Source organism: Bubalus bubalis, chromosome 5, assembly GCF_019923935.1.
Source record: "Bubalus bubalis isolate 160015118507 breed Murrah chromosome 5, NDDB_SH_1, whole genome shotgun sequence".
In the NCBI taxonomy this organism is placed as follows: Eukaryota; Metazoa; Chordata; class Mammalia; order Artiodactyla; family Bovidae; genus Bubalus; species Bubalus bubalis.
The window spans coordinates 7,854,193-7,925,354 of NC_059161.1; the positions used below are offsets into that span (position 1 = coordinate 7,854,193).

General features: G+C 45.6%; 2 protein-coding genes across 7 annotated transcripts; one reads left to right on the forward strand and one right to left on the reverse strand.

Moving 5' to 3' along the window:
* Positions 1 to 17,442: 17,442 nt before the first annotated feature.
* LOC102400743 (atherin) lies at positions 17,443 to 20,129 on the reverse strand. 5 transcript variants are annotated; one of them, XM_025285403.2, is made up of 4 exons: positions 19,726 to 20,117; positions 18,706 to 18,787; positions 18,116 to 18,272; positions 17,443 to 17,757 (listed from the first exon to the last, which is right to left on the reverse strand). In XM_025285403.2, exons 1-4 carry the CDS (start codon positions 20,094 to 20,096, stop codon positions 17,741 to 17,743), a joined length of 627 nt encoding a protein of 208 aa, XP_025141188.1. In that variant the 5' UTR covers positions 20,097 to 20,117; the 3' UTR covers positions 17,443 to 17,740. The 5 variants fall into 5 exon arrangements, 4 of the variants coding, with proteins under 4 accessions (XP_025141188.1, XP_025141191.1, XP_025141189.1 ...); XR_003109340.2 differs by having other exon boundaries at positions 18,116 to 18,240; positions 19,726 to 20,119; XM_025285406.2 differs by lacking the exon at positions 18,116 to 18,272 and having other exon boundaries at positions 19,726 to 20,124.
* Positions 18,695 to 30,308, forward strand: SERTAD4 (SERTA domain containing 4). 2 transcript variants are annotated; one of them, XM_044942664.1, is made up of 4 exons: positions 18,695 to 19,063; positions 20,203 to 24,357; positions 25,546 to 25,661; positions 27,794 to 30,308. In XM_044942664.1, the coding sequence occupies exons 2-4, from the start codon at positions 24,183 to 24,185 to the stop codon at positions 28,559 to 28,561; spliced, it is 1,059 nt and encodes a 352-aa protein (XP_044798599.1). In that variant the 5' UTR covers positions 18,695 to 19,063; positions 20,203 to 24,182; the 3' UTR covers positions 28,562 to 30,308. The 2 variants fall into 2 exon arrangements, with proteins under 2 accessions (XP_044798599.1, XP_025141187.1); XM_025285402.2 differs by having other exon boundaries at positions 24,166 to 24,357.
* The last annotated feature ends 40,854 nt before the right edge of the window (positions 30,309 to 71,162 follow it).

Genomic DNA, 71,162 nt, shown 5'->3' on the forward strand with positions numbered 1-71,162 from the left:
AGTAGAAAAATGTAACAGTAGTCAAAATCCTAAGGAAAATTACTTTTGACCATTATTGAAAGTTATTTTCTACCTACCTTGGTTAGATAGAATTCTCTAACTAAACCAAGGATTCAAATAAGAGAATAAAGACATTTTCAGATGTGCAAAGTTGGTATTCTGACTGAGACAAGGAAAATTTATTATGAAGAATTATTTTTTGTAGATGATTAACTATTAAATGTGATTTAAAAAAAAAAAGAATCCTGGGGAGGAAGGATAAATTAGGAGTTTGGGATTAATATATATACATTCCTATTTAGCACAGGGAACTCTACTCAATCTCAATATTTTGTAATAACCAATAAAGGAGAAGAATCTGAAAAAGATTCACGTAACTGAATCACTATACTTGAAACTAACACAACATTGTGAACCAACTATACTTCAATTTAAAAAAAATTAAAACAGATCCCTTAAAAAAAAAAAAAAAAAAAAACCTAAAGCACACAGGAATACCAAGTTATTTCTTCTAGGGCTGAGGCAGAGTAGCCCAAACCAAGGAAGTAATAAACAGAAGAGCCTCATCTCCCTAAGGCTGAGATTCAGACCTCATCACAGAAGGCGCTGCTGAGGCCCATTTGCTGGTGGCGATGTTCACCAGGGTACCGCAGGGCAAAGCTGGTCCATAGGAAGCTGCCCACTGGGATGTGGTGAATGACAGCCAGCATGCAGGTGGCCACCCACTGGAACAAACTGGAGCTGGCTCACTAGACGTCACCTGTTGGAAAACTGAAGGAACTCACTGGAAGTGAGTGGACAAAATTGTTAGAGGGCTAACTATGAACTATTGAAGGGAAGTTTCTGCTCTGGCAGTGAGTTTGGAGGTGAATTAGCGATAGATGCATAAAAAACTAAGCAAAAGAAAGAAAGGAAGGAAAGAAGAAACTGAACCTTGACAATTACTAATATAAGAGGAAAAAAACTTTTTCAAAAAAGGTTCACCACATGGCTACTTGTGGAAAGTTTTTGCATAATCATAAAGATCTAAATAAATATTCAACTAACCAAAAATCATGACATTACTATATTAGGAAGATGAAGAGAGAAAAACAAGAAGACATATGCGAGCTCTGAAGCCTCACCTTACACAGAAATCAATAATAAATTATATTCAAAGTGAAAAATATGAAGAGGAAACATTATAAACTGTTATTTAGAAAGAAGAGAAATACCAAAAGAAAGACATAGAAGTGTTAAAAAGTGGTTGTTTCTGGGTAGTAATAATTGAGGGTAGGGAATGGGTGGGATTGGGACTATTGATTTTAATCAATTGGGACTTATAGAATATTGACATTTTGAACCATGTATATGAGTATCCTCAGTAGAAATCAGGGGAAAAACGAGCAGTTAAAGTAAGTTCTTCTTTAAGTTTGTTCAGAGCTTAAGTCTGGGTTAAACATATTCCTTCAAATTATTTTAATCAAAGACTGATCCCAGGGTCTGTCTCCCTGCTTTAGACACATTCTCAGAAGAATAAGGTCTTTAGGCAGTAAGGACACCCTCCTCCAATTGTGTGATAGTCAAAACCAATATATTCTAGAGGGAATGAGAAACTGCAAGATAAGCAGATCCATCTTTACAGTAGAGAGTCAAGATTACCCAAGTGTAACCCATGGAAAGCTTTGCATGTGTTAGAAAACATACCTATGTTATGGAGGATGGCAGAACATTCATATACGTTTTCAGATAAAACCCCATGAAATGTGTTCATTCTTTGGTGTTACAGATACTGCAGAATAAATATAAAGAACAGCTGCTAGAAGTTACTCTAAGGAAGGATAGCGATTTGTAACACTTCAGCTGCTAAGATATATACATGGTTACACTGTCTTCAGAACTTCTGGGGAGTCTCTCCTTCCATATACATGACCCTCTAGCTCTGCAGATGGTGATTGCAGCCATGAAATTAAAAGATGCTTACTCCTTGGAAGGAAAGTTATGACCAACCCAGACAGCATATGAAAAAGCAGAGACATTACTTTGTCCACAAAGGTCCATCTAATCAAGCCTATGGTTTTCCCAGTGGTCATGTATGGATGTGAGAATTGGACTATAAAGAAAGCTGAGCACCAAAGAATTGATGCTTTTGAACTGTGGTGTTGGAGAAGACTCTTGAGAGTCCCTTGGACTGCAAGGAGATCCAACCAGTCCATCCTAAAGGAGATCAGTCCTGGGTGTTCATTGGAAGGACTGATGTTGAAGCTGAAACTCCAATACTTTGGCCACCTGATGTGGAGAGCTGACTCATTTGAAAAGACCCTGATGTGGGAAAGATTGAGGGCAGGAGGAAAAGGGGACAACAGAGGATGAGATGGTTGGATGGCATGACCGACTCAATGGACATGGGTTTGGGTAGACTCTGGGAGTTGGTGATGGACAGGGAGGCCTGGAGTGCTGTGGTTCATGGGGTTGCAAAGAGTTGGACACGACTGAGCGACTGAACTGAACTAGCTCTTCAGAAGTCCATTACTTTTCAATTCAGTGTGTCAGATGTATACTGAACACTTGATTGTGTGTTACGGGTTGAACTGTGTCCCCTCCGCCACCAACATTCATAGGTTGAAGTCTTAACACCCAGTATCTCAGAATGCAGCCTTATTTGAAAATAAAGTCACTGCTAATGACTAATAAGGTCATTAGTTACCATGAGGTCATTAGAGTGGGCCCTAATCCATATAACTGGTGTCCTTATTAAAAATGGAAATTTGAACATAGAGACACACACAGGGAGAATGCCTTGTGAAGATGAAGGCTGAGATCTTGGTGATGCTTCTACAAGCCAAGGAATGCCAACTATTGCCAGCCAACCATCAGAAGCTAAGGGCCTGGCATGGAACAGATTCTTCCTCACAGACCTCAGAAGGAATCAACCCTGCCAACACCTTGATTTAGACATCTAGCCTCCAGAACTGTAAGAAAATAAATTTCTGTTGTTTAAGTCACCCAATTGGTGGCAGTTCATTATGGCAGCCCTCGTGAACCAACACAGTATGTAATATGCTTTCTCTATTAAGTGAAGGTCTAATTCCCAGATGATCTTTTTGTTGCAAATCTTTTCCAGAGAGTTAATATAGGTACGGTGTATCTTCTCAACATAAATGCATCATCAATTGAGTTAAATTCCTTTTTAGAGTTACATTTGTATAGTTGTGCATGAAAAGTTGGAAGGGAGGGAGGTTGGGAGAAAGCAGAGAAAGAACATGTAATTACAGATTTCTTTAGACTGAATGAATACATTTATTTTTACACCAGGGAAGGAAGGGATCAGATTCATTAAAACTTTCCGATTGCATTCTTTATTTGATTGTCTACCTAATCCAAGTCCTTTCAGTTTACATTTTGTTTGTAAGTTTTCTTCAAAGATGACTGCACATAGTTCTGTGTAGAATGCTTAATATCTATACATTGCAAGGCAAGAGTAAGCCTACATTTCCATTTAAAATACTCTCTGATACCAAAATACTGAGCATCCAACTAGACAACACTGTCCTGAGACATGTGTGTTACACAGAAGTTCAAGTGGCTTAGGGATCTGTGAAAACAGATGAAGCTGTTGCCTAACATAGAAGAATTTTCTAATTAATGATAGTACATGTTTCAGGGCAGAGTCAACCACGGATGTCTTTAGAACACATGGTCTATCTCAGTGCACACATCCAGAGTATCTCTGGAATAAAAGGTCTGAAAACACTCATTCCTCTTAGTATGGAAAACTTCACTGCTGGCACTTCAGTCTATACATTCAAAGTGGAGTTGAGAATTGTGATACAGCTATGCTGATAATTCAAGTCAAAATCACATTTTCTTTGATTGTCTGGGTGTTACAGGCAAACATAGGAAACTATTAACATGAATTATTGTCCAGAGAATTGATTCAGTTTTTCATTTCACTTTATTCATGTAAGCATGGTCTAAATCATTGAGTGAGAAATATTCCTAGCAATGAACTGCATTGCAAACCTTGGTAAAAAGTCATTTTTTTTATCAAATGGTCAAACATAACAATAATAACAGTGATTCCTTACACATACATGGTTTTGCAATTTACAAGCATCTCCCTGCTGCTGCTGCTGCTAAGTCGCTTCAGTCATGTCCGACTCTGTGCGACCCCATAGACAGCAGCCCACCAGGCTTCCCTGTCCCTGGGATTCTCCAGGCAAGAGTACTGGAGTGGGGTGCCATTGCCTTCTCCGAAGCATCTCCCTATGTGTTACCAAATTTGATCTGCTCAATTTTTCCCCAAGGTGGGAACTGGTCAGAAAAATGAGGAAACTAGGGGTCAAAGGATTGGATAGAAACTGGTGACTCAGATGGTAAAGAACCTGCCTGCAATGCAGGAGACCCAGGTTGGATCCCTGGGTCAGGAAGATCCCCTGGAGAAGGTCATGGCTACCCACTCCAGTATTCTTGCCTGGAGAGCCCCATGGACAGAGGAGCCTGGAAGGCTACAGTCTATGGGGTCACAAAGAGTCAGATACAACTGAGCAACTGACACTTTCACTTTTCACACAATTTAGGACTTATGAGTGTTTATTCCACTACATAAAGTGTTCTAAAACTTTTTTATACCACGAGCCTCTTAGGAAATTTGCAGAAGTCTTTAGACCCCCTTCTCAGAAAAATGTTTTTGATTGTATATTAGAAGCACCATATGATTACAAAGGAAATCAATTAGATTAAAATAGAATCACCAAAATATTTTTAAATGTTTGATTCAGTGATATATGTGCTTCTTTATTAATGTATTAAGTATCAATATACAGTAGCCAACCTCATAATTATCGAAATTTCAAACATATTGGAATTGATATATCTCCAACAACTGCCCTGTGATATGCAAGTACCTGTAACTCCTACTGGTGACCACATAACTGGCACTGCTACATATGAGACCCTGGGAGTCCCAAATAAATAGTAAACCAAACAGGATGTGATATTAGGGTTTTGAATGGAAATAATTATTTGATCAGTTTCTGGAGTGGTTCAGGAACTCTAGCTGGGTTGCGAAGAACATAGTAGCTCTCAGTAGCTTCATGTTAGACCAAGGTGCAGGGTACCATCCCTGGAAATTCTGGAACCCAAACTGAGTTATACGCATCCTAGAGCCAGAAAGTCTCCTTCAGTGTATGTGGTGGCGGCATTTTTTCTTTCAACAAGGATTATTTACTGGGAACCAGGAACTAAGTAGACCCTTCCTCAGTGTCTCAATCCTATCTTCAGTTATTCAAAAGCCAGTTAAAAATCCAGAGATTAACAGGAAACATTTATCTTGATAATCGGGTTAGACTTTCAAGAGAGGGACATATATTCTACTCAAACCATTGCTTCTTCCAATAATCTTGATCAATTCACCTGAGAGAGGAACATATATTCTACTCATACCATTGTGTCTTCCAATAATCTTGATCAATTCACTTGTGTGCCTGTGTGTGAAAATATTTTTATAGATTTTTTTGTTAGAAGTCATAGACTTACCAAAGAAAATTGAGAAGATAGTACGAAGGGTTCCCATATACCCCGTTCTTGGTTTCCTCTATCATTGACATCGTATACTTGTCTGGTTGTTCTTGTTGTTCAGTCGCTAAGTTGTACCTGACTCTTTGCAACCCCATGGACTGCAGCATGCCTCTGTTTTCCACTATCTCCTGGACTCTGCTCAAATGCATGTCCATTAAGTCAGTGAAGCTATGTAACCATCTCATCTTCTGCTCCCCCCACCTTTTGCCTTCAATCTTTCCCAGCATCAGGGTCCTTTCCAATAAGTTGGCTCTTCACATCAGGTGCCCAGAGTATTGGAGCTTCAGCATCAAGCCAAGACACTACAACTACAGGATGTCTGGCTCTAGGTGAGTGACCACACCATCCTGGTTATCCAGGTCATTAAGACCTTTTTTGTATAGTTCTGTGTATTCTTGCCACCTCTTCTTAACCTCCTCCTTACCATTTCTGTCCTTCATTGTGCCTATTCTTGCATGAACTGTTCCCTTGATAGCTCCAGTTTTCTTGAAGAGATCTCTAGTCTTTCCCATTCTATTATTTTCCTGTATTTCTTTGTATTGTTTATTTAAGAAGGCCTTCTAATCTCTCTTTGCTATTCTCTGGAACTCCAAATTCATTTGGGTATATCTTTCCCTTTCTCCCTTGCCTTTCCCTTTTCTTCTTTCCTCAGCTATTTGTAAAGCCTCCTCAGACAACCACTACGCCTTTTTGCATTTCTATTTTGGAGGGATGGGTTTGGTCATGTTATAAATCTCTGTCCATAATTCTTTAGGCACTCTGTACCAGATCTAATCCCTTAAATCTATTTGTCACTTCCACTGTATAATCAAAAGGGATTCAATTTAGGTTATACCTGAATGTCCTAGTGGTTTTCCCTACTTTGTTCAATTTAAGCCTGAATTTTGCAACAAGGAGCTCATGATCTGAGCCACAGTCAGCTCCAGGTCTTATTTTTACTGACTATATAGAGTTTCTCCATCCTTGGCTACAAAAAACATAATCTGATTTTGTTATTGACCATCTGGTGATGTTCATAGGTAGAGTCGTCTCTTGGGTTGTTGGAAAAGGCTGCTTGCTATGACCAACGTGCTCTCTTGACAAAACTCTGTTAGCTTTTGCTCTGCTTCATTTTGTACTCCAAGGCCACCCCTGCCTGTTATTCAGGGTATCTCTTTGCTTCCTACTTTTGCATTCTGACCCCCTATGATGAAAAGGACATCTTTTATTATTATTATTATTATTATTATTTTAGTTCTAGGAGGTATTGTAGGTGTTCATAGAACTGGTCAACTTCAGCTTTTTCCACGTCCGTGGTTGGGTCATAGACTTGGATTACTATGATGCTGAATGGCTTTCCTTGGAAACAAATGGAGATCATTCATTACCATTATCATCATCATTAGTTTGGTACATTTTACAATGAATGAACTTACATTGATACATTAAAATTAATTGAAGTCCATCATTTAATCAGATTTCCTTAGTTTCCACTTAATGTCTTTTGGGGTTCCAGGATACCACACTTCATTTAGTCATTCTATCTCTTTAGGCTCCTCTTGACTGTGATAGTTTCTCAGACTGTCCTTGTTTTTGATGACCTTGACAGTTGAAAGGGATACTGGTGAGGCATTTTTAGTCCCTCTCTTGGGGTTTGTCTGATTTTTTTCATGATTAGATTGTAGCTATGAGTTTGGGGGCGGAAGACTGCAGAGATAAGGTACCGTCTTCATCACATCATATCAAGAATATATACTAGCAGCGTGATTTATCACTGTTGACGTTGACCTTGATCTCCTGGCTGAAGTAGTTGTTGTCAGGTTACACTATGGTCATGTTACTTTTTCTTCCTCTTGACAATTCAATTTTTACATTTCTGTAATTAATTAGGAAAGAAAAAATGACTCCAGTACAGCATGTTAATCTAGTCCTTTATAGAAGCATAGACGTAGATGAGATTTGGGGAGATTAGTTAGTTCAGTCTTTGGGCCCAAGCCATCCTGCACAGATGGGTTTCTGGCTGGCCTACTTTTAAAGATAAAAAAGGAAGGGAACTCCACAGCGAAAGAATTCTGAACTCTTGACAGTTGACATTCTACAGCTCAATCAACAAATAAGTAGAAAGTCCGCACTATGTGCGAGCTGCCTGGATAGGTGAGTAGCTCCAAGGCCTTTATACTATCTTAGATCTTTTCTGGAACAAGTTGGTGTATATGTAAATAAATATATGAGTAGAGAGAGAAATGACTGAGTAAAATACAATGCAGTATATAACACAGTGGGAGTCAGGACGAAAAAATTGTACTGAGCAGTTTTAGACTCACAAAATCTAAATTTATGTTCTGGGCCTACCAGATTGAGGTATACAACTGTAGACAAGTCATTTAGCCTTTTTAAACCTCAGTGTCCTTAACTGTAAGATGGAGATAATAACACCTGCTGTTAAAAATCTGTACAAGCCAGATAACGTACAGAAAGCATCAGGTATGAAGGAGGCACTCAGTGCACCATGGCCTTTGTTGCTGCACAAGGAATAAGTTGGAGATCCCACTTTAGAGTCATTCTAAATTAAGTGGGATCTGTTTCAGGGGCATTTTCCTCTACTGAAACATGAGTTTAGGAGATGCACAGTGTACATTCTTCTTAGTTCTCATCCTGATTTCCACCTTTCTCTGCTCCTTTCTTTCTCCCCTCCCCCCTTTTTTTCCCTCTCCCCTCCCTTTTTTGCTGTATTTTATTATCTCCTTGCTGTTCCCTTCGAGTTGCTGATGCCATCACTGACTCAGTGGACATGAGTTTGAGTAAGCTCTGGGATTTGGTGATGGGCAGGGAAGCCAGGCGCGCTGCAGTCCATGGGGTCACAAAGAGTCAGACATGACTGAGCGACTAAACTGAACTGCTGCTCCTTTAGACCGCTACAGTCTTCACGTCATCTCCCACTGCCAAGCCCCCACCACAGGGGAATCTCTGAAGCAGCAGAGTTTCTTAGTGCCTGGTAGAGAGAGGCAGAGAGCTAGAGGTGGGGGGCGGGGGAGGAGGGGAACGTTTCTGTGCCTTGGATTCCTGTGTGTGTTTGTTTTGTTTTAAGTGGTTGCTTTGCTGATCCTATTACTGTAAAGGGTAATGATATTTGGGAATAAAAGTCTATGAATAAGTAATGATAATAGAAGTAAGAACCAGAACTGTGGGATACAAAGCGTGTGTTAAAAATAGCCTGTCATTTTCAACTCTGCCTACTAAGCCTTTTCCTAGATGGAAAGACAGAGCTTTTGGGAGAAGAACAGGCTGCCTGGGAGCCGGACCACAACCAAAGGCAACCGCCACTCCACAGCAAACCAACTTCTCTATTGTGGTCAGACTCTATCTCCACCAACACACTGGGGTTCTCTGATGCAGGCAAGGCAAGTTTTTGTTTGTTTGTTTGTTGTTTTTTCAAAGCTAAGTAACCAGAACAACAAATGTAAAATGTGTTGATTTAAGAATAGCATTGAAACATGTATATTACCATGTGTGAAACAGATCGCCAGTCCAGGTTTGATGCATGAGACAGGGCGCTCAGGGCCGGTGCATTGGGATGACCCTGAGGGATGGGATGGGGAGGGAGGTGCAAGGGGGGGTTCAGGATGGGGGACACATGTACACCCATGGCTGATTCATGACAATGTATGGCAAAAACACTACAATATTGTAAAGTAATTAGCCTCCAATTAAAATAAATAAATCTATTTTTTAAAAAGAAGAATGGAAACTGCAACATGAGAACATTTTAAGGTCCACTTTGAGAACCCCATGTTTCTTGGGCACAGTTATTCTTCTTGCAGAGCATCCGTGGTTGTGTACATTGCTGTAACAGGAAGGCCACCCAGGGATCCAATTAAAGTGCAGACATGAGCCAGGCTGAACCATAAGGAAATATGAGGAGAAGAGACTGTGGCTCAGGGTAAGAATTCAAACCCTAGCATCTGAGACATCATGCATTTCATTATCCAGAAGACTGGTCAAACCAGAGTCCTGAAACTCAGCACAAAGGGCAGCCAAGTCCCGGTTCCAGTGAACTAAAAAGAAAGAGCCAACTGTACAAGAAGCAAGGACTGTGTGCTCAGAACACCCAGCCCATGGTCCACGAAGACCAGATCCTCAGGCAGCAAGCCAAGACACTACAACCGATGTGAGCAATTGCCCTGGTGCCAGTGGTGACCTCAGATTTATTGCTTTAGAGGCTAAGGTCACAGGCTAAGGCATTCTCCAGATTGAGCACAGACATGCCACCCCTCCTGCCTTCCCCCTATCAAACACCGGGAGTCTGTTAGGGCAGAACTGCACAAATGGGAAACACCCATCAGATGCGGCAGGAATATTAACTTCACTGGGAAGCCTTTATATGCCATTACTTTAGAAAGGATTCCTTGTTAGTCCTACCATTAAACAATTAAATTGTCAGAGATGAATTCTGTGCATGTGTGTGCAGAGCGGGCGTGTGTGTGCGGGGTGTGTAATTTCCCACTCAGGTGATGTCTGAGGCAGGTCTGTCTCTCTCTCTCTCCACCTCAATTGTATGCTTTCCCCTTTACATTGTTGAAAATAAATACATCTTCCTGGTGGCATAAGCAGTTTTTGTTATGAACTTTGATATGCCTACGCATTTTATACCACTCAGAAACTAGGAGTACAAAATGAAATGCTCAAAGAGGAATCTGTCTTCAACTAGCCCCCTGCTGAAACATGATTCCTTATTCCCCTTTCCTGACACTAGTTATTGATACAGCCGGTTTACTCCACTGGCATTGTGTACACGGATGTTGTATGAGATGATGTAAATCAAGCTGATGCCCACAGATGGGCAGAGGGATGACCACGTGCCATAATTCCCTCACACTCTCATCCTCATTAGAGCTGTATGTCCTCACAATACCGATTCCCTTCTCCTTGTCTCTGTTATAAAATGTTTGATCTGTGGAAATCAAACAGGCTTGTGAAAAGCACACACATTCTGCTTAAATCCATTGTTGATTTGTTCAGTAAAGAGACAGCATATCACTTACAACAAATTGGGTAACATTTAATAAATAGAATTAAGGTCACAGTTAAATCTCTATAGTTTTATATAGCTTAAAAGTTTACTTAATTAGATTATATCCTTGCCTTTATTGGCTAACAAAATGCTTCTTTAAGGCTTTAATATTTTAAAAATGGCAAAAAAAAAATAGAATACACAAAGATGAAAAGACCCCTGGAAATTACACATATATAAGGCAAAAAGGCGGGCCAAGAAAATAAAGCAATTTCTATAAATCCTCAAGCTTCTGAAATAGCCATGTTGGATAATTCTCTATATGCCAATGGAATTATTAGTCACTTAATAAATGCTTCTTGGTATTGATGGCATAGCCAATATCAAAATATATCCTGTTGTTCTAATATTCAGCATCATAAAATGTTTAGCTTATCTGTTTTATAACAATGTGAAAGTCAAAGTGTTAGTTGTTCAGTCATGTTGGACTCTTTGCGTCCCCATGGAGCCTGCCAGGTTCCTCTGTCCATGGGATTCTCCAGGAATGAATACTCCAGAAGGGAATACAGCCATTCCCTTCTCCAGGGGATCTTCTCAACCCAGGGATTGAACCTGGGTCTCCTGCATTGGAGGTCAATTCTTTACCATCTGAGCCACCAGGGAAACCCTTATAACAATGTACTTATCTGGAAATAAGTAAAGGGATTTTGAAACCAAAATATAAATAGCTACACTTTCTCCACAGACTACTCCTCTTTGGGGTCTCATTCCTCCCTGGCTTATGTGGTTTTTTTTTTTTAAAGGATGACAAAATTATGAATTTTGGATCCTATCCTTGTTTATATGGCGAGATTTCTATTTAGGCTTTAGATGAACTGGAGTCCACTCTGCTGGCCAGCTCTGGATCCCCTCACATGACCCTGCCAGCCTCTCTCTGACCTCACCAAAATCTGTCTTCAAGTTATAGATGGAACATTGCACCTCTTCATTCAGAAATTCAGACTTCTGAACTAGAGCTCTGGCACAGATGGACCTGTGTGTTTAAGTTTTTGGTCAAGAAAAAACATTTTGGTCAAGAAAAAAATCAATATGCCATTGATCCCAAAGGAACGAAAGGAATGAAAGTGAAAGAGATGATAGCTGCTCAGTTGTGTCTGACTCTTTGAGACCCCACGGACTGTAGCCCACCAGGCTCCTCTGTCCATGGACTTCTCCAGGCGAGAATACTGGAGTGGCTTGCCATTCCCTTCTCCAGGGGATCTTCCCAACCCAGGGATCGAAGCTCAGTCTCTTGCACCTCCTGTGTTACAGGCAGATTCTTTTCCATCTGAGCCACCAGGGAAGGAATACAACCTTCCAAAGAAAGAAATCTCTTTGGAAGAAGAAAAAAGAAAACAGAACAGAAAAAAGTGAATACCCAGAAAGTATTCATGTCACCATTTTTCATTTATTTACTATCTCAGTTCAAATGTAAAACATTAAAATCACCCCGCCCCCGACATACACGTACTTTCATTTCCTGCTCACGTAATTCTGCCTTCTGACGATAGCACCACCATCTTTCCACATATGAAGATTTAAACCTTAGAGCTAGTTTCAATCAATCCAGTCCCTTATCCCTTGACCACACCATCTAAGCACTTGCTGTTAAACCGGGGGTGGGGAGGGTCCTCCCTCCCTGTCTCTGGTCTCTGGTTATCCAAGTTCCACCCAACTTTCATGCCTCACATGACCCATCTTTTCCCTGAAGACTTGGGAAGAATAGTGGGGGTGATATACACCCAAATACCACACTCTTGTATCTAATATAAGATTAACCGCATTCAAAGTGTTTTAACAGAAAATTTTGAGAGGCAAAAATTATCAAATTTGTTGAAAAAACATCTCTTTACAAATTCCTACCTATTCACTATTATAGGTACCCATAAAGAGTACCCCAAACAAGGGATCATATATGTTGTGTGATTTCCATTCAGAAATAATACTTATTGGCTTGTATTATATCTGAAATAATGTCATTAATTATTAATTACTTTGATTAAAATTTGTGTGGAGATTTAGGATATTTAGATATTTTTAGATATTTTAGATAAATATGTTTAGATATTTAGGAGATTCCTATTACAGGACAAATATCCCTGAGAGAGATAACACTCCAAGCTCATTATCAACGATTTACTTCTTTTCAGGGATTTTCTCGGGATTCTTTGATGAAATATCAAATCCCTTTCCACGTGTGATGGCAAACCAGTAGATTCAGTCACATGGGAAAACACAGCATGTAAGCACTTCTGTATTGGGATATTGGGACAGCAGGAAAGACTGGCTGCTACCCCACATGCACCACCCCCATTCCAAATTTCTTCTTTAAATTTACTCCAAAGGAGACTTAGTACACCATTAAATACAAATATCCCTAAGAGAGGTCACACATTATGCCAAAACATTATTTTCACCTCTGAAAAAATGCACTTATCAAATTCTTCAGGTGTTGACGCAAGCTTTTTAGTCTTAAATTCTCTCTAATGTCTTCAATTACTTCATCAAGTCCTAAGACTTCAACCTCCACAGTTACTGAAATCATCCTAAATTTTTATAATTTCCTCTCAAATTCTATCCTCGGCCACCCCAGAATATTCAGATGTCTGTCTGTCGGATATCTCTGTCTGTTCCATGAACATTTCATACTCAATAGAAGCAAAAGCAACACACTCTACTCCTTTCCAACTTTCCTCTTCTCAATTGCTGTGGGTTCACTGAACTACTTGGTACCTCTAGTAGAAACCTCAGTTACCTTTCACGCTTCCCTTCCCTACAACCAATGAATGATAATATCTTAAAGATTCTAACACTGCAACATCTCGTATCTGTCTCCTTCTTCCACCTCAGGAACCACCACTCTAACACAGACCTCCATTTCCCCTCACCTGGGCTGCTGAAACACCACTCTGCACTACCCGCTACTCTTTCTAAAGCTGGACTTTGGCTATGTCATTCTCCAATTCAAAATCCTTTATTGTTCCCCATGGCTTTTTAAATTAAAATCAAACTCATCTTGGCTTTCAGTGTTTATTATCTTATGACCTCATCTACCTTCTACTTTCGTATGCTTTTTTTTACCCCTCCAGTAAAACTGCAATACTCCCTGTTGTCTGAATATGGCTTTTGTTTTCCAACCTATGTGCCTCAAATGGCTTCCTCCATTTGAAATACTTTCATCCATTTTCCATTTCCACTCATTAAGAGCCTATCCTTCAAGATCAACTTCAAATTTTACTTGCTTCAATAAGTCCACCGGAAGGTTCCCACCACTGATCTTCTATGCCCTGAATTACTAAACAATACCATTATTTTATGTCTGCCTTTTGCTATTCAATATGTTGACAACTCCCTAAGTCTGGGAAGTGTGTTTTTCATCTCTACCTCACCTGCAGCGCCTAGATCAATGCTCACATATAAAATGCACATAATTATTGAAAGTTTCTGAGCAAGTTTGGATGGAAGATGAGAAAGACAATAGAGAAATAGCTTCTGAAAGGGCACTATGTGAAGAAGTGACTTTACAGGGTCCTGGAGAACACTTTTACACACAGTTCGTAAGCTGAAGACTATAGCTTAGGACAAATATCTCGGCAATGGGTGGAAATCTGTACTGGGGGGAAAGGCGGGCCGGTCCAGAGCACTGGACCCACTTGGATGAAAACACGGTACTGGGAATTTTCAAGGAAGATGGCAGCATGAAACAGTTTGGGTGCTTGGGGATCTTGGGAGTGTCTTCAAGTCCTCGCATGCTCCAGGGCAGATAAGAGCACTGGATCAGAGAATTCTAGAATAGGCAAATGAGTTGGTGGTAAAATGAACTGCCTGTTTCACATTCTACATACTCTAAAGTATGTATGTTGTATGCAAACAGTAGCTCTGTTTTAGCCTTGTTTGGGTCTCTGTACACATGTGAAACTGTCAGTCAATTGCTCAATTAATCAGTAAATACTTCCTGAGTGCTTTCAGTATGCCAAGCATTGTGCTAGGTACTGGAGACAGGTGAATAAAACAGACAAAATGCCCTGCCCTCAAGGACCTTTTTAGTGAGAAGTGATAAATAGAATAAATGCATAAAATATAGAGCTTATTAGAGGGCAATAAATTCTCTGGATAAAAATAAGATATGGAGATGAAATATTAGAATTTTGAGCAGAGTGGTCAGGCTTTGTTAAGGTGATATCTGAGCAAAGACCTGGAAAAGGTAGAGCACTGATCCATGCATCTATCTGGGGAAGGAGTATTCCAGACAGAGGGGACAGCCAGTGCAAATGTCCTGAGGTAAGCGCAGGCCTGACATCCTGGAGCCAAAGTGGCTGGAGAGAGTGGGGTCACAGAAGTAAATGGAGACTTTCAGCCTGTGTAGGTCACCGTAAAGATGTGGTTTTTACATTGAGTGAAATGGAGAGCATTTAGGAAGAGTCTGAGCAAAAACTGACATCATCAGCAATTGGGCTGGGATTGAATATAGAAATGACAAAAGACTAAAGCCGGGAGACCAGGTAGGAAGCTACTGGAATCTCCCAGGCAAGAGTGACGATGGTGGCTTGGCCCGGGATGGTGGCAGCAGAGATAATGAGAAGTCATCAGAGTCTGTATGTGTGTGCTCAGTTGCTCAGTCACGTCTGACTCTTTTACGACCCATAGACTGTGGCCCGCCAGGCTCCTCTGTGCATGAAATTTTCCAGGCAAAAATACTGGAGTGGGTTGCCATTTCCTACTCCAGAGGATCTTCCCAACCCAGCAAGATCCCAACTCAACGTCTCTTGTGTCTCCTGCGTTAGCAGGCAGAGTCTTTACCACTGCACTACCTGGGAAACCTCTAGAAAAACATTAAAGCTAGAGCCTTAAGGATTTGGGGGTATATCAGATATAGGGTGCGAGGGAAAACAATGTCAAGGACGACTCCAAAGTTTAGTATGGTTTATTAACTGGAGTGGAGATTATTAAGGAAGGTGTAACTGGGGGAACGGAGACAATTAGGGATTTTGTTTTGGATCTGTAAATCTTCTGATGTCTTTAAACATCTAAGTGGAGTCTGGAGATCAAGCGAAAGATCTCAACTAGAGATCTAAATTTGTGAGTCATTAGAATGTAGACAGTATTTGAAACCTCAAGACTGAGGGTTTTCCACGCAAGAGTGGTTTCAAGAAGAGACAAGGTTCAATGACTGGACTTTCAGACGTCACAGAGAATCAGTAAAGGAGACTGAGAAGGAAGAACCAGTAAGGTGGGAGGAAAACCAGGTGTGTATGTTGTCCTGGAAATAGAATAAAAGTCTTGAAGGAAGACAGAGTGATCAACTTGTTCAAATGCTGTTGACAGGTCAAGAAAGTTGAGAACCAAGAAAAGCCCTTTGGATTTAGCAATGTGGACGTCACTGGTGTCATTGACACTGATAGTTTCAATGGAGCAAAGGGATAAGAAAGCCTAACTAGAAAGGGTTTGAGAATAAGAGAAGAGGAATTGGAGAGATTTAATATTAGATATCTCTTTTTGTAGTTAAAAAAAAATTGTACTTAAAAAATGCCAGTAATTCATACTTCTTATAACCCAAGTGGGCACTGTGTCCATGGTAATCTGAATATGTCAACTTTTACTTGAGAAATTCCCCTTTCAAATGACGAGTTTTTGAGAAATGAATTTCAGCAGTTTTAAGTCTGGCACTCTCTTTGTTCACTGAGAAAAAACAATCACTGTCTTCAGTGAATTTGCAGCTCAAGATATTTTAAGTTTCATAATCAAACTTCTGTCTTGGAACTTCATACACACACACACACACACCCATCCAAGAATGATGACATCATAGCTCTCAGGTTGAATATTTCAACTCATAAATTACATTCACTCATCCAAATATTTCATTATTGATTTATAGCGAGTCCTTTCCTTGTGCCATAGCCACCACTTACTCACTTTAAATTTTTAAATGATGTCTCTCGTTCCATGGACATTTGACTGCCTCCTCTACTTGTAGACACTAGTTCATGTTGTCAACAGTTGAGCACCAAATCTCGACTAACATTAAGCCTGAGATTAAAAGGAGACCAGGGAAAGCTTTCAGTAAAACGTGCTAACCTAACATATCTGAACAAGACAGGGTCAAGTTCATACTCAGAACCACAAGGGTACTGTGAAGTAAAATGATTTCATACTTCTGTTATGATGTCATTTTTTATAACATTAAAGCCAAGAGTCCTCCCCACCCAAGGGCAATGCCAGTTTCCCAGAAGGCTCATTTCTCAGAGCCCAGGCTCCAAAGATGCCAGTGCAACCCATGCTGATTCTTAGGTCTCGTGTTATTTCTCAATTTTATGCTTAATTTGCTCCTTTTGGTTTTATGCATTTTGACGCAGCCAAGGGTATGTGGGGATTTCCCCATAGTCCTTTAAATGCTATAAAACTTTAATATAGCGAGATAAAAACAATAATAAGCCATGCCTCCAAGCCCTCACATTTAGTTCTTTGAGTTAGACACTGATTTAGATTTTCAAGTACTTGCACTGCTTTAAATGCTCTTGTGTCTTTCCTTACCCTCTATCCCCTCTGAAATGAAAATTACATTTTTACCCATAGAATGTTTACAATTCTTAAGTTATCATCATAATGGCCTTTACATGCATCACCCAATGCAATTTAATCTGGTTCAGGATAAAGCCAAGATGGATGCCCAATTCCCAGTTTTAGGCTTGCAACTCTGAAACATCTTTTGGAAAAAAATGAAATAGTGCTCCTGAAAGTCTGTTGAGTTAGTCTGTTTTCAGCATAATTGCCTTCTCTCAGCTTCCTAATACCCTTAAAACCTCTGAGAGTCTTTAATGTACAAAGTTCAACAAAAATACCTTCAAAGCAGATTAGTTCTAATTATGTTTAATATTTGTTTGCTGCTTTATTGAATAAACTACATTTGCTTTAAGAAAAAAAAATTCACTTAACTGCACGTCAGTCACCCAAATTTTAAGCATAGGAATGAAATGGAAAACATTTATTACACAAATTTAATTACAATTCTAAGAAATAAACATGCAAATTAGATAGGGTTCAATTTGCAGATGCTAATCCTCATCCTTGATCTTGTTCCTTTCCTCCCTGATTTTCAGTCTGTGCCTCTTCTTGATTCCTAGGGAGCCAGGCAGCAAGAGGTTTGGTTTTTCACAGTCGGAGGATCACTGTTTTAAAGAAGTGTTATATTTAGCACATCTGGCATAGTAGCAGTAAACAAACATTATAGTCTTTGTAACACTTTTGCGCAGGTGCCTTCCCCCCCATTTTATTAGGTCTCTGCCTTCTAAGCCTCTGCGTTCATTGCACCTGAAATGACCCATCTCGACTATGGAGGGGTCCCTAGACAGAAGTTATGAATTAATGTTTCAAAAAAACAAACTCCAGTGGAGCCCAATATAGAGGAAAATTACTATTTGCAAAATAATGTGATTCCGGGGCTTATTCTCTTGACCAAGAACAACCTCCTTTATTACTTTTTTTAAAAATTTATTTCCTGGAGGTTTTCCCTGGAGGCTCACCCACCCAGAAAGAGTTGCCAATTCCAGTTGCAGTCGGACCAAGGTTGCTTTTTTGATACACTACACACACACAGCTCCGGCGGGGAACTGGCGGGGGCGGGCGGCGAGGGGAGAAGAACTGCTCGGGTCCTGCAAACACAGCTGTTTCTCATCTCCGTTTGCTGTGGCAAAGGAGAAGAAAGTCTTTTGCAAAGGGTGGGAAAGGCGCAGAATCTTTTTTTTTTTAATCACACGCATACACAACAACAACAAAAGTAAACCAAATTTTTTAAAAAGAGAGAAGACATCTCAGAAGGTTGCAGGGTGAATATATTCTTCGGCTGCAGCCGAACCCCCCAGGGCGAAGGGGCCGGAGCCCGGGAGCGCGTGGGGTCGGGGCTGCGGGCTGGAGCTGGGCCCGCGTGTCCCCGGGCACCGGGAGGGGAGGGGAGGGGAGGGGAGGGCGGGAAGGAGGGAAGGAGGCAGGGGGCGGGCTGGGGTGGGGGCGAGGGGAGGGCGCCCCGTGTGCTGCCTGAGGAGCAGCGGCGGCGGCGGCGGCGGGAGGGAGGGAAGGAGGGAGGCGAGCGGGCGCGCTTGTCATGTTGCCTCGCTCACCCTGGGGGCATCGTGCAGAACCTCTCCTCGGAAATCCACGGGGAAATGGCAAACAGGATTGACGGGTTTCACACGCTCCTCGCTAGACAGAGCCGCTCATTACCATAACCGTCTGCAGCGACGGCGGCGCGGCGCCCCAGTCGCGGCGGCGGGACCTGCCGGGACCCTCGCCCGCCGCGCACCCGCGGCCGCCACCAGCACCAGCACCAGCACCCGCACCCGCACCCGCGCCTCCCTGGACCGGGCCGGGCCCCGCACGCGCCGAGTGTGCACCGGCGGCCGGGCTGGCGCCGAGCCCGGAGCGGGCCAGCAGCAGCTCGAGCGCCGCGGCCGCCACCGCCTCCCGGCTGACCCCGCGGTAAGAGCCGGGCTGGGCGCGGGCGGCGGGCGGCGGCCGGGGGCGGAGAGGCCGGGCCGGGTTGGAGGGCGACGGCCGGTCCCCTCCGGCGTCTGCGGTCGTGGACCGGCTCCCCCGCGCCCCCAGCCGGCCCGGCGATCGCCGAGTGGGCGCGCACCGGCCGGAGCGGGACCCGGGCGGTCGGTGGAGGGGGTGGAGGGGTGGAGGGGTGGAAGAAGGGGAGAAGCCGGAGAGCCTCTGCGCGCGGAGGCGGCGCGGGCTTTTCTCCGCGGGGCTGGCGTGCGCCGCGGAGCCTGTACCCGGGCGGGAGCGGCCGCCGCCTGCGCGCGCACCGAGCCGACTCTAGGGGCCGGTGGGGACCGCGGCTCCGATGACACCCTGGGGTCCTCAGTAGCCGCTTAGTCGCCTATCCCCGGGTGCAGAGTCAGTAGGAGGCATGCCCCACCACCACCATCCCCAAGGTCTGGATATCGCCGCGGCGGTTGGCAGGTGGGGAGGGAAGGACGGTGGATGTCAAGAGCGCGCGTTTGCAAGAAAAAGGAAGAGCTGCAAGAGCTGACACCTTCTGTCCCCCCACCCCCCGCCACCTCCGCCCGCGCACCCTCCCCAGCAGCCGGGCCGCGCTGCGGGCGGCGGCGGCGGCTCCTCTGTCCTCAGCTCACCTCCCTGGCGGGCCCGGTTGCTGCCCGCCTGGTCCACGCCTCCGCCTCTCTCCTCCCTTCCTCCCCTCCCGCCTCCGCGGCCCTAGCAACTTTCCGGAGTGTGCCCGGCCGGGACCGCAGAGGCGGCGGGGGGCGGGAGGAGGAGGGGGGAGAGGCGGCCGCGCGAGCCGAGGGTGCTGCGGGCCGGGCGGGAGGCGCTGGCCGAGTCCCGGCCGCTCGGGTCCCGCGGAGGCGGAGGGCGCTCCCGCAGCCCCGGGGCTCCGGGCAGGTTTGGCCGGCGAGGGAAGGGAGGGCCGGGCAGGCATCTGCTGCGGGCTGGAGCGCGGGCCGGGGCCAGCCTCGCCAGAGCCCTGCCAACCGCCGTGAGTCATTTCCTTGGAATCCTACCTTTGGTGTTTATTTCCCTTAGAAGGAAACTTGGTTTAAAAAAAAAAAAGAAGAAGAAAAGAAAGAGTAATCATAGCTCTTATTCTTCAGGAGAGGCGCACGGCTCCAGCACCGCGGAAAGACAACTTGCCTTTGTTCCCAGACACTTGGGGTGGTGTTTACTTTCTCCCGCGGCCGAGGGCCGGCGGAGCTCTGCCGGCTTTCCCCCGAGAGGGGCTTGGGCTGGGGCCCCCGACCCCCGGGGGTGTGTCACTGTGGGGACTCGGACATCGGCTGCTGCCCGCCTGCAGGGGGTGGGTCTCCAAACCTCAGACCCCAGTCTTGGGCGTGGGATGGGGAGACCTGGCACCCCGGGCTGGGCTTGGACCCCCGGGTCCCCCAACCTCATCCCCCTCTGGTTTGGCACCCCCATTCCCAGCCGCAGGATCAGACCTAAATCTCTTGGCCTTTCAAAGCAGCAGCTGAAAAATGTATTTCCCAGGGCAGACAGGTGTACTGCAGAGACTGGTAGAAAAGCGACATCTGCCTATTTGGAAGGGTTGAAAGATTTTTATTCCACTCACCCAGACCCTGCCACCACCAACCCAAGCTGTTGATAGCTTGTTAGGGACAATGTCAGATCAAGGGCTTGATTCCACCTGGGCAGGATATCTAAGACTGACAACCTCAAAGATATATTGAAAATATCAGCTCTTTTATTTCTGTGCTTTTCAGTATTGGAGTTAGACCTCTGAACTGCTCTAATGCTCTTAATAAAATGTTTTCCAATGATGGATGAGAGGGATGGGGTGGGCAAAGAATGACTGAGATCCCCTGTTGGATGGCAGGCATCACTGAATCTGCAGCTATCCTGTCCTCTGTGCCAGCCACTCCTATTAGCATCATAATGGCTCCAAGGAGAGAAGAAGCCCAAATCATCTGGAAGAACCATAGTGTGTAAAACCGTCTGGTAACTTTACTGTGAACATTTGCTCGCAAAACTTGACACTTTAGCCCTGGGCCTTTGGGGAATGCTTGAGCTGTCATTCTGCTACCTTGGCTGACAAAGCAGACATGCAGGAGCCTGAGGAGAAAAGATTAAGGGCTTTCTAGTTTTTATTTTTTAAACCCTCTTATAGAAAAAACACACTTTTAACACCTTTCTTTTGCATCCACTCACCTCTGATGTTAAAAAAACAAAATCTACCATAAATGTGCATCTCTGTGACTTTATCTAGTATTCACAGCTCATACATTTGTGAATTTCAACTTCTGAACTCAGTAGCAGAATTACAATGTAAATCTCACTTGAGAAAAAAATGACAGTTCGGATGTGTACACAAAATACAAATAAAACGATCATGTGATATCATGGCTTACTGCCCCATTCTCCAATTCTTCATGAACATTGAACTTGCCTCCTTAATTTGCTAACATCCCAGTGTAAGTTCTAAATCGACAGGAAGACTCGATTGCAAAATTTCCTCCCCGCTCCCAAATAATTCCAACTCGTTTATGTTTTATTCAGACTTTAATATAAAGAACTTGTGGAACTCAGCCTCTCCAGTTGAGGATTTTGTGTGTAAAAGTTTCCCATTCAAAAAAAAAAAAAAAAAACTTACTGAAACTAGATAGTATAAAAGAAAGAAACAGCCAAGATAAAAACTATTATGCCATGATTCAAGCTCAGATGCATAAGAGTAGAATTTCATGTGCCGGAAACAATGCTAACAAATAGAAACACTGAAATCCTTAACCAAAAAACTATACAAGGATAAGTCATTAAAATATAAACAAACTCTTACTAACATAAAACAGCACAGGGCCCATATAATGTCCTATTAAACAAAGGTAATTGCTGCTAGGGGCCTGCAAATGTTTCTGTTGTCTTACAGGGTATGGATTTGTCAACCTGCTTTAGTTTATATGTAATAAAATTTCCACATAGGCAAAAAACATGGATCTTATTCCCAGAATCCAACACAAAAGTAAGTGTAACTTTCAAGCGAGAAAATAACTGTTGCAGTCAATGAGACAGGGCTATGGACTCTGAGAAAAAGCTCTATAATTCTTGTGCTCCTGGCAGGGGCATTTCCTGATAAAAATTGTCTCTTAGAATAAGGTAAGAAATTGGACCATTTCATGAGAGTCTTCCAGGGAACAGATTGTCATGAGGCTTGATACCTTGTTTGGATGCTGAGTTTGAGCATCCATTCTATTGGGCGATAGAATGGCTTAGTTTGTGAAATCAGTGTGATCTAAATTTCTTGATTGATGACTCAAAGAACAGAATAAATGGTGTGTCCGAACTTTTTTTTTTCTTCTTGAAATAAGGTTTTCCAACAAGTCCTTGCTGCCACTTTTAAAAGAAAAGGGTAGGTAGTTCAGACAGGGAGGCCTGGCTTGCTGCAGTCCATGGGTCGCAAAAAGTTGGACACGACTTGGCGACTGAACAACAACAAAGGTGGTTTAGTGGCCTAAATCAGCTGGGTCCTCTGACCCAGCCACTGACCTGGACATGTCCCCTGTATGTCAGAAGGCCGAGCTTCCTTCTTCAGTGAGGTTGGGAAAGAATTTCGGGTCTCAGGGAGAAACCTGGGTGGTGGATGGAGTCACTGCTGCCAAGAGCTTCTCGCGTAGCCAGAAGGACATTTCCGCTCAAGCTATTTCCCTTTCGCCTGGTGCCTTTCCTCCTTTACCTGGAAGTGGACCCTTGTTTTAACATGTAGGTAATAATAGTCTCCTGAAAGACAACAGTAGATTACCCTTACCCCCCAAACATTACAGGCTGTATAATTTGGAGAAGAAAGCAAGAACTAGACCCTTAGCGTCTTTCAAAGACAAATCAGTCTTCAAGAAAGCAGACTTGACATCACTCTTTGTGACCGTTCTTTAAACGGCACAGTGAGATAGTGGAGGTTTGGGTCTCAAAGGAATCGGGCGGTTAATAAGGCACTGAGGCTGCTGGCTGTCACCACTGATCTATGGCCCCGAGGCCTTTTGGTTTCTTCCCCCTTGAACTCACTCTGGACCCCACCTCAAGCCCTACTTAGGACCAGGTAAAGACACTGAGCCCCCAGGGGAACAGCCCTACCACCCCAGGTGCAAAGCAGCCCAGGGTGCATCTTAAGAGCAGAGAGGTCTCCCAGTCTCCCCGCAGACCCTGGGGAAGGGCGTGAACTGCCCAGGAGGGCAGTGGTGTGCTGCTTCTTGGAAAGTTTCTGCCTTGCGTCTGAGCTTTGCAGTGTAGAGTTGTCGGCTGCCTCTGGCCCTGAAGCCCTGGCTCCTGTTTAATATTCCGCCTGCTCCGTTGATGTTGTGCTTGGCTCCTGTGGGACTGCAACTCACGGCTGGAAACTGGAGCCAATTTTCTGTCTTCATCTCTCAGTGTTTTGACTGGAGGCAGATCCAGTTCAGGCCGATCAGGGCTGGTGGAAACAACTACCAAGTGTGTCTCTGTCTGCTTCGCTTTGGGAGAAGAAAGTGGAGGGAGCCCCAACATGTTGTAGAGGAACTGGCCCTGCGGAAACCGAGGAAGAGGGGGCCACGGGCAAGTGGAACAGACCAAACCTGAGAGCATCAGATGGAATTCCGCTGAAGATTCCTGCCTCCCCCAGCCTTTTCTTTTGATTGATTAGTGGATTTCATCAAAGGAGACTCTCGGGGGACTTGACTAGAAAATTGATTTTGCCTTATTAATAGAAAGGAAGCGGCAAGGGTTTTGGCCTTGCCTCTTAGGGGTACATTTTCTGCGGGAAGGTCAGGAGGAAAATGTGTTTAGAAGGCAAGGCAGCTGTCTGGAAGAGGGCTGAGGGGAATCTGAGAACAATAAGAAATGGGGTTTTAAAGATCCGCCCATGAAATGCAGATTGCTGAACACAGAGGCTGAGCTAATAGCTGCAAGAGAGTTTACTGAGATTTTTCTTTGGAAAAAAAAAAAATGTTTCAGGGCAAAGAGGAGGAGCAAGAAGTAAAAGTTTCCCAAAGCAAAGGAAGGAAGATGCCAAAGCCGTGCTCTGGCTTGCTCTTGATTAGGGCTCTTTTCTTTTTTTTGTTTTCTTTTTCTTTTTTCAGATCTGAGGCTGTCAGAGATGACTCTGGTTCTGTCCATGAATAGATTCTGCGAGCCCATTGTCTCGGAAGGAGCTGCTGAAATTGCTGGGTACCAGACACTATGGGAGGCTGACAGCTACGGAGGCCTGAGCCCCCCGGGGCCGGCTCAGGCTCCCCTGCAGGGAGACCGGGGAGCCGGTCCCCCCCTGGCAGGTACTGCCTTTGACCTTTCCCTGCTGCCCTCTGTGGCCAGACTGGTAGATGAGGGTGGTGTCTGGGGTGCCCTCCTGAGCTGAGAGTGCTCCAGGGACTCCAATGTCCCAAGGAAAGGACCAGGAGTGGTGTTAATTGCATGCAGACCTGAGTTTCCCTGTGCTGCTGCTTCAGGTAAAAGTCAGGCATTTGTATTTTTAAGAGACCCAAAGCAGATCTTGAAACTCTTCAGTCTGAGTTTCAATTTTCTACTCTCTGGAACTGTATGGATCTCTCAGTGCTACACAAGCCCTGGGTGGGCTTGACAATGAAATCTTTATCCCATGAGACATAAAGGAATGTGCCCTTTGGGCCAGCAGCTATGTGGCTCTTCTTTTTATTAAGCACACAATTGTCTTTGGTATTATAGGTAAAAAAATTTGTAAGCCCAGAAAAAAATATGTTCTCCCTGATTCATTATTCCTATGCTCTAAGGTGAGTTCCTTTGGATTTTTGTGTGCTACTAGATTGGAAAAAAAGCCAAAACCTAAAATGAAAACAAGTACTTGGTGATGTCAGATTTGCTAAAAAGGAGTAAAAGCTTGGTCTTTGAAAATTAGACCCTATTTTTATTCATGGTTGATATGTTGGATTTTTGAGAGCAAAGAGGACTTTTGTTACCCTGAAGTTTAATTTTAAATGAAAAAAATTTGAATTTCATATTTTGAAAGAAGGGATATTCTAACTCCAGTGTGCAGATAATCATTTGTTTACTTACTAAGAGCCAGTAATATTTAAAAGTTGTTCAGTTATTAGTGCTTACAGTTAAAGATACATACATTTGAAAAATGGTGTTATCATGAATTTAAGTAAATAATCTGAATAAATACCAATATTATTTCAGTTATTACAATACTTCCCTTTTTGAATTTTGCTGTTTGCCTGTGCATAGAATTACGAGTCTGAATATTTTGTAAATGCTAAAATATGTCATTTTCCTCTATAATTGTCTAGAAATCCTTGCCTGGCCTGGGTCACAGGATTCCTCATGATAGCAACTATTAAGACTAATGTTTATTTTTAATCACCACATGTACAGACAAATACGTAGCCAAGTTATCTTCTAGAAGACAAGGAAAGAAAAGCATTTTGTTTGGAGAACCTCTGGCAAACCGCATGTCATTTGTCATATCTGATTTATTACCACAGGATCACATTACAGGGGAATTTCAAATCCTATAACAACATCCAAGATCACATACTTTAAGAGGAAGTATGTGGAAGAAGAGGATTTTCACCCACCACTCAGCAGCTGTAGCCATAAAGTATGTTTTTTTAATAGTCATTATTTTTATTAAGAGTTTAAGATACTTAGTAACAGTTGCTTGATCCATTTCCAGAAATGAAAGTGTTCCACCCAAGCAATGAAAATGAGCCACTTCTCAGCAGAGCCAGATTAATCGTTGTCACTTTTTGGGGTCCTGTGTTATTTTTCACAAGTATTTGAAGAAAGAGCCAGCAAGAACTCCTTTGTCCAGAAATAACAGAATTATATAATCCAAGAAATGCCTTTTTTTTTTACTAATGATTTCATTTTTCTCAAGTTGCGTTAAGGGTTCATGGTAACTGGAGCTTTCACATGTGCAGAAATGCACTTGTTCTTCCCAGACCTGCTCCCTGTCTCTGAGCTCAGGCTCCCGTGGCCAGTGCCACCTGTGTGCCCACATGGGGATAGTCACCCAGGGCTTTCCTGACCCCTCAGAGGTGGACTCCTTGTCCTTTGAATGTGTGCATGAAAGTAGAAGTGTCCTTCATGGTACGTTTATTACATATGTTTTGTTTGTGAAAATATATAATTCATTCCCAAGAGAAAAACCAAAGCTAACTTTTTTTGCATGAATAAGAAAGAAATGACAGGATTGGGAAAGCACACAGAAGTCTAAAACTGGCTGTCTAAGCTTTTAAAATACCAGTGCCTTTTCCTATGGTTACCTTCTTTCAGAAACTATCTGCTAACTTAGTGGAGGAGAGGATAACCCAGGCCATAGTTGTTGGAAATGCAGAGAGGATATTTAATTTTTTTCTAATTCATCTTCCTGTCTTCTCACTCCATCGCCCCCCCCTCCCCTCCAGCCTTTAGATGTTGCTCTGACCCTGCTCATAAAAGGACATCAGCATGCATTGGCAGGTGCTGGGCTTTTCTGTGTATGTGTAGTTCCTGCCTTTGGTCAGCTTGGGCTGGTTTAATTCACAGCTCCTGAGGTTAGCTTTTTTTTTTTTAATGAGCTGGAAGAGCTGGGCTCCAGGACAGAAGCATTTTATGTCCATTTTGGTTTCTCTGTTGTGGCTGTAGCAGTCTTCCAAACTGCTGCCAGTTTGTGCCAACCATCACACAGTAATGGCATCACACAACCTGCGAGCGAGTCCTCCGATTTCCGTTCTGCATCTCTCCTGCCCAATTCCAGAAAAAGCCTACTGTGGCCCTGCAACCAGCAGTTCCCTTTAGGGTTTGAGCCTCTTTCATTATTTTCGTCCCTCTATCAGGCAAAGATAATTGCAAGAATGAAACCCAGAGAAACAGCACAGGCAGCGTGAGCTCATGCTCCTTGATGTCTCACCCAGGGTTTGAAATATACTTATGATGACCTGCAACTTGGCGTCTTCTAAAAAACATTTATTGACGTAGAATGAATGAGTATGTGTGTGTGCATGTATATTTGTATACACACACATAAAGGCCCAGAGTTTCCCAGGTGGCGCTAGTGGTAAAGAACCCACTTGCCCACACAGGAGACATAAGAGACGCAGGTTCGATCCCTGGGTCAGGAAGATCCCCTGGAGGAGGGCATGGCAACCCACTCTAGTATTCTTGCCTGGAGAATCCCATAGACAGAGGAGCCTAGCAGGCTATGATCCAGAGGGTTGCAAAGAGTCCATAGGGATGCCCAGAGTCAGACAGGACTGAAGCGACTTAGCACACACATTAAGGCCCAAGTGTCATAAGAGTCCAGCTTGATAAATTTCACAAAGTGTGAAATAGCCATGTAACTGGCATCCAGATTAAGAAACAATGTAATGAGCAACTTAGAGCCTCCCCAGTGTCCCTCTCTAGTCACTGTTTCTCAGCTCTCCAAAGAAACTCCTCCTCACTTCTAACAGCATAGGTTAGTTTTGTGCATTTCGCCATCCCCCTCACTGCATCATAAAAGAGCGGACATCCTGACCTGTCCCTGCGGAGGTCTGAGTTGTGGCTGCATTCCCCAGTGCTCAACATCACCAGTCAGTCTGCTGGGAAGGGGAGACGTTAGCAGCCCCCAGGAGAGCATTGCTAAATGAACCCGAGGGAAACCAGACCACAGCATCCCCAGGCCCAGAAACTGCCAAGAGAGAAATGTGCTGGGATGATATTTTAATAAAGGCCACTTCCTAAGCTTTCTCTTCCCTTTTTGATTTTTAGACCATCTCAATCTTTGAGGAGCGAGCCCACATCCTTTATATGTCCTTAGAAAAGCTCAAGTTTATCGATGATCCTGAAGTGTACCTCCGAAGATCTGTCCTTATAAACAATCTGATGAAAAGGATCCATGGAGAAATTATCATGCAGAATAACTGGTGCTTTCCTGCCTGCTCTTTCAATGGCGCCTCTGCCCAGGAGTGGTTTATGGCTCAAGACTGTCCTTACCGGAAACGACCTCGGATGGCCAAAGAGGAGTGTGAAAAGTTTCATGCCTGCTGCTTGTACCAGGAATGTGGTGGTCACTACCTAAATTTACCCCTTTCTGTCAATGCTAACGTCGGAAGTGCCTCCACCACTGCCTCCTCTTCCTCCCCCTCCTCCTCTTCCTCCTCCTCTCCCCCTCTGCCTTTACCGAGCTGTTCCCAGCAGGTGGATTTTGATATAGGCAGTGCACCTGTTTACAAGGGTGATGGCCAGATACCTGCCAGTGAAATCTTTGTTACTAGCGTCCGGTCACTTGGTGTTCAAGAAAAGGCCAAATTAAATGATGAGAAAGTAAACGATGATACCAACAGGGATGGTGGTCCCCTGAGCCATGGACCTGTGGGCAACGACCTTGCTTTTGAGGGCAAAGGCCAATTTTATGATTATTTTGAGACTGGATATAACGAAAAAAGCAATGTAAGTGAGTCTTGGAAAAAGTCCTTAAGGAAAAAGGAGCCTTCACCGAGTAACAAACTGTGCTGCAGCAAAGGCAGTAAAATATGAGCCATCTTCTCCCGCAAACTTTGAAGCATGCACAGCATGATCAATTAGCTCTCATAAATTTTATTTTGAATGGATTTTATAGTTTTGTACAACTGACAATTATGCCATGAACATGCCATGTCGTTTAAATGCCTGGAGAGCAGATTGCATAAAACATCTGTATTGTAGGCATCGGCAAGCTACTCATAAATGTGGTGACGTTACCGAGAAGACAGTTGACTTAACACTTAAACCTAAATCTTAGTTTTCTTACCGAGAAGATCAGCAGATCAGACTGGGGGACAGTGTGCCCTTGTGCTATTTCCACGACCCGCAAGGAGCCTGTCACTAGCGAGGAGCCTTCCACCTGTTTGCCAGTTAATTAGGTAGTTATTTGGTAAGCAAATCAATATAACCAGCAAAGGATGTCTGCTGCTTCTCTATGATACAATATTTTTTTTCTGAATAAAAGACTGAGGACAGGGAGCTAGAAGAAACGGCTTCCTGGTGCTGTTAAATATTTGGATTCAGCCGTCTTGTGTGACAGAGGGAAATAGGATAGGAGGAAATGAAACACCTGACCAGGGCAACAATCAAGGATATGAGTAGAGGGTGATCCCTGCAAGTTCCTGGCTTGCCTCTGATGGGTGATGAGGCTTTTAGAAAGGTGTTATACAGGGCGATTTTTGGTGCCTTACTTTATCTTAATTTTTGCCAATGTGAAAATTAAGGATAAATCAAGAGTACAGCAGGGATTTAACAAACAGGAAAAAAAATACAAACACAGGGTGGATCAATATTGTTTGGAAATCTTTAACGTCGAACTATTGCGTTCAACTTTTGATTCAACATCTCTATTCTTCCTTTATTTTTTGATGCCCAATTGCTTTTGGATTTGGCATTTTTAGAAAGGGATGGAGGAAACAATAGAGAGAGCTGTTAGAGACCAGCACTAGCTGCTCAAGCTTTTCTATGGCAACGGTCTGTTGCTGGGGTTTGGGTTTTCTGGGTTTTGGGTTGTTTTGTTTTCTTGTCCAATGAAGTTCATGAACCAGTAGCATGCATCATACTTTAATCTGTTTTGCATCATTTCACTCGTTTAGATTATAAAAGCATGTGGTTTTTTATATATGACTTTTGCTGTTGATTATGAAGCACAATGTTAATACACGATGTGGTGATCAATAAGGTTTTAAAGAATGTAAAGATTTTTGTTTGGGGAAAGTTATTTTGGAGAAATGGGACTCAGTCGGCAAAAGCTCCTATGTATTTGGCCAACATTTTTCTCAGTCGTTTTTTTTCACGTGTACATTGGCAAGAGTGTTCAGAAGGGCCCCTCTAACCATCCTTCCTTCCATGCCAGCTAACTCCTCCTGCTAAACTCTATTTCCATTTCCGAGGTTACTGACTGACTTGGGCCTCCTTACACAATACTTCACGGGAACCAAATTCCAAATGGAGGAAATAAATTGAGTCCTCCCCGTTTCTCCAAGATAAAGCTTTTTTTATTATTGCTATTAATATTAAATATAGGTCTCATTCATACAGTGTATGAGTAGGATCGTCATTTGGACAATGTCCACAAGGACCAATTTTTAAAACCCGTTCTTGTGTTATGGCTGAATAGTCTCGTGATGTTTTGTCCTTTATTTTCAATATTTGATAAACATTTGATGTTGAAAACTTAGATGATAGATGCTTGTATATGAATGTGTTGTAATAAAGTGAGGTTTTCTTGATATATATTTATTAAAATGATCAAAATTCATTCCGATGTTCGTATTTTAATGACTGTTGGCTGTTTCTCTTTTCCGTTGCTCGTTCTCCTTTAGAAGAAAAACTCAAAGTCGCTAGAAACGGTCATGGACAGTGGCCACACAGGCATTTTCAGAGTGAGAGAGTGCTTTTTGAGAGGCCCATCCAACGGGTGTTTTAGAATGGTCCTAGTTTGTAGGTTTCGATTTCTGTTGATTTAAGAGCATCGTGTTAATATATGACGTGGTTGGTGATGGATAAGGTTTTATCTTAAAGGATCTGAAGATTTTTTGGCTTTTGTGAAGTTTCTGAAAAAAATAGCATAATGTGAAGTCATAAATATTGAATCCTAACTGATTCCTTTTGAATTGTCAGATTGTCAATTGACAGTTGTCATCTATAAGTGGTTCAAACAGCTGTGGAGGTATTCCATTTAATTCTGTATTATTGTTATTCTTAGAGGCCAATATTGCACTTGATGAAAGAGGCAAGCTTGGAACTTCCCAGGTGGTCCAGTGGTTAAGACTGTGCTTCCATTGCAGGTGTGAGGGTTCAGTCCCTGGTGGGGGAACTAAGACCCTGCATGCCACCTGGAGCGGACAAAAATATCTTTTTAAAGGGAGTGGGCAAGCTAGTTGGAAAGTAATTTGCCAAAAGCAGCATTCTTATGAGCATACTACATCTTGGAAATTTGAATATGAAAGAAAGGACTTTTGTTTTTAAACCGCACCCCCGCCTCCAGCGTTACCAGATAATGGTGGCCAAAGCTGTGAAATGATGGAGTTGGTGATTTTCTAGAGAACGCACTAGTGCTTCTCTGAAGGATGAGACCTGCCTTTGAATCCAGTAGCATTAAAATGCATCATAGTTTGTAATCAAGTTTTTGAGTGTAGGACAGTTCCAGCATACTTAAAGGAATACATTTTCTTTAAAGAAAAAAATCATCCCTAAACATCCATCCAAATATCAAAAATGTTCCTAGTGTTACGAAAGCATTATGGCCTCCTGTGTGATATCTACTCAAGAGATATTAAGTTAGATTTTCCTGAGTGGACAAGGCTCCCCTTCATTGTAAGTTAAGCCTCTGAATTGGGTTCTGTAGTTATATCCTCAGAGATGGGAAAAGTTAAGGCCGCCCTCCACACCACACTGCTGTCTCTCTACCTGGAAATAATACTCTGCTTTCTTTGCTTTAAGGAAAATCTCATAGGGCCAGAATCCAGACTTTTACAATTTAAATGAGGGGAAATCTTCATTCCAGAAAATGGCCCAGCTCCCCGAAGTTTGCCTTTAATTGCTACTCCCCTAGGCACCTAGGTGCCTGTCTTTAACCAAATCATTAACTTCCGCCTCTGGTCCTTCCTCTCTTCAAGTGGGTGATTTGTAGATGAGAGCCTGGCAAAGGCTCTTTAAAAGGGTAAAGGTATCATCATGTTATGCTTCGATTCTTAAATCCTATTATTCTATAGTTCACCTTGAAGAGGTCCTAGGGATAAGACGGTAAGGACGGGAACCTGGGGGGAAAGTAGGAAAAACTTAAGCCAGGTGAAAATAAATGACTAGTTGACAGCAATCAATAATTATGATCAAGCATCTTTGGCCTGATATTTGAAGACAATGGAAATGTTGAACATCTTAACTGCTACTTTGTTACATAGATGCTGAAGTGAATGCATGTAAGGTCTTTGCTTTTAGAGCTCATAGATAACTTCATCAAAGCATGGCTACCCGCCTCTCCAAATGTGAACTTGTATTAAAGCCTTCCTTGAGTACTCCTTTCTGTATCCAGAGCAAAGAACAACTTGCAGAAAACATGGGTGTTAAGAGGTGTCAAAGTCACAATAAATATCAGGCAGGGATATGAGGACGTTTGCAATGCAGCTAAGCTTTTATATCCCTCAAACAAACTATGAGCAAAAAATGTTTCTGAAAATAATTAGTTGTTCAAATCCATTTTTATGACAGCCCCTGAAATTTGTAGGCATTGTATTTGTAGTCAATCACATTGCTGCCAGTTTTACTAGGCCTTTTCAAAAACAAGGATTTGGCATGGCATTAATAATGATGGTTTAAACTAGATGCAGAAATGTCCCGTGAAGATAAGAATGAAATCAATATTTAAATAATAAAAGAGACAATATATGTTTTCTAGGAATTCATTTTAAGATTGTTGTGTTTTGATTCTGTGGTTTAAAATAAATGCATTAAGGATCTTTTAAATGAACTACATGATGCCTCCGGTGCTTTCTTAGAGTTATATAGTATAGCGAATAAGCAAGGTCTAATCTCTTCCCTTGGCTAAAACTTCTCCATTTTATGTGATGTAGCTATATAACCTGAGGTGAAACAGTTACTAGTTTAGAGATTGTTTCCAGCCCTGTGTACTTGCCATATTTTAGCTGGGAGAATTCACTTAGGAAAAGCACTTGCAAAGATGTAAGTTATGAACACTTGAATCTCGCATCCTGCCATAAAGTGCATCAGCAAGTGAGTTTAATAAAACATGCTGTTTAAAATAGTCTGTAATTTCCTGTTTCTGCATTTCCCTTCACTATCTGTGACAGGCTGAAGAGCGATGACTAAAGGAAGGGAATTTACACAAGCTAGTCTGGTGGTGTTTGCAAACCATCACCATGAGATTCTTCTTCTTTGGTAAACAATTCTCTGGTGGGCTGTCTATGGCTGTTTTTTCTTCCCTTGGTGTTGGTCCAATTTGTTAATTTTTAAAATGCAAACCACTTATTCACAGCCTGGAAACACCTGCTTTTGACCGCAATGAAACTGATGGAACGTACGGAGATGACATTAGTCATTTCTCATGAAATTTCCCATATTTCTCAACGCCTTTTGAGGCAACTATTGCCTTGATTTGAAATTATGAAACCTTATAAAATGCCGTATCTTGGGGGGAGAACACACAGAAAACAACTTGCAGAGATGCAAGTTGCGACCTTGCTTCCTGCTGAGATCCCAAGACAGTGGGTAAATAGCAGAACCTTGGGGAGGGGGGCTGGCATTCAGCAGACATTACCACCATCCAGGTCATTCCATGGGAGCAGCTGAGTCCAGGCATCAGGTGTGGTTCTCCATGACACTGTCCGATTGGTCTGCTCGCACCTAAACCCAGCCTGGATATTTCTAGACAGGGTGCTTTTCTGCAGATGTCTTCTGAGGCAACTGCAATGTGCTTAGCTCAGTTCAGTTCAGATGTGACATAGCCCTTGTATTCTGGCCATCTAGAAGTGAGCAGATCTCTCTGAAATGCACCTGGCACAGCACCCTGGCATCTATACCATCCTCAAAACTCATACCACCCCTGTCTGCATAATAAGGAAAAGATGGAGAATGACAGGCAGCAAGGCAAGGGATTTCAGCAACAGGTTGGGGAGTTGATCTCTGATGGAGTGGAGGGGACGAAGTCTGAGGAGAGCCGCCCTCTGCATGCACTGAGTGTACTTTCTTTAAGGAGCAAGATTAAAAAGGAAAGAAGGTGATTTGGGGGGGAGGGGTCAAACCTATTTATAAAGACAGGAAAAACCATTTCAGGAACTAAAGGATTTCCTTAATGTTTTTTTCAAGAAGAGAGAAATGGCTTGTCTGTCCTTTCAGGGAGCTGGGAGGGGTTCTCATTGTTGTTCTTCAAGCCTGTAGATGCTGTGCTTTTCAAACAACCCACCAAACTGTCTTTGTGAGTAGGTAAAGGCATTAGCTCATCTCTCCTGTTCCGTTGGGGCACAGGGGTTGTGGGTTTCTCGTGAAGCTGGAATGTAGCCCAGAGTTAAGAGAGTGGGATTTGGAGTCAAACTCCCCGAACACAAATTCCAGCTCGCTAATGTAATGTGGAAATTTGGCCTTGGCCAGCAAGCCATTTTACTTCCTAGTGCCTCACTTTTCTTGTCTGTAAAATGGGGTGGCATTGCTGTACCCACCTTTTCAGGTTGTCAGGATTCAAGACTTTAATATTAGGTAAGTGACTTGACTTTGCCTGGGTACACATTATGGATCTAAAATAGTGAGCCTCCATAACTTCTCCACTAATGTGCCTGGATCCCTTGAAGGCTGGAGGTGACAGTACCAGATCCTCTTTGGGGTAAGTATTCTGCCTCCTGGATTTGAAATTAAATAGGGGGATGGTGTCAAACCTTCGAACCCAGTCAAACCTGTGAACCCAAGACCCTTAGACAGCTATGAAAGTAGTCATTGGTGTTTCTGAGATATTTTTAATATTTCAAAAGCTTATTGGAAATCATAATGTTTCTAATCAATTGTGCAGGAAATAGTCACATTTCTGTACCTTGTCATATTTCTTTACCTTTGGTTAGAATTAAATCATCTCTGAGTTAACACAGATCAGACTAGGAAGAAACTCAAAACATGAAGGCATTATCTTTAACAAATGCAATTTATTTTGAGGATAGACTCTTTTGGAACACTGGCTATGGGAAAGGAGTAAGAGGTATCCTTTACAAATGAAAAGATTAAAAACCACTAACCTCTGACTCAAGCCTAGGATTTGCCAAAGATCAAGTTTATCCAATCACTATATTGAATGATTCTCTTAGACCTGATTTTTACTCAGGAAAAAAAATACAGTATTGAGTAAATAGATTTATTAATCAGATCAGTCGCTCAGTCATGTCCAACTCTTTGCGACCCCATGAATTGCAGCATGCCAGGCCTCCCTGTCCATCACCAACTCCGGAGTTCACTGAGACTTAGATCCATCGAGTCAGTGATGCCATCCAGCCATCTCATCCTCTATCGTCCCCTTCTCCTCTTGCCCCCAATCCCTCCCAGCATCAGAGTCTTTTCCAATGAGTCAACTCTTCACATGAGGTGGCCAAAGTACTGGAGTTTCAGCTTTAGCATCATTCCTTCCAAAGAAATCCCAGGGCTGATCTCCTTCAGAATGGACTGGTTGGATCTCCTTGCAGTCCAAGGGACTCTCAAGAGGCTTCTCCAACACCACAGTTCAAAAGCATCAATTCTTCAGTGCTGAGCCTTCTTCACAGTCCAACTCTCACATCCATACATGACCACAGGAAAAACCATAGCCTTGACTAGATGAACCTTTGTTGGCAAAGTCATGTCTCTACTTTTGAATATGCGATCTAGGTTGGTCATAACTTTCCTTCCAAGGAGTAAGCGTCTTTTAATTTCATGGCTGCAGCACGATCTGCAGTGATTTTGGAGCCCAGAAAAATAAAGCCTGACACTGTTTCCACTGTTTCCCCATCTATTTCCCATGAAGTGATGGGACCGGATGCCATGATCTTCGTTTTCTGAATGTTGAGCTTTAAGCCAACTTTTTCACTCTCCACTTTCACTTTCATCAAGAGGCTTTTGAATTCCTCTTCACTTTCTGCCATAAGGGTGGTGTCATCTGCATATCTGAGGTTATTGATATTTCTCCCGGCAATCTTGATTCCAGCTTGTGTTTCTTCCAGTCCAGCGTTTCTCATGATGTACTCTGCATATAAGTTAAATAAACAGGGTGACAATATACAGCCTTGACGAACTCCTTTTCCTATGTGGAACCAGTCAGCATTATTCTTCATAGTTCTATATCTAATCATGGAGGCCAAAGCAGAATTTTCTGTATAATTATAACATTGAGGATATGGCCTCAAAGTAGTTATAAAAAAACTATGAAAGTTTCCACTTACGAGACCTAAGTTTAACAAGTTCAGCTAAGGAGTGCTTGTCCCTACTTCAAAATCTCGTATTTCCCCTATGTTGTCTATAAACTCAGAGTCTTAACTGATGACTTAAGTGCAAATAAGGTTTCATATCAAAAAATTACATTTCTATCTCTCTCAATGTTCCAAGAGTATATATTTTCCCAAAAGGTCAGGTATACCTGTAGTGATGCTCATTGATTGTTAGGACTGAAATGACCACAAAAACTGAACCATATGGTTTGAGAAACAAATTGGTGCCAGAATGAGAGAAAATGCAGTGTTGTGCTATGATGGCTCCAGAACTTCTCTGGGACAGATTCTTCTACCCAACTGGGCTCTAGGATCTCATGGGTTGAGCCAGCAAACAGCTGAGAGGGGCATGGGGCGGGAGTGGGAGAGGCAGGACACCGCAACCTGCCCAGGGAGATCCAGGCTGGCCAGCTCCAGACTCTTGTTCTCCGCAGCCGCTGGAGTAGATTTTTGGTTTTTTCAGTTAGTAGGATTCCTACCACTAAGGACGGTCAATCAGAATTCTTAACTAGTCCAGCCTTAACCTAGTTGCTTTTAGCCCATATGACAGTATGCAAGGGACATGAAGCATGGGGTTGGGGAGCATGTATCTTTCTATCTGGAAATGGTACTAGTCCTGCACAGGAAGGACCCACAAGGAAATCTTGGGGCCATAGGTCCACCCGGGTGTTGTAATAGATGGTGAATGAATAGATATACGCTTGGAAGAACCCTGGGATGGAATTTGCAAGAATTGATTGATTTCCAGTTCTTACTGTCACTATAGAGCAGACAAGGTTTAACTCATTCTAAAATGGTGTAACTTCTTGTTTTCTTACAGTCCCTTGCATTGGTTTCTGATCAAATGACTGCTGTTTCTTAACCATAAAATTATAACCAACTTAACGTTGAGAGCTCTAGATTAGGAGTTAGGGGACAGGTTCTTGCCTGGCTTTAACTACTCCCTCTGCTACCCACTAGCTGTCTAACCATCTATAATACCCTAACTTTTCTGGGTCTTAATTTCCCATCTGTCAAATGATGAGGCTGCCCTCAAAGGGCCTCTAAGATGGGTCTCCTCTGGCCTTAACATCAGGGACTCAAAACAATCAGAGAGCTTTCCGAAGATTTTCACTAGAATTTTGTACCGGCTCACTCCTTCCTTTCCTTCCCCAGGATGCCCTTATTATTCGCCTCCCCGCCCGGTGAACCCAAGACATTGCTTTGGGATGTTTCTTAAAGAATAAATCTCTTGAGTTTTCCGGTCCAGATGATTGTTTTCTGCATATGGCTGCTAACCAATTGCCTGAAATACATTCCTGCAGATACGCCACGCTCCCCCGCGGTGTCTCAGTACATGTACCCTCCCCCTTCCCGGAGAGGTCTCTCCCCCACCCCAACCTATTAGCTCCACACATTCGCTGCCAACCAGGCACAGCGCCGCTCCGCCTGATGCAAAGATTGTCCTTCCCTTCAAGCAACCAGCCTGGCTGCACTACGCAGGCAGGAGATCCGAGAACCCTCTTCTCTCTCGTGTTTACGAGTAATAAAATAGCGGACTTTCCCCCTTCTTTTTATGAAGACAGTCCTTGCAGCTGTGACTGTAACTGTTGGTTTTTGTTTTTTTTTTTTTTTTTTTGCATATGAGCCAAGATTATGGTCCCATAACCCAATTAGTGTCATTTGGTGGTGGTCCAAGTGCTTCCCCTGCTCGAGTTTTAATTTGGGGATCCCCGGAGGCTCCACATCTGTAGCCGGCCTGTTCTTCCTCTCCCCTTATTTGCTCGAGGTTTATGGGAGGATTAGCTGTGTGGTCTGGGAGGCGGCTGCTTCCCTTTCATCCACACGGCTCTCGAGCCGCCGAGGAGCCTTTTACTTTTCATCCAGCCCTGGCACCTGGAGGCGGCAGCCTGGGCGACTGGAATGAATCAGTGGATGCCCGGCAGGCCCCGAGGGGCGCGGCCCTGCAAGCGTGGGGGAGGGGAGAACGCGGAGGAGTGGGGAGCCGCTCAGGAGTCCGGGTGGGGTGGGCGAGGGGCGGCTCACCACCCCACCAGGCTGGGCCAAGCTGGGATCCAGAGCGCAGGTCGCCGAGCATACGCCCCCCCCCCCCCCCCCCCCCCCCCGCCACACACACACAGCACACACACCCCGCCCCCACTCCCTGGCTGGCGAGGACTGGCGAGGGCTCGGGGCGCTCATTGTGCAGGCAGCTGGCACCAGCTGGGAAGGGGAATTAGCATAACAAAGAGCCGGAGCGAGCGCCGCGCGGCCCGGCGGGGGCTCTGCACAGCGCCCCGGGCTCGGAGGAGCCGCGCTGTCACCCAGCAGCCGCTCGCCCCGGGCCGCCGGGGGCCAGACACCCTCGGGGTTGCGGGGCGGGACCCCACTGCCGGCATCCGCGCCCCTCGCCAGGTCGGCCAGAGCCCCGGCCGCCAGGGGAGGCAGCAGGGGTGGGTGTGAGTGTCGGCGAACGCGGGAGCAGGCGCGCGCGTTTGTGTGTGTGTGTGTGTGTGCGCGCGCGGGCACGGATGCTGCGGGCCCCTCTGAGTGTGCGTGTGCGCGTGGGCGTGCCTGTGACTCCGTCCGAGACCACCTGCAACCCGGAGGGGACACGCTCGCTCCCTCCCCACCTAGGCCTCTTTGGTTTTTGCTTCCCTGGGGCGGAAAGGAGTCGCTGGTTCCCAACTTTGGCGGCCCCGTGGAACCCTCTGGGGACCTTTTACAATCCCACACACCACCACCACCCCCCGGCCACTGCACCCCAGAGTCGCTAATAACAGGCCCTCGGGGCTCTTCAGCGCGGTCTCCCACCCGTCCTAAGGTGAGAGTCGGGCAGAAGCGGAGACCTGGCCCCCAGCCAGCGCCCGAGGAGGCGAAGGCCGCCTAGCCCTGCGTTTGGGGCCTCGGAGCTTCGCCCTCGCCGGCTGAGGTCAAGTGCACAGTCCTCCCACACTACCGCTCGGGTCTCCTCAAGCTTCCGACTGGGCAACTTTATCGCCGTGTTTGCATAGCATCCTTAGAGCTGCCCGTGGGAAGAAAAGTATCGGAAACTAGGCCTCTGTTGAGTCACGAAAGGTCAACAAAGCAGCAAATTCGGCCGACCGAACCAGAGCCCAGGACCGGGGGACTCGAGGCCCACGATCTTGCCACTGTGACATTAAAAACAAACACCGCTGTTTCATGCGCAGCAGAGCTCAGACTGAACCAGCCGGGTCCCTGGAAGGACCCTGGGAGGACCGTGGGGAAGAGTGGACCCACGGCCCGAGATGGCTGACACAGACCGGAAGGATGCCTAGAACATGCCCGCGGCCTCTCCTCCAGGCGGGATGAGTGCGCCACCTTTGACCTGACCGCCGCCTCCTCCGCTCGGCCCCGCCCGCAGTCCAGCCCCCTGCAGACCCCGGCTCCCAGCCCCCTTCCTACAGGAAGGAAAAGGACTGCACAAGCCGTTCGCCGCCACCCAGGAGCTGTCGGCAGCTGCGCCGCCGGGGGCGGGGCGGGGCGGGGTGGTGTGGGATGGGGAGCGCCGCAGCTCCCACCCAGGGACCCCGGAGCTCCATCTCCGCGCCTCGGGGCCAGCTCCTGGGTCGCGCCTCGCTGTCCCGCGCACGCTCCTTTCTTGCGGGCGCCGGGCGTCTTTGAGGTTTCTCACAAGTTCCGTGATGGCAGTCCCTGGCCTAGGCTGTCTGCACAACCCCCCAGGAGAGGGAGAGGAGGAGAACTGTAATGAGCTGCGGGGGGCTGTATCAGTCCCAGGCTCCCCCGGCACCCGGAGGTGTGCGTTTCCAGGAGCGCAGCCTCCATCAGGCGCTTAGCACCAGCGTCCTCTGCAGCGGAAGGGGCCTCCGTCGCAGGCTTTCACTCGCCCTTCTCGCAGTCCGGGGGGACCAAGGTGCAGGGAGGTGAAGGAAATCTCCAGGTTTCACAGCCCTCTGACTGCCCGCTCAGCTGCACACCAAGGCTCTTTGATAGGCCAACCTGGGTGCTTATTACTAGGCCCCTATTCCACAGTCAGAGCCCCAGCGCCCAGGAAAGGAGCGGCCCTAGGAATGCAGGCGGCAGCTGCCCTTGGAGGTGCCCTGGAGAGGAACAGTGTACAAACCCTAGGCCCCTAGCCTGAGCGCCGGCCCTGAGGGTGGGCAGGTGAACTGGTAGTCTGAAGGGGCTGGTGGTGTCTGATATTATTATTAAGAGTTCAGAATTCTCCTAGGTTCTAACAACTGCATTCATTCTCAATAAATGGTTTCTTAATAATCATTTTAATTAGCAAAAAGGCTGTCTTATTAAAGCTAATTAAAGGCAATTTGGGAACCTTATTTTCATACAATCATAAAATTAGAGAAACAAGAGGCTGGAGAAAAGGGGAATGTCTCAGTCTTTCTGCAGAGGGGGCAGGGAGGAGCTGGCAAGGGAGACCCTACCCCCAAGCCAGGCCTGCAGGACTGGAGTGCCCCGGGGGATGGGCAGGGACCCTCAGTCTTGCGGAGGCTCCTGATGTGCTGGGGACAGCTTCTGGGAACGAACCTGTGTCCACATTCTCCAGCTGGAGTCTGAGTTCCCTAACCCTCTCCCTCTGTCCGGTAATTGGCTAGTTTTCTCCCTCTAGGTATCTCTCAATGGGAATGAACTTCCATTACAGCCCTAACTGACCCCAGACCTCACTCCTTCTCAAAAGCTCCCCGTCTGTCACCAGGCATTCCTTCCCGTCCATTCTGTGTCTGACTGTCTAGAATCAGCAGGCTACCAGTTTTCTCCCCTTCTCAGGCCTCTCAATGCCCTCCAGATCTCAGCTCAGGCCGTTTGCCCAACCCCACCTTCTGCCCAGCCACTTTGTCTCCTCAGTATTCTCCCCTGCTGACCTGCTACTTCTCATCTCGCAGCCATCACCCCAGCTTCTCTCTTGGCCTGGGGTAACCTTGCTCCGTATCCTCACTTATGCAAAGAGTAACTTCCCCCTCAAGGCCAATTCAAGGTCCACATTTTGTATGAAACCTTTCCAAGCTATTACAGGCTGGTCCGCGATATATGAAATGTAACATCCCCTCCCCTATCTATAATGACTTTTCAACTAGAATTTTTTTAAATTATAAAGTAGGAATTAAACATGGATTTTAGCATTAGTGACTTCAGTTAAAATCCTGGCTTTCCATAAATATGGGAAGTGGTTTACAGGCACATCCTCGCTATAAGTACCTTGTGTCTAGAAGATGCCTTGACTTTCCTGAGCTCTGGTTTCCTCATGAGGAAATGTGTGTGTGTGCTAATTCACTTCATTCGTGTCTGACTCCTTGCAACCCTATGGACTGTAGCCCACCAGGCTCCTCTGTCCATGGGATTCTCCAGGCAAGAATCCTGGAGTGGGTTGCCGTGCCCTCCTCCAGCATGAGTAATGAGGCTAATAGTAACACCTATACAACCACGTTGCGTGTGTTAGTCGCTCAGTTGTGTATGACTCTTTGTGACCCCATGGACTATATAGCCCACCAGGGTCTTCTGTCCATGGAATTTTCCAGGCAAGGATACTGGAATGGGTTGCCATTTCCTTCTCCAGGGGATCTTCCCAACCAGGGATTGAACCTGGGTCTCCTGCATTGCAGGCGGATGCCTTACCATCTGAGCTACTAGGGAAGTCTGTACCAGTCTGTGGGATATGTAAGTAGATAAGGGTGTAAGTCATTTTATACAATGTAGGCGTATGATGCTAATAGCTCTGTGATCATTGTCCTTGTTGATGTGGGACACAATTCAGGGGGTATGAACAAGGGATTCCCTGGCTGCCTGAGCTCCTGTCAGCCTCGTCTCTAGGGGTTTCAGTGCCTCAGAGCCTCCCTTTCATCCCTCTCTCCAGGGTTCCTTCCAAACCTTGGAATAGGATTCTTCTCTGGGGACCACAGGACAGCTGTTTGTGGGCACATACTTACTCCCAGCGTCTAGTGTCAGAACTCAGCACAAGAAAGACGCTGGACCAAAAGGTCACCTCCTTGCTTTCTTGCTTTGAGTTGCTCAGCCACCATCTTCAGCAATCCTTTCTATAAATGAACTCATTCTGACAGTTAAAAAGAGCTCTCCAGTAAATGTTACTGTAACACAGACAGTTCTTGCCTGTGCTTGAAAACGTAGCTTGGGATATCTGCAGATTTTGCGCAGCAGACCTTGCACTTGTCCTTATCTGTTGCTTAGGCTGCAGGACAGGGAGTGGCTGTGCATCAGCCAGAGCCTCCCTGGCTGTTCACCCCGAGCATCCTTTCCATGAAGTCTTAACCGTGGCAGACCTGACCACAGAGGACGGACAATGAGCAGATCACGACGTGCGAGCGTTTAGCCGCCTGTTCTCCAAATAACTGTCTAAGTAGGACCTCTGCCTTGATAATAACTATTATCCCCAGACCTTATGTTTATTAGTGTCTCCTTAACCAGAAGCAAGCACGAACCTATGACACTCTCATTCTGATCAGCAGCACACTTTAACCTACTGGGGTCTGTACTCAAAGCCGCCGAAGCGGCACACAAATTAGCCAGCAGTCCGCTGCATATCAGACACACTATATGTTTTCTTCATCTCAGCCAAGAAAGGGACTCATTTCCCATCCCTGAGCATCAGTGGCTGTGTGAGCCCCACCACAGCTTCCGATGGGGCTGGGACTAGCCTGACATGGATGATTAAAGCTCCGTGTTATACAGCAGTGGCTGTGTTTGCAAGGAGATGGAGGAAACCTCACAGGACCCCTGGGGCAGGACACAACACTGCTCCTCGGAAAATTCCCTTTAAAAAAGTTGTCATGAAATCCAATTAACCAGCTGGAAGGCCGGCATGGGCAGCCCTCCTCAGGGTTAATAAATAATAGAACATGCCCTGCATTGGAAGGGGTATCTCTCTTCTCTGAGCTCAAAGGCTGTGACAAGCCCTCCCAGCAGGAAGAAACAGGTACCACCCCTACCAACACCCCCCTCCCCCAGTCCTTGAAACCCCAATGGGTCCAGCAGGGAGGGTCCCCTAGACAGAGGACCCAGCATCCCCGGAGTGGGGAGGGGGCATCTCCTTCCTCTCCCTACACGATAAGCTGCAAGGTTGTCAGAATGAAAGTGTCATAGGTTCATCAATCCAGCCCTGAGAGTGAGGGAATAAGGGCGCTTGTCTTGAGAGGATCCAGCATAGGAATGGGTGTCCCGAGCTCTGGTGCTAGTTCAGGTCAGGCCCATTCTCAGTTCTGAGGAGGCTCCTAACCCCAGCTGAACGTCATAATGAGGCCTGTCAAGGGGCCATACCAGGCCCTTCCTTGCTGGTCCTCTCTCCAAAGCTGACCGCCCTGGTTGGGATCTTTGCTTCACTTTTGCTGGACCAACACTCTTCCATAGAAATATAATGCGAACCAGGTGCGTGATGTTAAATTTTCTAGTGGCCACATTAGAAAAATTTTTTTCAAAGAAGTGAGGAAGTGAAGTGAAGTGAAGTCACTCAGTCATGTCCAATTCTTTTCAACCCTGTGGACTGTAGCCTACCAGGCTGCTCCATCCATGGGATCCTCCAGGCAAGACTACTTGAGTGGGTCGCCATTTCCTTCTCCAGGGGATCTTCCTGACCCAGGAATCGAACCTGGGTCTCCCGCACTGCAGGCAGATGCTTTATCCTCTGAGCCACCAGGGAAGCCCTCAAAGAAATGGGTGACACTAATTTTAGTAATATAGTTTATTTAACCCAACATGTACAGTATCACTTCAACATATGCTCTGACTCTTTGCAACCCTGTGGACTGTAGCCCACCAGGCTCCTCTGTCCATGGAGTTTTTCAGGCATGAATACTGGAGTGGGTTGCCATTTCCTTCTTCCTGACCCATGAATCCAACCCCGGTCCCCTGCCTTGTAGGCGGATTCATTACCACTAGCGCCACCTGGGAAGCCCTCAAGATGTAATCCATATAAAAATAATAAATGAGATATTGCATATTCTTTTCTGTTGTGATTAAGTCTTTGAAGTCTGGTGCGTTTTTTACATATCACATACCACTTGGGACAAGACACATTTCAGGTGCTCAATATTCACATGTGTCTAGTGGCTACCAGCAGTTCAGTTCAGTCTCTCAGTCGTCTCTGACTCTTTGCGACCCCATGGACTGTAGCACGCCAGGCCTCCCTGTCCATCACCAACTCCCAGAGCTTACTCAAACTTATGCCCATTGAGTCGGTGATGCCATCTAACCATCTCATCCTCTGTCATCCCCTTTTCCTCCCACCTTCAATCTTTCCCAGCATCAGGGTCTTTTCAAATGAATCAGTTCTTCACATCAAGTGGCCAAAGTATGGGAGTTTCAGCTTCACCATCAGTCCTTCCAATGAATATTCAGGACTTGATTTCCTTTAGGGTGGACTGGTTGCATCTCCTTGCAGTCCAAGGGACTCTCAAGAGTCTTCTCCAACATCGCAGGTCAAAAGCATCAATTCTTTGGCACTCAGCTTTCTTTATGGTCCAACTCTCACATCCATACATGACTACTGGAAAACCATAGCTTTGACTAGATGGACCTTTGTTGGTGAAGTAATGCTTCTGTTTTTGAATATGCTGTCTAGGTTTGTCATAACTTTTCTTCCAAGGAGGAAGCATCTTTTAATTTCATGGCTGCAGTCACCATCTGCAGTGATTTTGGAGCCCATATTGTGACCACCATATTGGACTGTAATACTGGTACCCTTGGGCCAAGGCCTAGCTCTGGGTCTAAGCCTGGATCCTGCTGATCTCTTATACAAGGAGTTATGAAGCTCCCACCTGGCTCCCATTACATCCCTTTTCCTCTGTGCTGTCCTGGCACCATATTCATGCTTCCTGGGGACCTCCAGCCCCACTCTCTAGTTCAAGGCCATGGGACCACAGAAAAGCATTGAAAGCTCTGCCACTCTCAGCAATTTCCAATGAAAACTCCCAGCACTGGAGGGTTAATGTCTTGGGGTGGCCTGACTCTGCTCCATTCCCTCCTGCCATCATCCTCACTCCCCAGGCAGGGACAAATGGGCCATCCTAGCATGAGTAGTGGAGAAGACAATGGCACCCTACTCCAGTACTTTTGCCTGGAAAATCCCGTGGATGGAGGAGCCTCGCTAGAGTTGGACACACCTGAGCGACTTCACTTTCACTTTTCACTTTCATGCATTGGAGAATGAAATGGCAACCCACTCCAGTGTTCTTGCCTGGAGAATCCCAGGGATGGGGAAGCCTGGTGGGCTGCCATCTCTGGGGTTGCACAGAGTCGGACACGACTGAAGCGACTTAGCAGCAGCAGCAGCAGCAGCATGAGTAGAGCCAGGACTGGGCAGGCAAAGGATGGGAAGGGGCTGCAGACAGCTGTGTTCACAGGGTGGCAAGGGCCCCTATCAGGAGCCGAGTGGTATTTAATCCTCTGTGCTACCAGAGAGGCAGGATGTGGGTGGCAAGTAAAGTCTTGTCAGGGAAAATACTGGCAGGAAGGTAAGCCACATGCCCGAGTGACTGCCAACTCTACCACACCCCTCCTTTGAAGTCGTGCCTTGGTGCCATGCAGGCCAGGTCAAGCCTGTGACAGACAGCCCTCCCCGGGTGAGTCTAACTGGGTAAGAATGTGTGTATCCTAACTTCTAATCAGGGTGCATGTGCCTGTGTCTGCATCCCCCCCCAGACTGTGAAAATCCCAGGGGAACGAGTCCTGGGTTCATATGTTCTGAGCCCCAAATTTTGACATGAAGTCTGAGAAATAGGAAAGTGATGGACAGGACCACAGGGCTGGGACAGATGGCACTGTACTCACCAAGTCTGCCCTCCCTCCCTCCTGCTCTCTGCCACCTTGGGGAACAGAACTGGGTGGGTGACCATGTGACAGACTGTGCCCGTGGTCGATGTGATGAGTGGAGGGACATGAGGATTACAAGGAGAAGACAGCTATGATGGAAATGATATTCACAGGCCTGGACTGTGGGACATGACGCAGCCTCGCTGAAGCCCCAGGGGTGGGGAGAGGACCACCGGTCAGTAAGGGAACACAGGCAGGGTTCACCTCTCATACCAGGAATTCATTGAGTTCTGACTGGAGGTCACAATCCAGCCCCTGGATGTTAGGAAAGGAAAAAGTAAGTCGGTTAATTGAGCTCTCACATTTATAAAACATTTTATGGTTTATAAAACCTTTTACTTCAATTATGGTATGACTCTCCTAACAATCCTATAAGGTTGCTAGGGCAGGTATTACTATCTTTATTTTACAGATAAGAAAACTGTGGCTCAGTGGAGCAAAAGACTCCTTCTAGGGGCAATGCCAAGATAAACAGGCAGACAGGCCTTTCTAGCATCAAATTCTCCAAAATCATCACCCATTGAGATCTTAGAGAAGGGTTCTTAAAATTTGAGGGTTTTAGTTTTGGGCAGGAATCTGGTTAAAACTTTGAATCTCCTCACTGAAAATATGGACTTTAAATGGTCCACAACCCCCTTGAAATTTTACAGAACATGTTATATGTCTGTTACGGGGCAGGAGGGACTAGAGGCAAGGAGAAACAGGATCCGAGTTTTAACAGAGTCTATGATGTCCAAAAGGTTAAGAATTAGAGAGCTATTCCAATGCCTTTATTTAGCAGATAAGGAAACTGAAGCTCAAAGAGGGTCAGTGAGGTACCCGGGATGACTCCACCTCGGGGCAGAGGTGGAACATCTGAGTCAGGCTGCTCTTTTCACTGTTCACCAAGCTAATGAGGTGTACAGGGACCCTGAGCTGCTCATGGATCCAGGAAATCCCAGCTTGGGAAGCAATACAAAGGCTAAGAATGGATGTGTCATCCCAGCTCTACCCTGGGCCACTACACACCCGGGGCCACGACTCTACCTCTCTGGACCTCATTTTCCCTTCTGAACCATAGAGAGAAGGTTCAGAAAGGAGAACCATCCCTACACTCTTTACTTCTGAGGATCTGTGTGAAGATACAAATGCAGGAAACAAGATGGAGCTCCTGACTTGTGGGACGGCGGAGGGAAGGACAGAGGGAAGCGAGTGGATGTGGACCCCAGTTGAAGAGGCCAGGGCTGGGCCCTGGATAAATGAGGTGGGCTTGCTTTAGAGTCCCACTTCATTCCCTGGCTTCCCTGGTGGCTCAGACGGTAAAGAATCTACCTGCCAGTGCAGGAGACCTGGGTTTGATCCCTGGGTCGGGAACATCCCTGGAGAAGGGAATGGCAACCCACTCCAGGATTCTTGCCTAGAGAATCCCATGGACAGAGGAGCCTGGCAGGGCTACAGTCCATGAATTAACAAAGAATTGGACACAACTGAACAACTAACACTTCTATTCCCTGGAGCTAAATTTCCCCCAGGATGAGCCCTTTTCCTCATACTGTGAAGCCACAGTCTCCTCAAACTTTGCCCCTGTATCATCTGAAATAACAGACTCCTTTGTAAAATTAAAAAAAAAAAAAAACCTGAAATTTTCTCCATCTGGTTTAAGTATAATGAGATTTATTATGGACATTGGGAGGACTGAAAAAATAGACTCCAGCTGAGTTTCTAGGACAACTCCCAGAGCCACACTGCAGATCTGGCGGTCACAGGAGCCGCTGCCCGTGTCAGGAGCAGGCGGGGGCTGCCTCCAACCCGCAGTGGGCCTGCCCCAATCTGGTACCAGCAAAAAGGATGACCCCTGCGACATCCCGTCTTTAGGTAACACTGTCCACAAGAAAAAGTGCATCTGACTGGTGGAACTTAAATCCCTTACCTGCCTTCTCAGAGCAAGGGAAACTGGAAAACAAGAGCAGTTTCATTTTGTTTTGCTTCCCTTGGGAAGGTGGGGTGTATACCCTGAAGAACTGTTAGAATATCGAGAGGGTGTCTTAAAGATTTGAGCAACCACAAATAACATACATCTATGATAGTGCCCCTTGGGAAGCAGAGGACATAGTCCCAAGAGGTTTGCTACAAGAATTAAGTTTTTTGAGGTCTCTCATTTTAATTTAAATATTTTTTGAAAATTCATGAAACTTCTGTATTATATGTGTATATATCTCAATCTATCTACCGATACAGACATAAGTACGTATATATGTTGACAGAGCACACATATATACTCCTAAGCATACACACACGCACTTCCCTTATAGCTCAGTTGGTAAAGACTCTGTCTGCAATGCAGGAGACCCACGTTTGATTATTGGATCGGGAAGATCCCCTGGAGAAGGAAATGGCACCCCACTTCAGTATTCTTGCCTGGAGAATCCCATGGACAGAGGAGTCTGGTGGGCTACAGTCCATAGGGTTCAGTTCAGTTGCCCAGTCGTGTCCGACTCTTTGCGACCCCATGAACCACAGCACGCCAGGCCTCCCTGTCCATCACCAACTCCCAGAGTTTACCCAAACTCATGTCCATTGAGTCGGTCATGCCATCCAACCATCTCATCCTCTGTCGTCCCCTTCTCCTCCTGCCTTCAATCTTTCCCAACATCAGGGTCTTTTCAAATGAGTCAGCTCTTCACATCACGTGGCCAAAATATTGGAGTTTCAGCTTCAACATCAGTCCTTCCAATGAACATCTAAGACTGATTTCCTTTAGGATGGACAGGTTGGATCTCCTTGCAGTCCAAGGGACTCTCAAGAGTCTTCTCCAACACCACAGTTCAAAAGCATCAATTCTGCACTCAGCTTTCTTTATAGTCCAGCTCTCACATCCATATATGACTACTGGAAAGAGACACAACTCAAGTGACTTAACACATATACACACTATATAGCTATATATAGTAATGTTTCTGTAAAAATCGTCAGATAGAATTAAGGTGCTGAGGAGGATATTTGAAACTAATCTGGTTTTCTTAAAAAAGGCGCACACACCTAGAGCCTTAAAGATTTTAGGAAGGGATAGTAGCAAAATGTCCTGATTTATCTGGAACAGGCCTGGTTCATGCCTGTGGCCCCAGCATAACCTTTAGTAACCTCCCCTCCCCTCTCCACAGCGGCCCCATTTCGATGAACAATGATGAGTCATCTGATTCTTGGGGGACACTGGACAGGTCTCTGGCCTCTAGGATGTGCTCACAGAGACATACGTCACTGCAGCCTGCCCCCGCGATCTCAGCGGCTGGCTTTGAATCCCTTGGGGAAAGCTTGTTGGTCAGTCGATACATCTTCATTCTCAAGCTGTCAGGTATTGGACCCCCAGGCCCTGCCTCACCACCCCGAACCAGTCAACTGGAGACCTCCGGGGCTGTGGGCTTCTGACTCCCGCTCCCTAAGAACTAAGGCTGCAGCTGACACTCACACTCAGCCTGTTGTTCTATTGTCCTCGCCAAGCCATGGCCATTCAGCTGCTCAAAACTGGCTTTCTGTAGGAGCCACCCCTAACCCCATCCCACTGTAAGTGTAATTCCTTTACATAGTATTACTAAATGTAATTCCTTTAGCATGGCCTCACTTCGCGCAAAATTCACTGGAGCCTGTTTTCATGCTAGTCTGATATGAGTTTCAAATGTGTTTCATTTGCTACAGTCCTGCCTCCCCAATCAGACTGGAGACTCGGTCAGGAGCTGTCTACTGGGAGATCCCTGCATTCAAGGACTGAGTTTTTTCCGGTGAAACTGAGGTTCCCTGAGGGCAACAAACGGTCTCTTCTATCAGATGGGTGCTCCCAAAGACCCGAATCCTATAATCTGGAAGATAAAGATTTCATCTCCTCCTGGTACAGCCTTCTATGTCTGAAGTTAGCTCCCAAGATTCTGGGGCAGTTATAAGCACAGAGCTCCTTCTCCTAACTCCTCACCCACTTGGGCTGGGTGCAGGGGTGAGATTTGTCCCTGTGACTCCTGCTCAAAGCAGTTCTGATTTTTCCAGCCTGCCTGGGCCTCCAGGCTGCAGAGCGGACTCCTTGCTTAATGAAGCGCGTTCTCCATCTGTGGTCTGGCCCTCCTGGCAGCCCCAGCTGCCTGGGGCCTGGCTTTGGGGAAAGCAGTAAAGAAGTCCCCTCATCCCCGCCCCCACCCCCCCAAGTACACACCAGGGGATGCACTCCTTCACAAGCCAGCACTACCCCACCCATTTTAGGCTAATGAGATCCAGAGCCCACACCAGGGCCGCTCTGACTGGTTTGACCTATTTAATGAAAACAGCAGCTTCCAAAAATGGAGGCTATGCTCCAAGGCTCTGCCCAGGGCCACAGAGACAGACTCAGGCATCTCTGGCCAAGCTTGGACTTTGGCATTCCTTCTCAGCCCCTGACTTTCTTCTCTCCCCTCCCTCCTTCCCTCTCCTCTGTTTTCCAACATCTGTGTCCAGAAAGGAAGAAAAACCCTGTTTGGACTGGCTTCCTTCCATCTGTCATTTTTTTTCCCCTCTTTCAAACGTCTTGTCTAAAGCAGAGTCAGTTACATAAACATTCCACCTCTTTCCATAAATTGGCCGCAGTTTCTGAACAATAGAGTTACTGTGAAGGGGAAGAGAGAGCCCAAGGCCACACCCCACAAGGGCTGGTCCCCCAGCCAAATAGAACCAGAGACTTATTCTTTGAAAGAACCAAAGAGGAAATCCAGAATCTTCAGGCGAGAGCTCTTCTGTTGTGCTTGGAACCGTTTCTTCACCAAACCCCCTCTTGCCCTGCCCCTCCCTCTGCCATCCTTCCATCTCTTTAGCTACAAGCTGTTTGAGCGGCTGCCCGATTTCTGTTTTTTCCCTCAACGGCCTGAAAGTGTGTGTCAGTGTGCATCCCTGTCCTTAGGGCAGAGTGTGCGGATGATGGACTTGGTGGCGGTGTGTGTGTGTTTTCTGGCATGATTTTTGGAGACACGCCCTGAAGATTTTGTTGCCTTTTTCTTTAAATAGAAACAGTTGGACCTCACTAATTCAGACCAGTTGGAGAACAGTCTGGAGGGGAAGGAAAAAAAGTCTGACTCCAACATAACACGTTGAAATGTAGGCCTTCTTATTTCTCCCAAGTTCATGGAGTTACTGGAACTGGACTAGCCACACTGGCAGATATGGTCCTGACAGAACTGCTTCGTGTATCGATGGAGTTTGTTATCAGCATCCTCTTGAATACGTAATTAAATCTGAGGGTTGCTCAGAAACACATTGTTTCGTAATAGGTCAAATATCTTCAACATGAGTAGCACTTCTCATTGGCTTAGGAAACTGTCTTTTTAGCCAGGCTGTGTGCTCTTTAAGGACAAGTTCCGTATCTTATCCATTTGATGAAGTCACTCAGTCGTGTCCGACTCTTTCCCACCCCATGGACTGTAGCCTACCAGGCTCCTCCGTCTGTGGGATTTTCCAGGCAAGAGAACTGGAGTGGGTTGCCATTTCCTTCTCCAGGAGATCTTCCCAACCCAGGGATTGAACCTGGGTCTCCCGCATTGGAGAAGGCAATGGCAATCCACTCCAACACTCTTGCCTGGAAAATCCCATGGACGGAGGAACCTGATAGGCTACAGTCCATGGGGTCGCAAAGAGTCCGACATGACAGCGACTTCACTTTCACTTTTCTCCTGCATTGTAAGCAGATGCTTTACCATCTGAGCCACCAGGGAAATCCATTTGGTACCTGGGGCCTATTGCAGCTCCCACTAAGTGTGCAAAATATGTATTGAATAGTGGATGAATGAATGAGTGGATGGAGGGGTAGACTGATAAGACGAATGAGGCAGGAATGGGGGCCTTGGTAGGAAGGTCCGTAGGAAACTTTGAGGCCTCACAGATGTGTGGGAGAAGTGGCCGAGATCTACGTCTGAGCAAAAGTGAGTAACTGAGAGCCTCCCCGTCAGCTCCTGCAGCAAGTGGCAAGAGATGACGAAGGCAGAGATAGTCGGGGACGCAGCTGTGGCCATGAGTGAATTCTGAGAGTTCAGGGGAAGCAGAGGTAAGGAAGGCTAGGATGGAAGGTGATGGGTGGGCACAGTGTAATCAAGCGAACTGGATCTGTGATTATAGAGCAGGTCTGGGGCTGGAGGAAGACGTGGGTGGCAAAGGTGAAAAGAGATTAGTCTGTTTTGAGTAAACAAAGTTTGGGGGATGCTGTATCACTTGAGATGCTTTTTGACTACAAGTAGCAGTTAAGTTCAGCTGGCTTACATCAGTGGTTCTCAACAGGGGATGATTTGATCCCCTAGGGAACATTTGGCACTGTTTGGAGACCTCTTTGGTTTTCACAGCTGGGACTGGGGCAGGGTGGGGGCTGCTACTAGGATCTAGAAGGTGGAAGCCGGGGGTGCTGCTCAATATTCTGCAGTGTATAAGGATGGCCACCCACAATGAAGGATTATGTGGCCCAAAATGTCAGTAGTGTCGTTGATGAGAAACTCTGGCTTAAACCATTTATTGTCCCATATCACAAGCAGTTCTAGGTCAGCTATTCTGTTCTCTCCATCCATTGGCTTTGCCTCTGCCACTTATGGGGCCTGTGATCTCTCTGGACCACAAGAGCCTACAATGACTCCAACGTTACATCTTCACCCAAGAGCATCCTCCTGTCCCCTTTTAAAGCTCACCTTCCCGTCTTGTCTCACAAGCCTTGTACCCCATGCTGACTCCTGTCTCAGTCCTGGGCAAGGGGATGCCCATGATTGGTTTTAAATTAACTGTGATTCGTCACCCCTATCCCCCTCCCCCACACACTGGTGCTGGGGTCTGAAACCCAAAGGCAATTTACCTTTTAGAAAATATTATGTCTTCCAGAGAGGAGAAAGTGTGCTGAATAGTTCATGACAAAATCTCCTTGGTTTACTGGGCTCCTAAAACTGAGAAGGTTGTCCGTGATAGCTCAGTTGGTAAAGAATCCGCCTGCAATGCAAGAGATCCCAGTTCGATTCCTGGGTCAGGAAGATCCCCTGGAGAAGGGATAGGCTACCCGCTCCAGTATTCTTGGGCTTCCCTGGTGGCTCAGCTGATAAAGAATCCACCTGCATTGTGGGAGACCTGACTTCCATCCCTGGATTGGGAAGATCCCATGGAAAAGGGAAAGGCTACCCACTCCAGTATTCTGGCCTGGAGAATTCCATGGACTGTATAGTCCATTGGGGTCACAAAGAGTCTGACACAACAAGCGACTTTCACTTTTCTACTTTCACTTTCTAAAACTGAGAAATGTGCTCCTGGCCCTCAAGGCTATAGCTTGCCACTCACCTATCCACTTTGTATCCTCCACTCCCTAAATCATTCATTCCATAAGGGGTAGATGTTACAGAACGCCTTCTCCCTGTGCTAGGGGTGAAACAGATATGGTTGCTACTGGCCCAGGGCCTTTGCTCTTGTAGGGGAGATATTGATCAAACGATCTCATGGAGGATGTGCAATTACAGCCAGAGATATGCTATGGTTTAAGTCCTTGGAAGGAAAGTTATGACCAACCTAGATAGCATATTCAAGCAGAGACATTACTTTGCCAACAAAGGTCCGTCTAGTCAAGGCTATGATTTTTCCAGTACTTATGTATGGATGTGAGAGTTGGACTGTGAAGAAAGCTGAGCGCCGAAGAATTGATGCTTTTGAACTGTGGTGTTGGAGAAGCCTCTTGAGAGTCCCTTGGACTGCAAGGAGAGCCAACCAGTCCATTCTGAAGGAGATCAGCCCTGGGATTTCTTTGGAAGGAATGATGCTAAAGCTGAAACTCCAGTACTTTGGCCACCTCATGTGAAGAGTTGACTCATTGGAAAAGACTCTGATGCTGGGAGGGATTGGGGGCAGGAGGAGAAGGGGACGACAGAGGATGAGATGGCTGGATGGCATCACCGACTCTATGGACGTGAGTTTGAGTGAACTCTCGGAGTTGGTGATGGACAGGGAGGCCTGGCGTGCTTCGATTCATGGGGTCGAAAAGAGTCGGACACGACTGAGCGACTGAACTGAACTGAAGAGTATCTGGAGCTGTGACAGCATTTGACAGAAGATCTTACAGGGAGGATGGGGGGAGTCACATCTGAAAAATGAATAAAAATTGATTAGGTGAAAGATGGGGAACAGAGGAGATTTTCCTGGGAAGATGAGCACATGAGATTTTCCTGGGAAGATGAGTGTATGTCCCTCTGTCAGGAAGAGCACAGCTCAGTCCCAGAACTGACGAATGGTAGCGGGAGAGATCCAGGGGAGGATGGCCCAGATTTTGAGAGGTTAGGCAAGGGCTGGATCTCCTATGGTCTTGTATTACATGCTAAGTATTCTAGTCTTGATCTTAAGGAGGTAGAAATGTCATTTGAGTGCTCTACTGTGCTGATGTCAGTCTGAAGAATGAACTGGAGAGAATCAGGTGAGATTTGGGAAGATGGGGAACAGCAGGTCTGAAGGCAGGTGAGGAGTGTTGGTAGCTTGAGCCAGGCTAGTAGTGAGGGTGAAGAAAAGTTGTTAGATTAGGGAGATATTTAAGAGCGAAAATTGACAGAATTTGTTGTGGATCGGGGGAGAGAAGAAAGGGTTACAGATGAGTTCTAAGTTTCTGGATTGTGAAAATGGTAAGAAGATGGAGCCATTTGCTGAGAAAGAAAACACTGGAAAAGGAGCACTCTTGTGGGAAAATTAGAGTTCAGCTCTGGACATGGTGGGATGGCAGTTCCCTTGAGACCTCCAAGCGGCAATGATGAGTAGGCATTTGGAATATGGCTCCAGAGATCAAAGAAGACTGGGATGGAAATATATGCGTAGGAGATATCAGCATACAGATGGTGTAGTGGTTGTCTATTAATGAGTAACAAATTACCTCAACTCTTAGTGACTTAGAACAACAACAGTCATCTATTATCTCTTATGGTTTGGGTCTGTTGGGACTTTGGACAGGGTACAGAGGGGATGACTTAACTCTGTTCTACAATGTCTGAGGTCTCAGCTGGAATTCTCCATGGCTGGGAGCTGGGAGCTGGAATTATCTGATGTTGATGTTGGCTCTTGGCTGAGACCTTAGCTTAGCTGTTGGCTGTAACACCCACATGTGGCTTTCTCCATGTGGCCTGGGCTTCCTCACAAGGGGGTAGATTGGTCCTAAAAGCAAAAATCCCAAGACAGAGAGCCAGGTGGAAACTGTATCATTTACATGACCTAACCTTAGAAGTCACACATACTTTCACTCCCACCATACTTCATTGGCCCAGGAAGGCATAAGCTGCCCCACCTGGATTCAAGGGGAGGGAACTCAGATCCCACTTTTTGGTGAAAGAGTGTCAGTTACATTGTAAGAAGAGTATGTGGGATGGGATAAATATAAAAATGTGTCTATCCTTGGATTATATACGATCTGTCACAGATGAGAACTGAAGGTAATGAATAAGATGTCCCAAGGAAAGAGAATCTACATGAGAAAAGAGCCTAGAATGGAGGCTTAGAGTCATCCCCCCCATGTCAGTATGCAGAAGAGTCTACAAGACAGATAGAGAAAGAGCAGACAAGGAGGCAGGAGGAGTCTATGGCATCACAGAAGCCAGTGGAAGACAGTTCATTCACTCATGCATCAGACTTCATCAAGTATCTTCTATGCCAGCCTGTTCTGGGTGCTGGGACCACAGTAGTGAATGCAGAATTCTCTTGACTTCATGACGATTACAGTCTAGGAGAGAAATATCCAGTTAATTGAGGACTGAGAAAAATGTGCCTGGATGTAGTGAAGATCAATGGTGACTCTTTCGAATATGTTATTTGGAAGCCAGATTGGGAAGGTGAAGGTAGCTCTAGGCTTCTGGAGGTAAAGATGGCTGCCGCACAGCCCCAGCTGGGCAGATCATCCTCCCTATAGCCTGTCCTGCTGCCAGCCTGGGTGTCTGTATTGGCTCTTCACGCCCAGGGACTCAGAAGGTGGAAGGTGTTGAAGCCCCACTGAAACTGGAAAGGAACCTGGATGAATTTTTCCTGGGTTCCACACACTGTTGTTTGGGAGGGAATTGAGAGAACGCACTGCCTTCTGCACCCCCTGCCGCCAAACCTTAGCCAGCAGCTCTGTTATCTTGCTTCCTGTCACGGGATTTTCCCTGGATGCTCTTTGGGTACTGCCTGGCCCCATTCAGAACCCGCAGCCCAGACCCCAGCCCTGCTGGTTTCCTCGCAGGCTATGCCTGGTCATTCCTTTGATGTCTGGACTCCCTTCTTCCCTCCCTCCCTCTTTCCTTCTTTCTACCCCTCCCCCCATGAGGCCCAGTTCAATACTCCTTCTCTATGGAGAGGTACCCGCTCCAGCCTTCAGGAATCCCCTTACCCATTGCCCTGAAGCTTGGCCCTGCACCTGGTGTGGTTCTCACCAGCCCATGACGTGTGAGTCCTGTTATTTAGTCTCCCCAGACTACATGCAACCTCCTTGAAGAGACGTTCCCTATGTCTTCACAGAGACCCTGAGCAGAGCTCAGCTTTGAGCTAAGCAAACAACCGAGGACCAATACATGTTGCATCCATTGAATCAATCAGTGCAGAGCCCCACTGTGGCCTCCCACACTTGCCCAGAGTACACATCCTTTGAGCTTGTAGCAATAACTGAATCCAGAAAAGGGATCTGGGTGATTTTTCAGGAATCTGCTTCCAGAACTCCTGGGGAATAAGCAGCCAAAGAGACCCTTTTTATACCTATGAAGCTTCTATCTGGGAACAGGGGATGGAGTATGTGGTTCCCCAACCCCCAGAAGTGTTCTTACATCAGGTAGGCAAAATACATGAACTCACAGCAACAGCTGAGCAAATCCGTTTAGGTGCATTTAGGTGTATTTATAAATACAGACTAAAGGATTAACCGAAGCCTTGGACTGTGTGGATCACAATAAACTGTGGAAAATTCTGAAAGAGATGGGAATACCAGACCACCTGACCTGCCTCTTGAGAAACCTATATGCAGGTCAGGAAACAGCAGTTAGAACTGGACATGGAACAACAGACTGGTTCCAAATAGGAAAAGGAGTATGTCAAGGCTGTATATTGTCATCCTGCTTATTTAACTTATACGCAGAGTACATCATGAGAAACGCTGGGCTGGAAGAAGCACAAGCTGGAATCAAGATTGCCAGGATAAATATCAATAACCTCAGATATGCAGATGACACCACCCTTATGGCAGAAAGTGAAGAGGAACTAAAAAGCCTCTTGATGAAAGTGAACAAGGAGAGTGAAAAGGTTAGCTTAAAGCTCAACATTTAGAAAACTAAGATCATGGAGATGGTGATTGCAGCCATGAAATTAAAAGACGCTTACTCCTTGGAAGGAAAGTTATGACCAACCTAGATAGCATATTCAAAAGCAGAGACATTGCTTTGCCAACAAAGGTCCGTCTAGTCAAGGCTATGGTTTTTCCAGTGGTCATGTATGGATGGGAGAGTTGGACTGTGAAGTAAGCTGAGCGCCGAAGAATTGATGCTTTTGAACTGTGGTGTTGGAGAAGACTCTTGAGAGTCCCTTGGACTGCAAGGAGATCTAACCAGTCCATCCTAAAGGAGATTAGTCCTGGGTGTTCATTGGAGGGACTGATGCTGCGGCTGAAACTCCAGTACTTTGGCCACCTCATGCTAAGAGCTGAGTCATTGGAAAAGACCCTGATGCTGGAGGGACTGGGGGCAGGAGGAGAAGGGGACAACAGAGGATGAGATGGCTGGATGGCATCACCGACTTGATGGACATGAGTTTGGGTAGACTCCAGGAGTTGGTGATGGACAGAGAGGCCTGGTGTGCTGCGATTCATGGGGTCACAAAGAGTCGGACACGACTGAGCGATTGAACTGAACTGAAAGGTTTAGCTGAGGCAGGGTAGTCCTCTCTAGTGGTATTCTTCCCAAGTGATATGTCTTAAATTTGATGTGGGTGAAATACAGAGCATCACCTGCTAGCTGTATTGCATTGTGCAAATTGCACAACCTTTCTGAGCTTCAGTTTTCCGATCTTTAAAATGGAATAATAATTCCCACCACAAGGGATTGTTAGAAAAAGTGAATGAGATAATGGATGGTCAATTCTCATTATTTGTGTGGTTCTATCTTTGCAAATCCAACCTACTCACTCAAATTTGTAAACCTGAAGTCAATATTTGCTGTGTATTCAAGATCATTCCTGGACATGCATAAAGATGCAGAAATTTTGAGTCAGCAGATGTGCACGTTTCCAGCTGAGGTCAAATAAGGCACACTCTGCCTTCTTTTTCCTCTCTCATACTATAAACAAGTGTCTGCTTTGTGGTTTATTTAGTGCCATGTTTTTGGCATTTTTGTGCTTTTTGTTGACAATTTCTCTGTTTAAAATGGCCCCCAAGCACGGCGCTGAAGTGCTGCCTCCAGCACAAGACGGCTGTGATGTGCCTCATGAAGAAAAGACGTGGGTTAGACGAACTTCACTCAGGCGTGAGTTATAGTGCTGTTGGCTGTGCGTCCAATGTTAATGAATCAAAAATACGTATTAAATAAACACATAAAACAAGGTCGTGTGTTGATTGGTCGATGAAAATGTTGTAGCGAGAGACCCACAGGAACCTACCACCGTATTTCCCCCAAGAGTGATGGTTCAGTGTTGGCTAATTCGAGGTTCACAGCAGCTTTACAAATGAAATGACCACAACACTGAGAATGGACAATGGAGAAGCTCCGGAACAGCGTCTAGTGTAGACAAACGTTCTGGAAGCGTGGACTCCGAGCCTCAGTGAGAGGAGGGCAGGAAGCACTGCAGGTAGTTCATTGCCAAAGTTGTTCACGCCTTGCCAAGAAGTTGGTTGCTGCTGCTGCTGCTGTTGCTGCTAAGTTGCTTCAGTCGTGTCCAACTCTGTGCAACCCCATAGACGGCAGGCAGCCCACGAGGCTCCCCTGGCCCTGGGATTCTCCAGGCAAGACCACTGGAGTGGGTTGCCATTTCCTTCTCCAATGCATGAAAGTGAAAAGGGAAAGTGAAGTTGCTCAGTCCTGTCCGACTCTTAGCGACCCCATGGACTGCAGCCTACCAGGCTCCTCCATCCGTAGGAGTTTCTAAGAGGGTCAAAGAAATGTTTTTGCCTGTCCCCGCCCTTCTCTCCTGGCAGAGGCAGTATTACAACAATGGGATATAACCAGCCCTTATAGCTCTGTCTGGTGCTACACACTATGTTCTTGTTGACAGGTTTCTGTCTTATTCCTCTTCTAGCATTGGATGCCTCACGTTTCTGTCCCCAGGCAAGGACCTCTGGGCAAGGGCTATGTCGTTGCAGCCTGGGAGCGTGAGGCTCTTTGGTGTGATTTTTCTGCTCTCCTTTCCTCTCTGTCCCAACTCTCTTGTATTTTGTTGCTTCCACTTTTGTTGTTCTTCCCAGAGGAAGAAAAAAAAGAAACAAAAGCCTTGTCTCCATCCAGGTTTTTCGTGCAGGGCGAGGACCTCTCTGAACTCCAGCCCTGGAGCAGGATGTTGAAAAGTGGGGGAGGGGAGGGACTGCGGCCACCAGGCTTCCCCCAGAGGAAGCCCACCACCCTGATCGGGCCACTCTTGTCTCCTTCCAGGCCTGGTGGAAGCAGCAAGAACAAGGGGAAGGGATGTGAGGTTTTCTCCACACCTGGATCTCATTAGACTCCCATTCCTGAGACTCTGGGCTTGCACACTTTCTCTCCAGGCAGCCAGTTGCAGCAAATCTGTAAACCTGTGCGGAGGCCAGGCTTCAGGAGGCAGCCCTGGCTGAAATGCGAGGGCTGTGGGTACTTGATCTTTATCAGAGCCTCTCTGCCTTCCCGGCCTCCTGCCAGCTCCCAGTCGCCTCCAGCCAGGATCCTCAAGGAATTCAGAGCCTGGGGATTGTATTACCTTCTGAATTCTATTAGCACAGTCTGGCTGGGGTGGGGATGGGGGGCAAGGGGGATAAGTGGGAGGGGGGCATCTAGCAGCCTTTGGTGCCAAGCAGGCGCCTTTGGTTGCTTGTCTCGGTTTCTCCAGCTTCCACTGCTCCCTGCCCCCATCTCTCAGGCTCTCTGCAGGGAAGGATGTGGATTATGTATATATAAACTAAGATATGGGTTTTCAGATGTTCACAGTAGAACAGAAACTGACAATGGTAGTAATAATAGCAAAACTGTGTGCCAGGCACTAGTTTAATTGCTTTGTATATATTAGCACATTTAATTCCCAAAATATCCCTATTTTACATGAGGAAACATAGACCTATGTGACCCCCAGGACATCAACAAATCCGTTTTGAACTGCTGTTTCGTCATAACTCTAAAGAGGAGTTAGATGAGATAAAACTAAGGCACCTTTCATCACCAATTTCTTTTTTTTTTCTTTCTCTTTGTTGGTCTCTTGGTAACATAGAGGAGGAAAAGGAAGGAGAGAAGAACTGAGTTCTTGCTGCAGAGTTCTTTTAACAGAATAGGCAGATACTTCTGTGAAGAGCCAGACAATAAGTATTTTAGACCTTGAAGTCAGCGCAGTCTTTGTCCTCTGTTGTCACAAATACCCGGCTCTTTTCATGGCGTGAAAGCAGCCACTGACAACATGTGAGCCAATGAGCATAGCTGTGCTTCAATAAAACTTAACCAAGTAGGAAGAGGGCTGGATTTGCCCCTCTGGCCAGGTTGCTCTCTAAGTCTGATCACCCAGGCAGGGGCCCCGCCGGCAGAAAGCTTACACTCTGCTCCAGGCTTCGTCACGGGATGCATGCAGGTGATAGACAGATTCCATTTGTTAACATGTAAATTACGTAAATGTGTAGCCATACATACACATACACACACACAGTTCCTCAGGTTTATGTCCATTTACATAAACTAAGCTCCCTTTTACTCATTGTTTGGCAGTTTACATTTTCAGCTGACATTTGAACAACATGAGTTTGAACTGCCCGAGTACACTTATACATGGATATTTTTCACTAAGTGCATACTACAGTACCAGGTGACCTGTGGCTGGTTGAAACTGAGGATGCAGAATTGTGGGTACGGAGGGTTGACTGTACAGTCACGGGTGAATCTTCTACTGCTCTGAGGCGGGTGCCTGTAACCCCCTCGTTCTTCAAGGGTCAACGTAGTATGAAGCTGCCAGTTACTGCTCGCTCTGTGTGCCAGCCGCTGTCCTCAGTGCTTTTCATATATTATCTCAGTTCAGCCTCCCGACCACTCCATCGACAGGAATTAGGATCCCTTGTCAGTTTGCCGGGGCTACCATAACCGAGGACCACAGACAGGCTGACTTCGACAACAGAAATTTATTACCTTTCTCACAGTTCTGGAGGCTAGAAGTCCATGACTAAGGTGTTGGCTTCTTCTAAGGCCTCTCTCCTTGGCTTATAGATGGTCATTTTCTCCCTGAGTCTTCATATAGTTGTCATTTTGGGCCTGTCTCTCCTGGTCTCCTCTTCCTTATAAGGATATTGGTCATAACGGATTCGGGCCCACCCATATAACCTCATTTTATCTTAATTACCTCTTTAAGGACTCTTCCCTCATAGTTCAGTCGGTAAAGAATCTGCCTGCAATGAAGGAGACCTAGGTTCGATTCCTGGGTTGGGAAGATCCCCTGGAGAAGGAAATGGCAACTCACTCCAGTATTCTTGCCTGGAGAATACTATGGACAGAGGAGACTGGCAGGCTACATACAGTCCATGGGGTTGCAAGAGTTGGACACGACTTAGTGACTGATCCACCACACCACCACCTCTTTAAGGGCTTCCCTGGTGGCTGAGCTGGTAAAGAATCCACCTGCAGGGTAGGAGACCTAGGTTCGATCCCTGGGTTGGGAAGATCCCCTGGAGAAGGGAATGGCTACCCATTCCAGTATTCTGGCCTGGAGAATTCCATGGACTGTGTAATCCATGGGGTCGAAAAGAGTCGGACACAACTGAGTGACCACCCTATCTGCAAATACTCACATTCCGAGTACTAGGATCAAGACTCCAACGTATGAATTTCAGGGATTAGGGTTTACACCTCAGCCCTCAACAATCCCTGTCTACAGACAAAGTAATAGATAACCAGGGGGACAGGGTATCTGCCTAAAGGTCACACAGTTACTTGAATACTTTACTCCAAAACCCATATTCTTAATCTCTTGAAGGTAGTTTGGTCGTCACAGGAAAATCACAGCATTTTTGGAAATCAGAGATTATGGTTGCAGAGAGCTTTATGATTGAAGGCTTCTCTATGAAGAACCCTTAGAGTAATAAACACCAACTTGGCCCTTTCTGATACTAGACATATGGTCACTTTCAAGAGAAGGAAACTATCCCCTCCCCTGGCCCCTCACCCATTAGGAATTGGCCTGGAGCCCACCGCATACCACCACTGTCTTCCTCCTCCTGTTCCTTTCTCTCCCACTCCCTCCTTGTCCCCCCCCACTCCCCTGACACCCTCCTGGGGGAGAGATTTCATTCTTCGGGCCCAGTGAAAGGTACCAGGTCTCAAGAGAAATACCCCTGAGACAGATTAGGGCTTTCCTAGGATCACTTTAACCATAGCCCCACAGGGATGCACCCTGCCATGTGAAGCCCAAGTGACCACCGAGCTGTAGGGCTGCAGTGGGCACAGGGCAAATTCAGGGTGATTGTTGTCCCTAAGGTAAACAAACAAGGGCTTGCGTGGGCTGAACATATTTCTTGGATGAGATAGAATCACTCACAACTCCTTGATGCCTAATAAGTTTTCCAGGAGATTCTTTGGGGGTTCTCTATACACCATTCAATCCATACCCTGACCCCTTCTCCTCCTTCCTTGAAAAATAATAGACTTCCTCTTACAATGGTCTTTTTTTTCCCCTTCTAAGTTCTTTACCTGTGCTGTTTGTACATATTCATCCCACTGACACGGGTGTCTGTCCTGGTCTGTCTTTTCTGCCATTCTCCATGTCTGACTCAGGATTCCCTGCATTATGTCTTGTGTTTGTGTTTTATTTTTCTAAAGTTGGCATAATTTGTATTCAATGAAACGCACAGATCTAAAGAATTAAATTTCTGTGAATTCTGACATACACGGGCCTAAGCCACTCCTTTCAAGACACAAAACCTTCCATCACCCTAGAAAGTTCTCTCATATGCCGTTTCTTTTCAGCTACACTCCCATCCCCAGGCAACTGCTATCTTGATTTCTTTCACCACTGATTAATTTTGCCTCTTCTACAAAGTGCCTACTTCATACAAAAGGAACATAGAGTATGTATTCGGTTTGTCTGGTTTCTTTGGTTCAGCATAACGTTTTGGGGATTTATCCAGGCTTATTGCTTTCTATCCCAGCAGTGTACTCCTTTCTATTCTACTGAATGCATATATCACTGTTTTCTTATCCATATTTTTCTCTGATGGATATTTGTGTTGTTTATAGGCTGTTACAAATAAAGTCACTTTATTTATGAACATCTTACATAAGTCTTTTTGTGGTGTGGTGGTGTTTAGTCACTCAGTTGTGTCCGACTCTTTGTGACCCCATGAACTATATAGCCCGCCAGGCTCCTCTGCCCATAGGATTCTCCAGGCAAGAATACTGGAGTGGGTTGCCATTTCCTTCCCCAGGGGATCTTCCCAATCCAGGGATCAAACCTGTGTTGCACGCAGATTCTTTACCGCTGAGCCACAAAGTGAAGCCCCATTAGTCATTAGGGAAGTACAAAACAAGATCAGCCAGTAGGATGCAAGAACCAGAAACTCATGCCTGTGTGTCTGAACTTTTACCAACAGCCTTCAAATGCTAGGTACTTGTCTTCAGAACACAAGTGACTATGCCTCTGAGAAAGAGTTTGGGCAGATTTTGTAGCAACTTCAGATGAGCGACTGCTTTTGGCAAACCTCTTAGCTTAAACAGCCTGAATAGTTGAAACCTGGGTGTGGTTTTTTTTAAGGGAGTTAATAATCTAAACATAGGAAGCAACCAAGGAAGTCTTTCATCTGGGCTCTACAGACCTCCAAAGGAGTCCACAAGTACAGCTCGTTCTTAATATGAGACAGGCTGGGACCTGGGACCTGAGACCCTTTGCTACAGGGCTTGCACCTGGACAAACATCTCCTCTAGTCAACAAAATCTTACAAAGACACTATGAAGGACTAAAAATAGCTGTGTGCATGTGCAGTTGGGGCAAATTGTGAGCAACAGGATACAAAAAAACCAAAAACCCAACTGCCACTTCTGAAAAACCAGGAGCAAAAGCAAGGTACATTCATAACCCCTGCACTCAACACCACCAAAGGGGTGGGCAAACTACCTACTCTACCCTCCAGCCCGACCCCTGGACAGCTCCTACCCTCAGGTCATGTAAGGAGCCAGCTTGATCCCACCCACAAGGAGCGAGCCTGCAAGGGAAACTTCTTGCTTATTCTCACTCCCCCACACTGCAGCAGGGGCCCCAGTAGAGTTTTGCCTCAATCTTGTCCGGCCTCTTATCAATGCCTATTGATTAAGGAGGCCAAGCACCCTGCTAGGTAACAAATCCAGCTGGTTTCCTGGGTAATCCCATGTATTTATCTTACATATTTGAGAACTATTGGCAGAAGGGGTCCCGAGGCTTCACTAGTCTGTCACAGTGGACCATAGTACCAACAAAGATCAAAAGGTTAAGAATCCTGGGGCCTCTCTCCCTCTCGTCTCTCTTTTCTTTTCTCTCCTCTCTCCTTTGTCAGTTTTTCTAGCAGCGCAACCACAGGACAAAAAAATGCCCTGGGACGCTAATAGTGATCCCTTCTCAGAGCGTACATTTGATATGTTTGTTTAAAAATGAAACATCCCTATCAGGGGAGAATGGGGAAAAACAAAGGTGCTGATCCCCCTCTCACTATTTAATGGGGAAGAATTTGTATCCCAGGCTTATTTGTATTTGATGGCTTATTTGTATCCCAGCTCCCTCCAGAAAGGACTTGCAGCAAATAAAAATATTTCAACATAAGCAAACCAACGTCTCGGGCATTGGACAGCAGGAGAGAGAATGCAGAAATGATCCTGGAATATGCTGGCACAGACCTGCTCAGCTGTTGAAATCAGCATTAGCATTTGGCTCTGTTCCAAAAAGTTCCTTCCTCATCTTCAGAGCATCTCTCAGAATCAAATAATAATCTATGTGAGTTATTTTTTGCCAAACTTAAAAAGTTTGGCATGTTCTGTCCTTTAATAATCCTTTCTCAGAAAAGGTAAAAGTTGGTTAATAAATCTCAGGAATAACGGATGGGATCAGTCAAGAGGAAGAAAGTTTACTTAACAGTCATTTGAGTTAATCAGTCTTCAAAATATTTTTCCTGGAGAGGAATTGGACACTTTAAGACATTTTCTATCAAAACAGTGAGAAGTGGCTTTGGTACTTAAGTAGTAGTGGGATCATTGTAGGAAGCTTCAAGCTTCCAACTCTGGGTACAGTTTGGCCTTTTGAATACTAGTCACAAACAACACGGTACAACTTTGCCAGGTATTATCAGAAATCATCAAGAATAAAAATTCTACTTGGTCCCCCAAATATGCATTAGTCCTCTAGAATATTGGTTTGCCCCCAATATCCATTTCCCTTCCTTTCTATAGTATAGGATCACCCAGATTTATCTGAGATGGGTACTTCCCTGGTGATCCAGTGGTTAGGGTTCTGCACTTCCTTCCACTGCAGGGGGCTCAGATTCAGTCTGTGGTCTTGTGTGTGTACACTGTCGTGTCTGACTCTTTAAGACCCCATGGACTGTAGTCCACCCGGCTCCTCTGTCCATGGGATTTCCTAGGCAAGAATACTGGAGTGGGTTTCCATTTCCTTCTTCAGGGGATCTTCCCAACTCTGGGATCCAACCTGCATATCTCTGGTCTCTTGCATTAGCAAGCAGGTACTTTACCACTAGCGCCATTTCAGTCTCTGGTCAGGGATCTAAAATCCTACATGCCGCCCCTGCAGCGAGGCAAAAAGAAGAAGGAAGAAAGAGAAAAGAAAAAAAAGATTATCTGGACACATTATTACTCAGCTAAAGATCGCATTTCTAGCCTCTTCTGCAGCTCAATAGATGGTAAAGAATCCACCTGCAATGAGAGAGACCTGGGTTCCATCCCTGGGTTAGGAAGATGCCTTGGAGGAGGGCATGGCAACCCACTCCACTATTCTTGCCTGGAGAATCCCATGGACAGAGGAGCCTTGCGGGTACAGTCAATGGGGTCACAAAGAGTTGGACACGACTGAGCAGCTAAACACAGCACAGCAGCATGGATGTGTGACTGAGCCGTGGTCAATGAGAAATAAGCAGAAGTGATATGTGCATCTTCCATATCATTCTTTTAGGAAAAAGCTGGAGTCATCATTACCTCTTATCCCCTTCCCACTGGCTGGAAGATAGAAGTTATGGCAGGAGCTGAAGCAGCCATCTTAGACCAGGAGGTAGCATCACAACCAGCAAGATGGAAGAAACCTGGCTCTCCAGGAAGTAGAAAAAGCCTAATTACCAACAGAAAACCACCCTCCCAGCCCTGAACCATCTACCCTGATCTTTATGTAAGAGAAATATACCTTGTTAGAGACACCATTATTTTGGCCTTTAGCATAGTAGCCAAATCTCTATTCTATCCCATCTTGGCCTCAACCACATTTCTTCCTGCCCCTAGTTACTTTTATGCTCTTCTAGGCTCCATTTCATCTGGGTGGGCAGCATCTGGCATGTTGCCACCATGATCCATTACCAGTGTTTCCCCTCCCTCACTCACTGCAGTTTTTTTTATCACTTCCCCATCCGATCCCATCCTCAGTTCTCCACCAAGGCCTGTCTCTAGACAATCTCCAACTTCTGAAAAGAATCCATTGAAATAAAAGAACAAATGCTAAAAAAAAAAAAAAGAACAAATGCTGACAATATTTATTCAGCACTTACCATATGCCAGTTTCTGTTTTAATTACTCATTAAAGTAATATCTAAGCTAATTACATTTTAACCTTTCAACAACCCTTTGAGGTAACATGTTTCATTCCATTTTGGAAATGAGGAATCTGAGGCACCACACGATGCCACGGATCATACGAGGATCCTGATTCCAGAAATCCAAAACAGAGATACGCAAGGAGAAAGTCCCTGAGGTCACTGGAGAGTATGAGAGCCAGGCTATATAGGACCAGGGAGGTCTTGGAGCAGCTGTAGCTTCTTTGATGGCCCTGAAACCCACCTGCTGAAGGCAGAGTCTTCCTGGCCAAGTCACTGCAGGTGACCAGCAGAGCCTGAAGGAGCTGGCTCTTGTTACTCCAGGCTGTCGAGTTTTGCAGGACAAACTGAAGGGAATCCCCAGGAAGACCTTTCTAAATGTGTAATTCCATATACCGTGCCCCCTTCCCATCCTCCAACACTGTCTCCATAGCTCCTCTCCCTAGATCTAGTTTGGTCATTGACCAAATCAGTCTTCCTCCCCGTGGACCACTGGGCCAGAGTTCCCGAGCAGGTCTTAACCTTAGCAGGGGATTCACCACTAGTACTAGAGATGGTTCTGGGAAGAACCCTAATAGGGATGTAGAGATAAGCTGAGAAATTGTGGGGCCTCCTCCTGCAACTCTGGTTCTCAGGAAGCTGCTCTGCTGCTCTCAGGGTTCTCCCTGCTCTGCCTTCCCCTCCTTGCTCCCCACACAACCTAGTTCCATGGTTGTTATAAATGGGGTTCTCCCCCAGGGCCCCTAAGAATCCTCCAACTCCTACCCTCAGGCCCTCTCATTATATCTAATTATTTTTTCCTTTGTCAAGCTTTGTGTTTAATTAGAACCACATTCTAGCAGAGAGTAGCTCCCCAAGCCAGACCCCCAGAGGGCCCTAGGAGGAGGAACTGGTTCTCTTCTCTAGGCCTGGGGACAGCTGGGTCCTTTCCCCACCCCATACAACGACCAGCTGAAAGATGCCTGGTATAGGCACGGAGTAATCAATCTGCAGTAAAACATGCCTACTCAAAACGGAGACTCCTTCTCCCTGTCTCATCCTTCCTCTTACCACCTAGAACATCTGTTTCTTGCTCCCCCTTGCAGCTGAGTCAAGGACTGTGTGTGCCCCCAAGTTAACACAGTGTGGTTCCTCCTCTAATTAAAGCGGGGAGTTGTTTGTCCGTGGGGGAATTTAATGCTCTCCTACTAGGGGTGCCACAGCTTGTTCCTTCTGCTTTAAATTACCATAGTCAATGAGACGTGTGGGCTCTATTATTGTCGTTCTGCCAAAATGGCTCAAAGGACGGCAGTGATGATGGTCGACGGTTACTCAGCATTTATTCCACCTTTCCAAGTTTGACTTCCTGGATTACCGGGTTTGATCAACTAAACTCTGTTTCTCAGACTGCCCTGCAGCAGGGATTCTGGATGAGGATTTGGTTCTGCCAATCTGATGCACCTGATGCAAGAAGGCAAAGGCCCTCTTCCGGCAGCTTTGGCTGTTGAGCATCTACAGCCAGATTGAGAAATCTACCCAAGAACCCGGCATTCCAGCTCGTCCGACCTCATGGTCTTGCCCAGAGTAATCCTGGAACGTGAGTGAGCGTGGCTGTATAGACACCATGGGTTCTGCAGCAGCCCTCCAGCGTTTTGCCACCAGTCTAGTAGGTATCAAGAGGCAGCAGCTGTGCTGGTGGTGAGATTCCTGATCCCTGCATCCAGCTATAGCCATGGCCATGTGGGTGTTTTAATTCATCAGCTTCAGATTCAACCACCTGGATGTCATCTCCCCTGCTGGGGCAGTTCTGGGGTGCTGTTCTGGGAACTATTACAGAGACATCATCTAGGCCTCCTGCTTCAGCCCTTTCAACAATTTTTTGAGCACCTAACTTCCAACAGAGGATGGCAGAGGATGAGATGGTTGGATAGCATCATAGACTCAACGGACATGAGTTTGAGTAAGCTCTGGGAATTGGTGATGGACAGGGAGGCCTGGTGTGTTGGAGTCCATGGGGTCGCACTGTCGGACATGACTGAGCGACTGAACTCCCAACAATAAATCCTATTCCTGTTTAAATAGTTATAATGGTTTCTGTTACCAATATAGCTGAACTCTTTTGAAGTAGGAAGCTTTGAAAGAAAAGAGAATTAAGAACTATGGGGAAAAAAATTTTAAATTTGCCTGTGGAAAGGGGAAGTCATAATACTCTTCTTGCTGAAATGCCCATAAAAAAGCTAGAAAGGTATTTCTTTATGCCAATATTTATTCCAATTTGGAAAAAGGATTTAGATTTCAAGCTTGCCCAAGGAAAGTTTAATTCATTCATTCAACACTTATTTTATGCCGAGTCTAGTTCATGCCATGGAGTCAAATGAAGAATAAACCATGATCTTCGCCCTCCAAGTACTTGGGGAAAACATCCAAAGTTAGAAAAAAAAAAAAGGTAACTTGGAAAGAGGATTCTAATCAAACTTTGGGAATAAGACCAAGCTTAAATTGTGATTGATGACTATTAAAATTAACTGGTTCTGTATAGCTATTTCCCTGAAATCCTTTTTGGAACTGACATGAGTCAGTAGATAGATGTCCTTGCCTATGTTTTTTTTTTTTTATTGAAAAGCTTGCTTCCTGAGCATTTTATGTAAATAATTCAAATTCACAGCAAATAATTATAAATTTCATTTTTAAAGTATCTAGAATTTTTATCATTCCAAGCTAGACCTTAGGTATAACACACACACTGTAGTTTGGAATGTGATAGCAAAGTATGTACCGCCAGCTGGGTGCACAGCATTCCAATTCTGGGGAAAACAGAGCATCCTGAGAGCTATATTTGTAAAACTGAAGTTTTAAAGGGACAGCAATAAAGGGCTACTGGTTAATGTTACATCTACATAGCCAAACATTTTTTTTATAATATTGACCAATTAAACCAATTGGTTTATAGCAAGTTCCCACTAGCTAGCTATTTCACATATGGTAGTATATATATGTCAGTCCTAATCTCCCAGTTCATCCTGCCCTTCCCTTCCCCCAGCCACTTCCACAGATCTGTTCTCTACATCTGTGTCTCTACTCCTCCCCTCGAAATATGCTCATCTGTACCATGGGTGGGATGGAGGGTAGGTGGGAGGGAGGTCCATGAGGGAGGGTGTATATGTATACACACAGCTCATTCACTACATTGTACAGCAGAAACTAACACAACATTGGAAAGAAATTATACTCCAATGGGGAAAAAAAAAAAAAGCCAATTGCTTATTATAATAGGTACAAAAAAAACCCTTCTTCATTTTCTTCTCCAAACTTTTCCCTTCCACAGGGCAGGGACCTTATTTATTGTATTCAGTGCTGAATCCCTAGCAACTAAAATAGACATATGTGTGTGTTAGTTGCTCAGTCGTGTCTGACTCTTTGCAATTCCATGGATTGGGGCCTACCAGGATCCTCCGTCCATGGGATTTTCCAGGCAAAAATACTGGAGTGGGTTGCTGTTCCCTTCTCCATGGGATCTTCCCGACCCAGGGATCAAACCCAGGTCTCCTGCATGACAGGCAGACTCTACTGTCTGAGCCAGTGGACATAGCTGGGCTCAATAAATACTTTTAATAAATGGTGAATAAATGTTTTCAAAGGATCCTCCTGGTTACTGGGTGAAGAAGGAAAGGCTGTGAGGAGCAAGATGGGAAGCAAGGTGGCCATTTCGTGGGCTTCAGGTGTGGATGGTGGTGACTTGGGTTAGGGTTGCTGATGGAGATAATAATAAGTAGTCTGATTGGGGATCTCTTTAGAATGTAAACCTGTCAGGACTTGCTAATGGACTGGCTGTGGAGTGTGGGAAAAGAAAAGGAGTCAGGGATGACTCTTAGACCCACGGGCCGGAGCAACTGTATGAATCATAGGTTCACTGATGAGAACTGCAGGCCTAGGCAGGTGTGCGCTCTGCCTGTTCAAGGAAGAACAAGGAGGCCAGTGAGTGAGCTAAGGGGAGGGTGGTGAGCTGAGGTCACAGAATGGCTGGAACCAGATCCCAGGAAGCTTGGCGGCCAAGGGGGATGCTGAGTGTTGTTCTAAGTGATGGCAAGGTCTTGGTGGATTTTCCAGGTTGTTGTAACATGACCTGATTTACATTTTAAAAGGATCACTCAAGCTGCAAGTGTAGAAAATCAACCATAGAAAACAAGAAACAGAAATTGGGGAGACTAGCTCCAGGTTATGGTAGTGAGCCAGGTGGGAGAGCGGGAGTGCTGGACCAGGCTGGCAGCCTTGGTGGGGGTGAGACAAATGCGACTGGGTCTCCCCTGTGATGAAAACTTGCTTCTTCTCAAGCACACCGAACTCACTCTCTCATCTGGGTCCAGACTGTGCTTCGCTCTCTCATTTCATGCAGGTCTCTGCCCAAATACCACCTCCTTGGAGGTATTCTCTCAATCCTCCTTTTTTTAATTGAAATACAGTT

Coding starts and splice junctions, on each gene's coding strand:
- SERTAD4 (XM_044942664.1), top strand. CDS start 24,183: ATGACTCTGGTTCTGTCCATGAATAGATTCTGCGAGCCCATTGTCTCG. Junction 24,358..25,545: donor AGCCGGTCCCCCCCTGGCAG/GTACTGCCTTTG, acceptor TTATTACCACAG/GATCACATTACAGGGGAATT. Junction 25,662..27,793: donor TCAGCAGCTGTAGCCATAAA/GTATGTTTTTTT, acceptor TTTGATTTTTAG/ACCATCTCAATCTTTGAGGA.
- LOC102400743 (XM_025285403.2), bottom strand. CDS start 20,096: ATGACTCACGGCGGTTGGCAGGGCTCTGGCGAGGCTGGCCCCGGCCCG. Junction 18,788..19,725: donor CAACCGGGCCCGCCAGGGAG/GTGAGCTGAGGA, acceptor GGCTCTGTCTAG/CGAGGAGCGTGTGAAACCCG. Junction 18,273..18,705: donor TTCTGCACGATGCCCCCAGG/GTGAGCGAGGCA, acceptor CCTTTGCCACAG/CAAACGGAGATGAGAAACAG.